At 59.3% G+C, this 52,500-nt stretch overlaps 2 protein-coding genes across 2 annotated transcripts; one reads left to right on the top strand and one right to left on the bottom strand.

The window, feature by feature from the left end:
* Positions 1-4,703: 4,703 nt before the first annotated feature.
* On the top strand, positions 4,704-16,469 carry YBX2 (Y-box binding protein 2). Its single transcript, XM_074941093.1, has 10 exons — positions 4,704-4,839; positions 6,248-6,311; positions 8,574-8,607; positions 9,272-9,361; positions 9,472-9,768; positions 9,979-10,091; positions 12,624-12,798; positions 14,909-15,088; positions 15,765-15,857; positions 16,178-16,469. The coding sequence occupies exons 1-9, from the start codon at positions 4,704-4,706 to the stop codon at positions 15,813-15,815; spliced, it is 1,140 nt and encodes a 379-aa protein (XP_074797194.1). The 3' UTR covers positions 15,816-15,857; positions 16,178-16,469.
* A 5,767-nt stretch (positions 16,470-22,236) lies between these two features.
* Positions 22,237-41,235, bottom strand: SLC2A4 (solute carrier family 2 member 4). The gene is made up of 11 exons (XM_074941175.1): positions 41,155-41,235; positions 33,407-33,532; positions 31,705-31,865; positions 30,596-30,720; positions 29,523-29,638; positions 29,275-29,437; positions 26,000-26,187; positions 25,363-25,467; positions 25,149-25,250; positions 24,801-25,004; positions 22,237-24,457 (listed from the first exon to the last, which is right to left on the bottom strand). The coding sequence occupies exons 1-11, from the start codon at positions 41,188-41,190 to the stop codon at positions 24,254-24,256; spliced, it is 1,530 nt and encodes a 509-aa protein (XP_074797276.1). The 5' UTR covers positions 41,191-41,235; the 3' UTR covers positions 22,237-24,253.
* Positions 41,236-52,500: the final 11,265 nt, after the last annotated feature.

Here is a 52,500-nt window from a genome sequence, read left to right as displayed (position 1 = left end):
GAGGGGCAGCCAGCTCTGGGGGGAGACAGCTATTGATACGGGATCTATGGCCCAACGCTGAGGGGCAGCCAGCTCTGGGGGGAGACAGCTATTGATACGGGGTCTATGGCCCAACGCTGAGGGGCAGCCAGCTCTGGGGCGCAGACAGCTATTGATACGGGATCTATCGCCCAACGCTGAGGGGCAGCCAGCTCTGGGGGCAGACAGCTATTGATACGGGATCTATGGCCCAGTGCTGAGGGGCAGCCAGCTCTGGGGGCAGACAGCTATTGATACGGGATCTATGGCCCAGTGCTGAGGGGCAGCCAGCTCTGGGGGCAGACAGCTATTGATACGGGATCTATGGCCCAACGCTGAGGGGCAGCCAGCTCTGGGGGGAGACAGCTATTGATACGGGATCTATGGCCCAACGATGAGGGGCAGCCAGCTCTGGGGGGCAGACAGCTATTGATACGGGATCTATGGCCCAACGATGAGGGGCAGCCAGCTCTGGGGGCAGACAGCTATTGATACGGGATCTATGGCCCAACGCTGAGGGGCAGCCAGCTCTGGGGGCTGACAGCTATTGATACGGGATCTATGGCCCAACGCTGAGGGTAGCCAGCTCTGGGGGGCAGACAGCTATTGATACGGGGTCTATGGCCCAACGCTGAGGGGCAGCCAGCTCTGGGGGCAGACAGCTATTGATACGGGATCTATCGCCCAACGCTGAGGGGCAGCCAGCTCTGGGGGCAGACAGCTATTGATACGGGATCTATGGCCCAACGCTGGGGGGCAGCCAGCTCTGGGGGCAGACAGCTATTGATACGGGATCTATGACCCGATGCTGAGGGGCAGCCAGCTCTGGGGGGCAGACAGCTATTGATACGGGATCTATGGCCCAACGCTGAGGGGCAGCCAGCTCTGGGGGCAGACAGCTATTGATACGGGATCTATGGTCCAACGCTGAGGGTAGCCAGCTCTGGGGGGCAGACAGCTATTGATACGGGGTCTATGGCCCAACGCTGAGGGGCAGCCAGCTCTGGGGGCAGACAGCTATTGATACGGGATCTATGGCCCAACGCTGAGGGGCAGCCAGCTCTGGGGGCAGACAGCTATTGATACGGGATCTATGGCCCGACGCTGGGGGGCAGCCAGCTCTGGGGGGCAGACAGCTATTGATACGGGATCTATGACCCGATGCTGAGGGGCAGCCAGCTCTGGGGGGCAGACAGCTATTGATACGGGATCTATGGCCCAACGCTGAGGGGCAGCCAGCTCTGGGGCGCAGACAGCTATTGATACGGGGTCTATGGCCCAACGCTGAGGGGCAGCCAGCTCTGGGGGCAGACAGCTATTGATACGGGATCTATGGCCCAACGCTGAGGGGCAGCCAGCTCTGGGGGCAGACAGCTATTGATACGGGATCTATGGCCCAACGCTGAGGGGCAGCCAGCTCTGGGGGGAGACAGCTATTGATACGGGATCTATGGCCCAGTGCTGAGGGGCAGCCAGCTCTGGGGGGCAGACAGCTATTGATACGGGGTCTATGGCCCAACGCTGAGGGGCAGCCAGCTCTGGGGGCAGACAGCTATTGATACGGGATCTATGGCCCAACGCTGAGGGGCAGCCAGCTCTGGGGGCAGACAGCTATTGATACGGGATCTATGACCCGACGCTGAGGGGCAGCCAGCTCTGGGGGCAGACAGCTATTGATACGGGATCTATGGCCCAACGCTGAGGGGCAGCCAGCTCTGGGGGGCAGACAGCTATTGATACGGGATCTATGACCCAACGCTGAGGGGCAGCCAGCTCTGGGGGCAGACAGCTATTGATAGGGGATCTATGGCCCAACGCTGAGGGGCAGCCAGCTCTGGGGCGCAGCCAGCTATTGATACGGGATCTATCGCCCAACGCTGAGGGGCAGCCAGCTCTGGGGGGCAGACAGCTATTGATACGGGGTCTATGGCCCAACGAAGAGGGGCAGCCAGCTATTGATACGGGATCTATTGCCCAACGCTGAGGGGCAGCCAGCTCTGGGGGGCAGACAGCTATTGATACGGGGTCTATGGCCCAACGCTGAGGGGCAGCCAGCTCTGGGGGGCAGACAGCTATTGATACGGGATCTATGGCCCAACGCTGAGGGGCAGCCAGCTCTGGGGGCAGACAGCTATTGATACGGGGTCTATGGCCCAAAGCTGAGGGGCAGCCAGCTCTGGGGGGCAGACAGCTATAGATACGGGATCTATGGCCCAACGCTGACGGGCAGCCAGCTCTGGGGGGCAGACAGCTATTGATACGGGATCTATGGCCCAACGCTGAGGGGCAGCCAGCTCTGGGGGGAGACAGCTATTGATACGGGATCTAACACCCAACGCTGAGGGGCAGCCAGCTCTGCGGGGAGACAGCTATTGATACGGGATCTATGGCCCAACGCTGAGGGGCAGCCAGCTCTGGGGGCAGACAGCTATTGATTCGGGATCTATGGCCCAACACTGAGGGGCAGCCAGCTCTGGGGGGAGACAGCTATTGATACGGGATCTATGGCCCAACGCTGAGGGGCAGCCAGCTCTGGGGGCAGACAGCTATTGATTCGGGATCTATGGCCCAACGCTGAGGGGCAGCCAGCTCTGGGGGCAGACAGCTATTGATTCGGGATCTATGGCCCAACACTGAGGGGCAGCCAGCTCTGGGGGGGAGACAGCTATTGATACGGGATCTATGGCCCAACGCTGAGGGGCAGCCAGCTCTGGGGGCAGACAGCTATTGATTCGGGATCTATGGCCCAACACTGAGGGGCAGCCAGCTCTGGGGGGAGACAGCTATTGATACGGGATCTATGGCCCAACACTGAGGTGCAGCCAGCTCTGGGGTGGGCTGGCTGTTTATACAGGGATACCTTGCCCGGCGCTGAGATGCAGCCAGCTCTGGAATGGCACCGCTGTTTATTTAGGCATCACTCACCCGCTGCTGAGATGTCCCCACCTCTAGGGTGGCACAGATATTTATTCAGGGATCCCTCACCCACTGCTGAGATGCAGCCACCTCTGGGGTGGGGAGCAGCCGCTGTTAACACCTGCCAACACATAAACACACACTTAATTTGAAGCACACAAATAATACCACTGACACACGTGCCCAAAGTGACGCTACGCCGAGCCTCGCATTTGCAAATATCGGCACACTGTGGCCAGCCTCGAGTATCGTTACGTGCCATTGCCATAGAAATGCTGACAACTAAACCCAATTACAATGAATCCTCGAATATGCACATCAGTAGCGCTGATGAAGGGTCCACCGTGAGCCAGTGACTGGAAGTTGAAGCTAGACCAACTCAGTTTGGAAATAAGATGCGATTTTTTAATTAAAGCCTTTGCCAAGATCCGTGATGAAGTTTCTGGCCCGGGCAGTTTGCAAATCAGGCTTGTCGTCTTGAGAGGTCAAACCAGATGACCATCACTCATAGCAGAACAATACATAGGATAATACATGCAAATAAATGTAGGAACTCACCGGGATAAAGCCGGCAATTACATTATATGCAAATGTAATGGACCATACAAAAATAGATGCAAAGTCTGCAAATGTATGTTTGTAGAGGGATAACACCACTGATGAAAATATATGCAAATATATGCTATCTATGCTAATATATGGATGGGGAAGGGCAAGGCAGAAATGGAACGGTATGCAATGATTTGTAAACAGTTCCAGGGATATGCTAATACGTGCCCATGGAGGAATGTGACCCAACAATGAAAGGATTTGCAAATCAATGCGCACAGGGGATTAAGCCAATGGGGACTTAGATGGAAATAAATGCAAATACACGCACATGGACCTAGAGCAAGCAGAAGCATGCGACTAGCCCTAATAAAGGAGTGGCACCAAACGTATGCAAATACATGCAAATTTATGCAAAATAGGCAACGTTATGGGAATAGAGGTGAATAGAACGAGCCATGCAAATAGAGAAATAAGGAATCAGGGCAAAAATATACAACTAGAGGTACAGAGCTCGCAATGCAAATATATGCAAACACAGGCACATAGAGGACCAGATCCCACAGCAAAAATATATGCAAATAATGACCACCCCCCAGGAGGAATGGTGTGCACGATGCAAATATATGCAAACATATGCAAATATATGTGAAATGTGCACCTAGATTATGAAAATATATGTAAGATATGCAAATAGACTATGCAAACACCTGTAAATATATGCAAATAGACTATGCAAATAGATGTAAAATATGTAAATATCCGCACGCGGCAACTGCATGCAAATATACGCACCTGTAGGAACAGGACCTCGACGCAACCAGATGCAAAACACCCAACCAGAGGGCTCGCGACCCCGTTATATGCAAATACCCTCATCAGTATGCAAATATATGCCGGCCCGAGTCGCGGGGCGCCCGCCCTCGGGCCAGCGTCGCACCTCCTGGCCCCACGTGGGCCGGCAGGCGGCGTGCGGCGGCGCGGCCCGCCGCACAACGGCCGGCGACGAACCCCGCGGGCCAATGGGAGCGCGGGGGTGGGCGAGGCCCAATCCGGGCCGGGCGCGAGGGCGCGGCGCGCGGGCGGGGATAAAAGCCGGGCCGCCGATTGGGCGGCGCGCGCGCGCGGGGCGGTTGCCGATTGGGCGGCGCGAGGCAGGCGGCAGGGCGGGGCCGGCGGCGCGAGGCGGCGGCGGCTGAGGAGCGGCGGCGGAGGCGGGGATGCTGAGCGAGGCGGAGAGCGGGGCCGGCGCCGGGGAGAGCCCCGCGGGGGAGCCGGCCAAGCCCGGCCCGGGCGGGGCCGCCCCGGGCCCCGCGCCCGCCCCGGCCCGCGGCCAGGCGGCCAAGCGCGTCCTGGGTGAGACGGAGGGGCGGGGCGGCTGTTGAGGGGGGCGGGGCCTCGAGGCGGGGGCGGGGCCGGGCGCCTGCGGGAGGTGAGGAGAAGGGGCGGGGCCTTGGGCCGGGCGCGTGCCGAGCCAGGGGCGGGGCCAAGCGTGTCCTTAGGGGCGGGGCTTGGGAGGGGAGGGGCTAATTGTGGCCTTAGGGAGAAGTGGGGGCTGCTGGGGTAGTGGGCGGGGCCAAGTGTGTTCTAGGGGCGGGGCGTGGGGTGGGGCCAAGTGTGTCCTCAGGGAGAGGAGGGGGCTGGGGTAGTGGGCAGGGCCAAGTGTGTTCTGCAGTGGGGTTTGGGGGCAGGTTTGGGGCCAGGTGCTGTCCAGGGGTGGGGTAATGGGTGGTGTCCTTGAGGTGGGGTTTGGGTGGGGCCAATTGCTGCCCAAGGGAGGGGAAAGGATGAGGGGGTGTAATGGGGAGGTCAAGTGTGTCCTGGGGGAGGTGGAGCCAAGTGCATCTAAGGGGAGAGTGGGGTCAAGCATGTCCTAGGCGGAGTAGGTGGTGTGCATCATTGGCTCTTAAGGGAGGGGTTAAACCAAGCTGGACAGCAGGGGGTGGTGTGGAGCCAACTACATTGGGGGCGGGTCAAAGGGACTCCAAATCAGGCAGGGGTGGGGCTAAGCAGTTCTTCAGGTGAGTAGAGAGGGCGGGGGTTGTGACGAAACCCATCCTGGGCATGAGGTGGAGGTGGCCTGGCTGAGAGCTGAGGGGAATCTGAAGAGTGGGCTGGAACCCACGTAGTGGGTGGGACCAAGTGGTGGGTGGCAGGGGGGAGAGGCCAAAGTTGGGAAAAGAGGCACCTGGGGGGTTAAGTAAAGGCAAGCTGGGACCTGAAGGTGTTGGAGACAGGTGTCTGAGGAGGGAGGGAATTCTAGGGGACTGGGTGAAAATGGAGGGAGCCTGCAGGGCGGGATGGGTGGGTGTGTGAGGGTGTGGCTGCGAGAGGGATGGGGGGGCACATTGTTTCCCCTCCATACAGATTATCTTTGAGGGGAGCTGGAAGGGGGATGGTTTGTGGGAGGAAGCTTCTAGCATTAGGGAAGGGGTGGTGGGATCGGGGGGATGGGTTGTGTGGGTGAAGAGGGGAAAGATCGTGGGCTGATCACTGGTACTGCCTGGCCTCGTAATCGGAGCCTATGAACTTGGCAGGCCATGGGGCAGGAAGAGATGTGAAGGGGAGGAGGGCGTGGGGTGTGTATTGGGAAGGCTGGCCCTGTTCTGGGGGGAGTAGTGTGGGGCCTCTGCCTTGGGGCTGGAGTGCCCCAGATTTTTAGGGCTTATACAGAGGTGCTTCCCTGCCTGCCCAGTCGGAGGGGCTGCCTGCTGGTGACTGATCTGTAACCTCTCAACTTTCTTCCCTGGGAAACCACCTGCAGCAACCCAGGTGCTGGGCACAGTTAAGTGGTTCAATGTTCGCAACGGCTATGGATTTATTAACAGGTGAGCTCTCCACCCCCTGCTTAGACTGTTGGGACTCGTCGGGGCTGAGGCTGGGGGCCTCACATGCTGGAAGCTGGCAGGGAGAAGACTCGGTGGGTTGGGGATCAGACTTTCTCAAGCAGAGCTGAGACCGTGATAAGGCTCTCTTAATGAGCAACCCACAGAGCTTAGACACCTCGGGAGGTGCTTAGAGGTAAAAATCTCTCACTGTAAGTCCTACTTTGGTGGTCGTCTGACATGCTCCAGAGACACATCCCTCTGCCCTGCCCTGCAAGTTGTGCCTGGAAGCTGGGCAGAAGCGGTGCCCAGTAAGCACCGCTTCCCACCACAGTAAATACCACCTGTCCCCTCTGATGTGTGAACCAATTTCCTGAGGAACAATACTTAATTCGAACTGGGGGTCAGCTGTTTTAAGTTAACCTGTGTGTACTGAATAATTAAACTAAAACTGAAATAGACCCAGTTTCAACCAACCAGTGGCCAGACAGCCTCTTATGCGGGGGGGGGGGGGGAAACTAGCCCCTTACATTAACCAGGTGTGTCCCATAGTCTGGACCTTAGAGGCAGGCTGGAGAGTGATTAACTCACTATGCTTTGATTGGTTTCAGAGTAGCAGCTGTGTTAGTCTGTATCTGCAAAAAGAAAAGGAGTACTAGTGGCACCTTAGACTAACCAATTTATTTGAGCATAAGCTTTCGTGAGCTACAGCTCACTTTCACCCCTTTGAAAATCCTGTTTGACCAGGGGGAGTTCTTTTCACAGGCAAGTAAAATGCAGTTGTCCTAGAGGGTGGATAAGAAGTAACTGCTGGGTTAATACATTTTAATGTCTAGCGCTGCCTTTTAAAATGGTCAGCACTTTGACTTGATTTGAAAGGAATTTGTGTTAAGACCCAAAAGGCTTTTAAAAGCATCTTTCACTAGGAATCCAGGCTTTTCATTGTGTTTTTTCCTAAGTGACTAAAGAATTAATCAAACTGAAGTCACTTCCTTGGTGTCGATGAAAACTTAAGCAATAGGATTAGCACTCAATGCTTAAACAAGTTATCTTGGGAGGGGAAACTCCATGGCTAAAGGCGATGGGCTCTCTGACAGTGCTGAGATCCTAATGCGGTCCTCCACAGAGGCATCCAGCGAAGATGAGCCTTGGTAGCCCCAATGGTATTTCTTCCTTTGCTGGCTGTCAGAGGTTCCAAAAAGATGCTGGCAAATAACTTGGGAGCTGTGTGTCTTGCACCGAATAGGGCTGTGGAGCCAGAATGGGGTGCAGGGCATGGTTCTTTAACAAAAAATCCCAAATAGCAAGTTTGTTTAAAAATCAGCAGTGCAATAGTTCTCTCCGAAGCTGAATGACAACCAGTGTTAGCACCTCATGGAAATACTGGGGGCGGGGCAGTTTCACCTCATGGCTAATATTCTGCTGCTTGAAGAATGGGTTTTCTTTAATTGCTTAAAAGGTCTTGATTTGATCCCTGACCTAAAAAGATTCTGTGTTAACATGTCACAAGTTGCAGTATCACAACTGGGCTAGACCCCTCTCTGACCGTGGCAAATTGCCTTTGTAGACAGATCCTGACTGGCATGAGTATGACCACCCCCCACACCCACTGATCTGAGGATTTCGGCCTCAGTTTCTGCTGGGGTGTATAATAAGTGGGGTGTGAGGTTTAAGCACTCAGCCAAGTTGTAATTGAGTACTTCTGTCTCTCGTCGCTGTCGTTGCCTGAGACGCAATGCCCTCTGCTGGAGGTTTGGGCCCTCTGAACTCCTGCTGCTGCCAAGATCTGCCGCCCTCAGCCTGGGCAGTTGCCTCAAACTTGCAGGAGCTGTGCCACCCCGTGGCATGACATTTTTCGCAGCCCTGAGCTGGATTGACCTACATTTTAGGTGTAAACCAGACCTAAGAGATTGAGACCTTTTAAGGATCCATTGTGGTGCTGTCTCAGCCTTACTGCTAAAGACCCAAGGCTGCACCTGGGAAGGCTGGAGGCTTTGACAGATGCTGTCTAGTACTGTAAATTCACACCCAATCTGTTCCCTGCTCTAAAGTGCTGAAGCAAGGCACTGGGAGAGTATGGGGATAGGAAGAGGAGGGCAGAGCTGGGGAAGCCTGGCAGCTGAAATCTTAAAGCACAGGGATGGTGGGCACTAAACGAGGGAGAGGCAGGATTATGCAGGGCCTTGTCTGGTGATTTGTGTATGGGCCACGTCGCCATGCCAGGCATGGAGCCGTGATCCCTCAGAACTCTCTCCATCCCTGCAGGAATGACACCAAGGAGGATGTGTTTGTGCACCAGGTAAGACCTTGGTCAGTTTCAGTAAGTGGTTCTCGTCAGTTTCAGGAATTGTTTGGCATCTGGCATGCCAGACATCTACCAGGCCTTCCCCATGCCCTCGGCTGAGCACAGCTGTCTCCCAGGCTCTCATTCTGTTCCTGGGCATGCTCTTTGAGAAGCAGCATTTGCCAGTAGCACATGGGGATAATGGGGCTCCACCTCTCCGATCAGAGGTGAGGAGTGAATTATAACCCCTGAGCGGCTTGTGAGCCTGTAGGTCTCTGAGGTAGCTGGTGCCCAGCAGCTGCAATTCTGCCCTGCCAGGGTTGAGGGAGTTCAGGGCGAGGGGGCGGAACTGGGGTAGGGCCCTTGGTTTCCAGGTAGGCGGTGACCCTTTTGGCCACTCAGTTTTGGCAGGACTTGATCCAGTTTCTAGCACCATGGGGCAAGCAACAGCTTGGCCCTGACTGTGAGCGTGGAGAGGCCCAGCACGCAGGTGGCCCCCTTGTTCCTGGATTGGGTTGCCCTCCACATGAAGAGCTGAGGCGGGAGGAGCAGTTGCTTCTCATCTGTCTCAGGGACCATGGGATGTAGCTTCAAATTCAAAATCTCCTGGGGCAAGCTGACACCTCCCCTCCCCCCGCACACACACCTAGCCCCATCTCGTCTCTCCTGCTGCCCCCAGACAGCCATCAAGAGGAACAACCCTCGGAAGTTCCTGCGCAGCGTTGGCGACGGGGAGACGGTGGAGTTCGATGTTGTGGAAGGAGAGAAGGTGAGGCGGAGCATGAGGAGGCCAGGCCGATGCCAGCTCCCCTGCATGCAAGGATTGGGGCAGGGGTCTGTTACGCCTGCTCAGGGCTTGTCTCCTCACATCTGCTGCAGGGCGCCGAGGCGGCCAACGTCACCGGCCCAGGTGGCGTGCCGGTGAAAGGCAGCCGCTATGCCCCCAACCGCCGGCGCTTCCGCAGATTCATCCCCAGGCCCCGGCAGGCCCAGCTGCCACCGCAGGATGCCACCAGAGTGGAAGGGGCCGCTGAGCCGGTCAGCGAGGGGGAGAGAGCTGATGACACCATGCAGCAGCAGCAGCCCCGCAGGAGGCGTCCTCCGCCGTTCTTCTTCCGCCGGAGATTCGTGCGTGGGCCCCGGCCTCCGATCCAGCAGCAAGCCCAGCCGGCACAGGTGAGGCCTGGGCATGGTAAGGGGGAAGTGGCCTGGTCTCTGCTAGCTGATCCCAGGCTCTGTGGGATAGTATTTGGGCCTGTAAGACGGCAGAGTTCATGCTGGGTTTCCTGGACACCAGCACAGTTCATCTACCTTCTTAGAGGCTGACCTAGTGTAGAGGAGAGCTAGTGTCACAAGATCATGTGATCAGAGTTGTGTTTGCCATAGGGCACGGAAGGCGCAGAACCTAAAGATGCCACCCAGCCAGAGGGAGACCAGCAACCGCCAGTCCAGGCTGGGGAGAGAGCACCAGCCCCTCGCTTCCGGCCCAGATACCGCAGGTAAGTGTGCAGAGGCCAGCTTCTTCTGGCTAGCGGGATGTCCCCCGCAGAGCAGGAGTGTGGATGGGAGAGATTGCCTTGGTGCTGAATGCATGGAGGGGTCCCTCACTGGCTTGCTGTGCAGTTGGTCCCTTCCCCACTGTGGTGGCACTGGAAGCTGCCTGTGACCTGATTTTGTTTTGAGGTCTCAACTGGGCCTGTCTCCCATCTGGCTCTAAAACAGGCCTGTGCAATCCGTCTGCCTCCTAAATTAAGAGGTGGGGGTTGTCAAAGGTGGGACTTGAACACCCCGTTTCCACTGGGAGTTAAGGATCAAAATCTCACCCTGAATCTCTGCCCCAGTGGGGAAACTGAAGCCTTCCTTTGTGGGGCCACCGTAAACACAGGAGTAGCATTATTGCTGGCCTGAGGTACGGGAGCGGAAAAGCCTGGCTTAAGTGTGTGTGTTCGGGTCAGAAATTGTGTATACCTCGAAGGGAGCCATTCTGTGCTGCCTCCCAGTGTTCCCTTCAAACTCCAGCAAACCGCGCTTCCACCCAGTTACTGTCCACTTCCATGCTCTCCTAGCAGGTGATCCTCCTAGAAGAGTTCATCAAAGCTTGATTCCTGCCTTCGTGCAGCTGAAAGCAGCGAGGCCTGCCCTGAGGCTGGCTCAGGAGAAAAGTGGCTTAGAATATCAATGGATGGGGTGGAAAATGGTAACAGGAAATTGTCTAGCCTGCCAGGGCTAGAGTGGGATTAGCAGATGAGTATCTGCAAGCTTTCCAAGCAGTGATCTGGGACCAGCTATCTGAAAGCTGGATCTCCCATTGTGCGTGTAGCTGCTGTTTGAACACTGGGAACTGAGGTTTGCCCTGATGCATCAAAACAACTGTCTCTTGGAAGCTGTGGGTTAAATTTGGCTCTTCATAATGGAAGGTGGGCCAGATATCTCCCCCTTTTCAGGGAGTAATAGCCAAAGCTGTGCTGGAAAAGAAAGAGACCTCTAATCTGTTGGAAGTAATTCCCGTGAGTGCCCTCCCCCACTAATCGCAAGACCAGTCATTGGCCTAGCCATGGAGGCATCAATACCAGTGTAACTGGTGTGGGATCTTAATGCCAGAGCAGAATGTACCCTACTGGTTGTATCTGGGTGCCTTCTAGGGAATAGGGGTTTCCCAACAGCGCTAGGCCTTTGTCTTCACTGCGGACAAGATCCTAGCACTGGCAGTCTTCACATTGATGTAGCTTTTGGGGAGTTGCCTTGTTTAGCACCACACCCTACCTGTGTAGGGCTTCTACTAGGGTATAACTTTTGATTGGGGTGTGACTTTGCTCTAAAGGTGCCTAGACTTGTATAGCTATTCCCAGAGGGAAGTACCTTTATACCAATATAACTGCATCCAGACTAGGAGGGTTGTACTACTTTGTTATAGTTAGTGGCACAACTTGTGTCAACAAGGCCTGAGGCTAGGCAACCTGCTAGTTAACCCCCCTAGATAGTGTGGGTGGCTGAAACCTTAGGTCCGGATGAGCAGTGTGTGAACTGAATGAATTCCAGGTGGCTGAGACTTGCTTGAATCAGGATAAGAACTGGTCAGAAAATGACTCCACTGAACATTTGGTATCTTCAGTGAGGGAAAACCAAAATGTTTCAATTCTGAAATGCTGCCATGGTGCATCATGGGAACTGTAGTTTTGGTGCCTCATGCACCATTCTCGTGGTCAGACTAAAACTCCTATGATGCACCCTGGTCATGTCTGTGAGGCAAGGCAATGCATCATGGGAGATGGACTTCAGCCAGGGAGCCCAGACCATAGGGAATTGGGAGCACGAGGCACCCAAACAACTCCCATGATGCAACATGGTCTTGCTTCTTGCTGAGGCAAGACAATGCAGTATGGAAGATGGAGTTCAAGAGGCCTGGACTGTCTCTTCTCCCATGATGCATTGCCTCACCAAGAAGCGAGACCATGGCACATCATGGGAGTTGTAGTCTGAACAGGAGCATGAGGCTCCCAAACTACAATACCCATGATGCACCATGGTCTTGCCATTTGATAAGGCAGCACATTATGGGAGATGTAGTTCAGCCAAGGAGTCAGACCGTAGAGGGGAATGGACACATGAGGCAGCCAAACTACAATTCCCACGAGGCACAGCAGTGACATTTCAGAATTGAAATATTGTGGAACTGGAAACTCTTTGGCTTCTGAGCGGTCATTTTCCAGGGAAACTTATCCCTTTTTTTGTCATACCTTCATTTAATCAAAACCCCATTTTCCATCAGCAGTTTCAATGAGAAATTTTCAGCCAGGACACCTGGGTTCTGTTCCCAGCTCCGGGCAAGCTGCTGCTCCATGGAGACAATGGAAGTCTGGCTAATTCAGAAGGTTTAGGCTGCCCATCACACTTTCACATTCCCGGCACGGAGTAGTGGTGTTAGTAAAAGGTTCTCTGGGAGCCTGGCCAAACTAGGTTAGTCTTCCTGGCCCTACAGAGGCCTGCTTGTAACCTTCTTCCGTCCCCTGTCTCCCCCACACCCGATCCAGACCCTTCCGCCCCCGCCCACCACAACAACCCACCACTGAAGGAGGCGACGGTGAGACCAAAGTGGTGCCAGCCCCAGCAGACGGCATCCGTCCCGAACCCCAGCGCCAGCGTAACCGGCCCTACTTCCAGCGCAGACGGCAGCAAACTGCTGGCACCCGGCCGGCAGCGGCAGAGGTGAGAGCTGGGGTGGGCAATTCCCTGGTGGCTGGTGCTCCGTTCCTAAAGCCATGGCCACTCGACTCCTTTCTCAGACAGGCTCAGGGCAACTGATGGGTGGGGGTGTGTGCCATATGGGGGAGTAGTGGGTTGAGTGGCCCTGCAGTGCATTTTGGGACTGCCATTAGAGGAGGCAGTAAACCAGGGGGGCCCAGAATCTATCCCACAGATTTTAGTTGCTCAGTGGTTCTCTCAACTGCTGTAAGCTGTAATGGAAGTTCTCCATGTATCCAGGGTAGGGGGCCTATAACCCTAAGCTTAATGGGAATGAGCTGTTTGGGAGTTTTTCTGAGAGGGATGATTTCCCAATGGTTAGGACACCATCCTGAGACTTGGAAGACCTAAGTTCAAGTCCTACTGTGCTCAACTTTGTGTGACCTTGAGCATGTTGCTTAGCTTCTCTGTCAGTTTCCCTAATGGAGATTGTAGCACTGGCCTGACCTCATGGGGTGGCGTTTCCTCTCACCTTTAAAATAGTGAAGCACTTAAATGCCCCCCCCATATCCGTAGCCAGAGAAGTATGAGATAGATGAAGGACCTAGTGACGTTTGAACCCCCAGTGTTAAAATGCAAAGGCTTAGATCCCTGCTCTTTGCGCTAACGGCAGTCTTAAACGTGGGTATTTTAGCATAGCCAGTAAGACTGGCACTAAACCAGCCCCTCCCATGTGAGTCAGACGTGGCTCAGGGTTTCTGGCTGTCCAGGGCACTCGGGACTCTGGTTTGGGGAGGGATGGGGGGTGGAAAGGGGAAAACGCTGACCTCCTGCAGCCGCAGAATGCTGCCCAGCAACTTCTGCGTCAAGCCCAATAACTTCAGCTTGAGCTAGAGCAGATCTGAGGTCCGTGACTGAAAGACTTCAGTGATGGAGAATTGTCCACGCCCTTCTCCTGCACTAAGCCGCAATGGCTTTACAGCCCTGGCAGGACAATGCTGCAATGCAAATGAAGGGAACAGGCCACCAGAGACTTTCCAGTAGTCTGCAGCCCCCACCGGCTGTTGGGCTGTGACCTTATCAGATCAAGGAAGTGAACACAAGGTTGGGCCTGTGCTCCTGCATTGGCCCTGTGTTTCAGGGCGCAGCATGGGTGACTCGGTAGGTGGGGCTCTCCCCTGAGTCAGCGCTGACAACGCCCTAGCTCAGGGTGCTCTGAAGCGCCTGCTCTCACCTGACTTAGATTTTTAAGGCCGGAAGGGATCATCTTTCTGACTTGGTATATTGATCACAAGTCATTAAATTTCAACCTGTACTGAGCCTAGTAACTTGGGCTGGACTACAGCGTCTCCCAGAAAGGCCAGCAGGTCAGGATCTGAAGCTGCTGAGAGACAGAGAACGCTGCACTTCCCTCTGGGGGTTGGATTCAATACCTACTTCCCCACACTGGGTACTTTATTTTCCATAGCAATTTCGTCTGGCTTTAATGTCCAGCCCCTTAGTACCTGGCACTTTCTCCCCACGCAAGTAGCACGTCCCTAATCAAGTCATCTCTTGATAGCTCTGCGACAATTAAAGTCGACCTAACTTACATCCTCATAAAGCCTCTGCAGTAATTACATTGCTCGTGCGGGTCTAAGCTTTGCTCCTCGTGTTGGGGCTTGTCCTCCGCAGGGGAGCTTGTATCCATTTCTCCTGGCAATGTGTTCCACATCCACTTGACTTAAGTCGGCCTTAACTAGACACCGCTCATGGAGGTGGAGTTATGTTGGTGGGAGAAATATTAGAGGTTTCAGAGTAGCAGCCGTGTTAGTCTGTATTCGCAAAACGAAAAGGAGGACTTGTGGCACCTTCGAGACTAACAAATTTATTTGAGCATGAGCTTTCGTGACGTGAGCTGCCTTGTGTTGATCTAACTCTGTAGCTGATGATTACACCCCACAGAACAGCAGGGGGCGCTAGCCCCATGTTCCAACCAGAGCAGTTACATTCCACCTCCCTGAACTCCCAGGTCAGTTTCACATGGCCCAACAGCAGCTGGTCTTGGCTGGGTCAGGGAGGCCTAGGGGCAGCAAGGTGCTGTCCAGACGAGAAGCACTCGTGAATGAAATGCCGTATGATCTCTCCACCCTAGCCGACAGTTACCGCCTCCAAAGACCAGCCTGCTCTGAGCTCTGCTGCTGGTGGGGACACCCCTGCTGCCAGCACCCCAGCCACCACTCAGGAACCAGCAGTGGAAGCCAGCAAACCTGCTGCCCCTGCTCCGGAGGGTCCCTCCCAGCCACTGCCTGAGATCCAGCAGCAGCTTGTGGATGTAAGCGCCCGGGACTGGGGACTATAACCTGGTGCCACAGTGTGGCAAAATCTAGTGCTGCCATGCGGCAGCTCTACAGAAACAAGTTCATTCTTGTGGGGCATTCTGATGGCTCCCCTCTCTCTCTGGGAGCACCTCCTGGAAGTTGGCACTTCCTGGATCCACCTGATGTGTGTGTACAGCAGGCGTGGTGCCCCCTGGCTGTAGGGTGTGGTTGGAGGTAGAAGAATGAGAGGAGAGCGCTAGTCAGGACTTGCAAATCAGGTTTCACCTAGTGCCAGCCATCCTGGCACAGTGCCCCTAGGGAATGGCAAGCCCCATGAGTAATTAGCCAGAGTCTGCAATGTTAAGACAGGAGATCATGGCTGGGTGGTGGCACCCCTCCTGCTGGCCCACAGCCCCTCTAAAGTACCCTAGGCAGCCACCAGCAGATGGCAGCTTATCCTTGAGCCTCCTGCAGTAGGCTCACATTGCCATGAGTGGGCTCTGGACCATCAAGCGTGGCACCATGGTGGGCAATCCGGCCTCCTGTGTGCCCCGAAATCAGCCCCTTGCCCACAGTGCTGGAGCTTTTTCTCCCTGTCCCCACCCCAGTGCCAGCGGCCGCTCATTGGCCACCCCCCGGAAGCAGGAAGGCCTGGCGGGGTAGTCACTAACCTGGGGTCTCTCTCTCCAGACTTCGACGCCCGAGCCCAGGGGGGACCCTGCTCCAGCCCTGCTGGTGTAATGACCCTGCACACAGTGAGGGGATGCAGAGATCTGCCAGCTGGTAAGGACTTGGCGAGGTAGGGGATGGTGTTGTGTGCCAATGGCTTGATCCGGGAAGACTGGCATGACAGGGTGAGCAGATCTCTTCTGCTAGCTAATGATCCAGCTGGCCACCAAGTGACAAGGGCTGGTAGCTCAGCCAACCTGTAGATCTGATCAGATACAGATTTGGGTTGACCACTAGTGTATCCAATCTGGCCTCGCCCCATCACACAGTGAAACATACCTTAAGTTTGGCTCATTCTCCAGCTGAGTGTTGGGGTCTTGTCCCCCATAGGGGCTTTGGTTTCAGAGTCTGACCACCTTTCCTCTCTCCTGTAGGTGTCCATCTTGCCCGTATCCCCAAGTTACCTCATACTGCACAGAGACCCCAAACTCCACCCGGTCCCCCCTCTCTTCGCTGCTGATCGAAGCCAAGAATGTGAACCCCGAGGGGGGACAGAACACACAATCTTTAAGTTTAAAAAAAGAAGACTTTTTGAGGGGCTAGTCTCCCCCCTCCCACAGCTTCCTCAGTTCAAAGGGAAACTGGCTGTTGAAACTTGAGTTAATTCCCTCCCTTCCCCCCTGATTTTTTTGAAGAGCACTTTTTGTGAACGTTGTGTGCAGTTTGGGTGTCAGTAAAGGAATTTGCACGGACTCCTGGTGTTGCCGGGTCTTTCCTGCCCTGCTAAGGGGGCGAATGAGCTGCGTTTGTCAAAGCCGCGGGTCCACCTCTTGCTTCCCCGGTCTGTGGATTGAGGTGGGACTCCTGGGTTCATCCCTGGCTCTGGGAGGAGTCTCTCTAGGCTGAAGATCGGGGCCTAGGGGGTTAGAGCAGGTGGCCTGGCTGTCTTACTAGCTGATCTTTTGCAAGTTCCAGGTGGCCATAACATTCCTCTGCAATTGGAAGTGCTGTGAGCCTTACACACACTCACACCCAAGTGCTGAGCACCCAGAATGTCTGACCAGTTGCAGGTGCTCATCATCTTTCACATGTCTTCAGTTTGGCCTGTGATTATGGATGCCTTTCTCCAAATATTGGCCTCCATGTCTCTGTGCCTCAGTTTCCCCACCTGTGTCAAGCTAACTCTCCCTCTCAAGGTGCTCTGATACCCCCTACAAACCAGTGGAGAGCAGCATGTGTTTGAGCATCCAAAGGAACCCTGTATTCTCCTTCTCTGGATGGTAAGAGGTCCCCCACTGTCTGGCCAGCATGCTGTGTACCCCTAATGTGGGGAGGGGGTACCACTTTTCCCTGAGCTCTCAGGGGTCTAACTTAATCTTAACCACAGTAGACAGTCCTGATACAAGCTGTCTTCTCACAGGGGTCACCAGGACTCCTAATAGCTCCCAGGCCAGGCTGGGTTTGAACTGGCAACCTAAACAGGAGGTGGTCTCAGACTTATGACCCCCCACTTGACCCATTTAAACAAGCTGATCTCTGGTGATGCAGGGCGGTCGCAGACAGCATGGTTTTTAATAGCACAGAGCAATTTTCATGACAAAAGTCTTGCTTGAAAAGACAGCTCAGTCCTTGTTTGGGTGAGCGAGATTCAGCAAGAGACACCCCTTGGGCAGGCGTCCAGGCAGGCATCTGCCAATGTGATACACCAGCCAAGAGAAATTCTCCTGCTCCGACACAGGGCCTAGAGTTGAATCTAATGCTTGTGCAGCCCAGTGCCTGTTCAAGTTGATTTCTCACTGAAATACAGATGAGACTTAATTAAAGCTGATGAGAAAGTTTTCCTATCCCTCTAAGTTCAGAAACTTTTATCACCCTAAATCAGATTGTTCCCCCCATCTCAAATTCAGTCTTAGCTCAATAAACCTTTTCTACTTTTTCCTCCCCATGTGATGAGCTTCAACTTCAAAATACTGTAGATTCCCCAATTTTACAAACTAACGGGTGATTGTGGCCTTGAGCAACGTTAATAAAATTGAATATCTCAAATGCCAGTGTCTGTACAATACATAAATTGCAATACCAGGCCATGCGTTGCTTTCTGGTCCCTCAAATCACTGGAGAGCAGTTTCCAAGCCATCCAATTCCAGTGGCGAGATCTACTTGAATTAGTGACTGTTTCTGGTGGGCGAAAGGCCTGGGGTAACTGCTTGTCCATAACAATGGTGTTGAAAAGATGCTGGTTTCAAGGGACTTAGAGCCTTGATTTGATCATTTCAGAAACATCTCTACCAAGCAGTTTGACAAGGGCTGGCCTTGTCTTTTTATTTTCAAAGTGAGTCAATTTTGCCAAACCCAGCCCTGGTTCATGAACAGTCTTGTCAAATATTTGGTACGATTCCTACCCTGCTTTGTCTTAATACATGTAGGCAGCAGACACAATGAGCAGTGTGCAAATTTCAGCCACCATGCAGTTCTGATCCTATTGCCCACAAGTTTTACCGGCCACGCTAAACAGGTCTTGTTAGGCCAGTGCAAACCCCCTACAGTGGATGCATTCCTTCTGAGACGGGTGGGAGGAGTCAGTGCCCCCATAATAAAAATTAAAGCCAGGACAGATTTGCAGCCTGATCTAAACTAAGTTTTACAAGTAAAACTGACTCTTTTAGCCCATCTTTGTGCATATCCACCCTCTGTTGTCCTGGTGCTAGTTGACAACCACCTCCCCACAGTGACGCAGGTCCTATTACTGGTGGAAAAATGCCAAAGTGCATGTGGGTATACTGTGTTAGCTGGAATGCTAAAAATAGGCATTCAGGCATGGTCCTTCAATGTCTCAGTCCGCCTGACTTCAACACTTCTGCCCAGAGGTCACACTGACTGGAAACCCAGCCTTGGTTAAAATCATCTGTGGGTGTTTAACGAGTTTTAATTAAGCTGGTAGTGTGCCACCGTAAATGAAAGGTGGTGAGCAAGTGTTCTCCCTGGCCGCTGAGGGTAGGACAAGGAGAAAGAGGCGTAGTTAGCAAGTGAAAAACTTTCTAACTCCAAGCACAGCTGAGGTGTGGAGCAGGGTACCCCAAGAGGAGATTGGGGTTGGGACAGCCGGATAATATCCCGGATGAACTAAGTTAAACCTTTTTGAATTAGGGTTAATACCTCTGGGTCACATTGTGGTAGAAACGCTACTGTTTCTGTGCTAGGGTGAGATTGCGTAGATCCGCTTTAGCAGGAAAAGCAGATCTGTCTCAAGTGAATTTCTTAGGAAGTACATGCAAATTCTTCCCACCACACCCGACCTTTCAAAGCTATGTCCTGGGGAGGAACACCTAAGAGTCGAGTCTGCTAACTACCTGCTGTGGGAAACTCTGGCTCAAAGACCCCCGATCAGTGTAAAAAGGTGGATTAAACAAGGAATGAGGGTGCTTTTTCTGAGCTGAAGCTAGGATGAAGTTGTAATCCTGAGGCCGTGGTCGGGGCGGGGCTGAGAGACTGTTCTTATTCAGAGCCCCCGTTTGAGTTGGTGTTAATACATTTTTCTCAGCGTTACTTAAGAATGAAGTGAGCGTGTTTAGAAAGCGCAGGGTGGCATCACTGTAGCCATCATTCTGTTCGCAGTCTCTGAAGAGAAAGCAAAGGCATCTCTTACGGAAGAGTGTCTTTCCTGCGACATACGCCGTGAAGGGAGAAAATTATCCAGCCTGGAGCTACCCTGCTCGGAAGGGAGCGAGATGCAAATCTCTGGCCAAGAAGCGGCAGCGGTTACATTCGACTTTCTCCAGTGGTGTAACGTGCTCAACTTTAAGTCAAGTTCGGGATTGTTTCTACAGAACAGCCTAACACCACCACTGTCGTATAAATGCAGTTTTGCCACTATAAATGTACTGCAATGGGTATTGTTTTGTCTGATCAAGCAAGCAAAGCCATTCCTCTGAAAATCACACGTGCCTTATAATTGCATCCACCCTAGGACTTTTACTGCTATATGTCCTTACCACTCATCGTGGTGTGACTTTTTTCCTTTGTAGACTGCTTAATAACCTGCCCTGCCTTGTATTTAACAATGGGGCTCTGGTTACCTTCCTCAGTCTAGTTTGAATGCTCCTTTCTTCCAACAGTTGGTGTTGATCCAATAAATGATATCACCCATTGTGGCTCTCAAGCATAGGCTAGGCCTTAGTGAAGTTTGCTGGGTTTCCTTTTATGATTGCCTAGGTATTGGATGCTGTCTATTACAGGTAGCGCAGGGTTGTTATTGTGACGAAGTGGGAATATTCTTCGTGTTCTCTCTGAATACTGGGTGGGTGCCTCAGTTTCCCCTATGCAGTTCTTACGTATCTAGGTGGCGGGACAGGGGTGTGTGATTGTTGCAGAGCCCTGGGGGGAGGGGTGACGCACTCTGCACAGAGAATGGCTGACCTGGCAACTGGTGGCCTGGGCCCCTCCCCAGCAAAGTGCCAACTGAAAGTGTTGGAGAACAAAGAGATCAGGGGAAAGAGACAAAGGCCAGAGGAGGGGCTGGAGGGAGTTTCAGTTTGGAACTGGCTGGGAAAATGGAGGGAGGTCTGGGCTCCCTACTCCCCCAAGATGGACCTGACTGACGGGTCCTCGCTGAGGGGTCCTACAAGCTCTGTTTTGGCCTGTGTTCCTGTCATCTAATAAACCTTCTGGTTTACTGGCTGGCTGAGAGTCACGGTGAATTGCAGGAAGTGAGGGGTACAGGGCCCTGACTGCCCCACACTCTGTGACAGTTGTATGTGCCTAATTTTAAAATATCTTCACTTTCAGGGCGGGCCGATGGGGTTGGAAACACTTACGCACAGGGCCCTACCAAATTCTTGATGCATTTCATGGTCCTAGGATTTTAAAAATCTGAAATGTCATGGTATCATGAAATTTCAGATGGAGGTATTGTAACAATGGGGGTCCTGACCCAAAAAAGGGGCTGTGGGCGGGTGGCAAGGCCCTTGGAGGGGGGTCGTGGTATTGCCACCCTTACTTCTGCGCTGCCAGCGGAGGTGGGTCTGACCCAGCCCCAGGAGTGGCCCATGCAGGGAAAGAGGAAGTCCCATCCCTCTGCAGCCCAGCCGGGACTAGCAGCTGGAGCCTGGTCCGCAGTAGGGGCCCCCAGCTGTATTTCTCCCCAGCGCTCAGAGCTTAAAGGGGCCTAGGACTGGCTCTGGGTGGGGGACACCACAGTACCTCCCTCTCCCCCCCACCATACCACCCTCACTTCTGCACTGCTGATGGTGGCGTTGCCTTCAGAGCTGGGTGTCTGGCCAGCATCCACTGCTCTCTGGCCACCCAGCTCTGAGGGCAGCGCAGAAGTAAGGGTGGCAATACTACGACCCCCTTACAATAGCCAGCTTTCACAGGTGAGACCAGCTTTCACAGTCCATGCCGCGTTTTTCACGGCCACGAATTTGGTAGGGCCCTACTTAGGCACTAACCCACCATTGATCTAATTTTTAACGGGGGGAGGGTTAGTTACTGGAACTAACTCCTGAGGGAAGTGGTGAATTCTCCATTGCTTGATGTCTTCCCGGCCAACACTGGATGCCGTCCTGGAAGATGCATTAGTCCAACACTGTTACTAGGGGGGAAATGTGAAATTTAATGGCCTTGTAGATCGAGACAGTCTACTGGTCCCTTCTGGCCTCTATGAATTGCAATGTGTTTGTTGCAGCAGAATATTAAAATTAAGGGGACTCTCAAAATCCACCTAACCTCCCCCCTCCCCAACCAACAACACATTTAACTACTAAAATTAGCATCATCCAAAATGGGGAAGCAATATTTCCAGCCATGGTCAGAGACCACTTCTGCCTGTCCCAGTGTTTTGAAATTCTGAGAATTTGCAGACTCCAGAGGGAACTTATTTCAGACTAGAGATAAGGCTTAAATTTTTGTCAGTGCGGGCTATTCACCATCGGAACAATTTACTCAGGGGTGGTGGTGGAGTCTCCATCACTAACAATTTATAATTCACAAGGGGAGTTTTTCTAAAAGATCTAGGAATTGGTCTGTATCCAAGGGCTATCAAACTAGGGCACCCCAAAAATCTGGACTTGAGTATAAATTATCATTCCCTTGTCAATATGAAACGATCTACCCACGGTGCTGTCAAATGCCGAGTGTAATTCACCCAGAAACCTGGGAATGAATTTCAGAATGGCACCTTTGCTTTGCCACAATGAATCTGCCTGTTCGTAGCCTTGTTAAAAAACCCTTAGATCTATTCTTCCCTTAAATCCTTTTCTCTTTCATAACATCCACCTCTGCCATAGGAGCAGTTAGATTCACGAGTGTCTACAATGAAGCAAACACAACCACACTGGCCTCTGTTTGACTCTGTCCTTTATATACAAAGAATTACTTACATTCTTCTCGCTTCAGAGTAACAGCCGTGTTAGTCTGTATTCGCAAAAAGAAAAGGAGGACTTGTGGCACCTTAGAGACTAACCAATTTATTTGAGCATGAGCTTTCGTGAGCTACAGCTCACTTCCGATGAAGTGAGCTGTAGCTCACGAAAGCTCATGCTCAAATAAATTGGTTAGTCTCTAAGGTGCCACAAGTACTCCTATTCTTCTCGCTGAAATACAAAAGGTCACATAATGCGCTAATGCCCCTCCATGTGTCCCTGACATGAAGACAAGCGCCTCCGTTAATTACAAAACAGAAACTCTCTCAGATCCTACTAACCGTTCAGAAGCTTCCTGGCTTCGTCCATAAACTCTCTTCAAGCACAGCTATTCGTCTCTTGTGCCTGTGATCTGCTTAAACGGGTTCTTCTTTTGTCCCACCCACAACAGCTGGCATGATGGAGTGTCGGGTCTAATCGCTAAAATTTTAGCAAGGTTGGTCTTTGTAGGTCAACTCAGCTGGCTGTCTTCAGACTTCCATTGGTCACCCAGCAGCCAAAATGGAGAGCAGTAATTATAACAGCTCTGTTCTGGCTGCTTCTGTATTTACATCCTTCTTTAAAAAAACAAACCAACCAATGATCCCACCGTCTTTAACTAGCAAATTGTCCTGGACTGCTGAGCACAGTCTTCATAGCATCTTGTCTTCTGCTGGCCACCAACACATATCCAATGGGCTTTAGGGGCCTTTTGCCAGTTGCAGCGAGGAGGTTGTAAGTGTGCAAGGCTGAGGACACCATCATGTTAAAACACAATAGCAAGCTAGGTGGACCGTGGGTCTGATCCAATCTGGCCATTCCTTGTCTCTGTAGACATGAGCTGTGGAGCGGATGTCCCACGTTCTGTGTTGACTTGCAACTGGTGCGGACTGCAATTCGCAAAACCCAACGCACCCTTTCTCAAAAGCTTCCCCGCGTTGGGTGATAGCTTTTCCCCCCTCCCTTGTCTGCCCCTCGCAACCAGTTCTCCAAAGATGAGCTGACCATCTTCTCTTGACAATCGCTTTGTCTTGACAATCACAAAGAGTGGTGAGGTCCCCTCAGACCACCTACAAACCTCAGAAGATGGATGGGAAGGGATGTCCCAGGTCAGAGCATCCAGAAAATCCCGCTCATCAACTTAACGAACAATATGCCTGTGAGCTGATTGGCTTTAGGCTAAAAACTGGCACGATGCCCCAAACTGGTGGGGACCATAGGAGATCCCATCTCCAGACCTCAGTTCTGCTGGCTTGGATGGAAAAGGATGGAAGTTCTTGCCACTAGGAGTCAATCGCCAGCCATGGGGAGTTAAGAGGTGACTCCACTGTATCGCTGAAAGGTTTCCTCCAAGGGATCAAGTGCTGGCCACTCTCGGACACGGGCCACTGTACTACATGGACCATGCATAGGGCAGAGAGCCACAGCTCCTGTCCGTAGGAGCCTTGCCGTTCAGCGACGGAGGCAGGGCATTTGACGGCGTCCATGACGCATGGCCTTCTTGCTCCAACCTTCCGCGCTCTAACGCCGAGAGCTAGAGAGGAGATCTCGCTCATTCTGGCCCTTTGGCTCAACGTTCGGTAGGACCAAAAGAACTCCACCAGAGTTTTGCATCTTCCTCCTACCTTCTCATCGATAGAAAAGTCTCCTGTCTCTGAATCGACGCAGAATCCCATTGGAGTCAACGGTTTTGGAGCCTACTACTGTCATATGCTGCTCGGGAATGCCTGAACATCTGTTCCAGCTGCTGGATATGGTCTCAGGGCGGTCTTTCCCTGCCTCCAATTCCAAGAGCAGGCAAGCAGCTGAGCTGGATTCTCCTCCAGGTTCCCCTTCCTTTGTCACTTAACCGAGCTCCTTCTGCAGCTCCCAACACAACTTTATCTCCATGCCCCTGATAAACACACACACACACACACATACAACACAATCACTCTCTTGCTGTATATATATATATATGTATAATCTTAAAAATAAAACCCACAAATCTAAAAACAAAACAACTATTCTAAAAATCTCTAAACCTTGCTGTGTCGTTAAAGTGCTCGGTTACGGTTACATTCCTCTTGTGTCTCTGTCTCTCTCTCTCTGGCCGATCGCTCCCGCCCTGGGTCAGGCATTGTCGTCTGGCCCCAGACAGTCCAGCTCGGTGGAGGGTTTGACTTCATGGTCTAGCAGAGACGGGGTGCGTCGGAAGGCGGCAGCAATCTGATCGAAGGTCCGGCCCCGCGTCTCAGGGACTTTGAAGTAGGTGAAGAGGAAGAAACCCAGGAGGAGGGCCGCGAAGATGAGGAAGACGTAAGGCCCGCAGACGTCCTATGGGAGAGGAGAGGAGGGGTGAGTGCTGGATGCAAAGGGAGGTGCGGGCTGGTTTTGCCAGCGAGCGCGTGTGAGCACCATTTGTCCACCCGTGGCTGCAGTCACGCTTATGCCGGCTTGTTCCCACTCCCAGCCCTGCTCCCGCCTAGGAGCCAGTCTTGGACCCAGCCCTGCTGTGGGTCCCTGCCCCCCCTGCCCGTGGGCATATTCCCAGTTGTAAGAGCCGGCATTCACTATTCTGGTGCCTGCGTGCTCATGCATGTCTACACACAGTTGTGTGGCATTGCGGGTGTGTCCGAGGATCGCTTTGCACGCACCCCACCTGTGGGGGTGCACTCACCGCCATGGACTGGAAGGCCATGCCAATGATGAAGTTGCAGGTCCAGTTGCAGCACCCGGCCACCGCTATGGCCGCCGGGCGGGGCCCCTGGCTGAAGAGCTCGGCCACGATGAACCACGGGATGGGCCCCGGCCCAATCTCGAAGAAAGCCACGAAGCCGAAGATGGCCACCATGCTGATGTAGCTCATGGCCGGCACTCGCTCCTGGCGGGGGAGAGAGACGAGGCTGAGAACCTGCATTGCGGTGCCACCAGGGGCGGGGTGGCCGTCAGTGCCGCTGCCCCAGCGCAGCCCTGGGGGGGCCGTGCTCACCCCTAGGCTCCCAGTCCCCACTTCCCGGCTGCTCACCAGATACACCAACGCCACCGTCATCACCACGGCACACACCATCATGCCCGCCAGCCCCACCAGGTGCAACGTCCGGCGGCCTGCCCGCTCCACCAGGAACAGCTTGTGGGGAGGGAGAGACAAGGGGGACCGATATAAGATTTGGGAGGGGTGGGGTGTGGATGCCCCCACCCCCCAAGGGGCAGCTGGCTGGGGTGGGGGGGGAATCTCTTACCGAAACAACGGTGAAGGCGGCGTTGATGGCCCCAGCGCCGATTGTGGCAAACACCGGCTGCTCCAGCCCGGCCGACTCAAAGATACTGGTGGAATAATAGAATATCTGGGGGGGCAGAGAAGGGGGGGTCAGAGCCGGCTCTAGTCGGACTCTCCCCCCCCCCACCCGATCCCATGGGGTCTCGCTTTGATCCCTCTTCTTCAGGCTCCACCCCATCCCCCAGACTCCAGCCCCATCCCCCCAGCACCATTCACCCCCATCCAGACTCTGCCCCAAATCCCCCAGGCCCCATCACCGGCAAGTCCCACCCTCTCTCTCCCATCATTGCTCCACCCCAATTGCCCCCCCAGCAAGCTCCACCCCCATCTCTTCCAACCATGCTCTGCCCCAATTCTCCCAGGTCCCACCCCCAGCAAGGTCCGTCCCCACCTCTCCCAGGCTCTGCCCCAGTTCCCCCCATGCTCCGTCCCCAGCCAGCCTCCACCCCAGAGCTCTCAGGTCCCAGCCAAGCTCCACCTCCATTTCCTCAGGTTCCTTCCACCATCTCCCCAAAGCTCCACCCCCCAACCAAGCTCCACGCCTGACCCCATCTTCCCCCAGCTCCTCCGTGAACCAAGCCCCGACCCCCACCTCTCACCGCGTTGATGCCGGAGAGCTGCTGGGAGAGCTGGAGCACCACGGCGATCAGCAGCGGCTGGCGATAGATCCGGCAGCGGAAGAGCTGGGCGATGGAGACCTTGCGCTCCATGTCCATGCGCCGCTTCTCCTCCTTCATCTCTGACAGCGCCTCGCTCACGTCTCCGCACCCCGTCAGCCGCTTCAAACCTGCCGGCGCGGGGAGAGCAAGGGATGTGGCGGTGACGGACAGAGGGATGGGGCATGGATAGATGGGTGGGACGACTCAGGGGGAGGGAGGGATTGGATTAATAGTGGGATGGGTGGGGGGTCGACACATGGCGAGGTAGATAGATGGGGATGGATGGATGGGTTGGGGGTGGACAGATGGATGGGTAGATAGATGGGGATGGATGAATGGGTTGGGGGTGGACAGATGGATGGGTAGATAGATGGGGATGGATGGATAGGTTGGGGAATGGATGGATAGGTTGGGGGGTAAACAGATGGGTAGGTAGGTAGATGGGGATGGAGGAATGGGCTGGGGGTGGACAGACAGGTAGGTAGGTAGATGGGGATGGATGGATGGGTTGGGAGGGTAGAAGGATGGGTAGGTAGGTAGATGGGGATGGATGGATGGGTTGGGAGATGGATAGATGGATGGGTGGATGGATGGATGGATAGGTTGGGGAATGGATGGATGGGTTGGGGATGGAGGGTAGACAGATGGGTAGGTAGGTAGATTGGGATGGAGGGGTGGGTTGGGGGTGGACAGATGGGTAGGTAGGTAGATGGGGATGGAGGGGTGGGTTGGGGGATGGACAGATGGGCAGGTAGACAGATGGGGACGGAGGGAGGGACAGATGGGTTGGGGGAGGAATGGATGACGCATGGATTGGGGAGACGGAGGGATGGGTCACTAGATGGGGATGGACGGATGGGTTGGGGGTGGACGGATGGGTTAGGGGAGGAATGGATGACGCATGGGTTGGGGAGACGGAGGGCCGGATCGCGAAGGGGGTGGACGGAGGGCTGGGTCACTAGATGGGGATGGACGGATGGGTTGGGGGTGGACGGATGGGTTGGGGGAGGAATGGATGACGCTTGGGTTGGGGAGACGGAGGGCTGGATTGCGAAGGGGATGGACGGAGGGCTGGGTCACTAGATGGGGATGGACGGATGGGTTGGGGGTGGATGGATGGGTTGGGGGAGGAATGGATGACGCATGGGTTGGGGAGATGGAGGGCTGGATCGCAAAGGGGGTGGACGGAGGGCTGGGTCACTAGATGGGGATGGACGGATGGCTTGGGGGTGGACACATGGGTTGGGGAGACGGAGGGCTGGATTGCGAAGGGGGTGGATGGAGGGCTGGGTCACTAGATGGGGATGGACGGATGGGTTGGGGGTGGATGGATGGGTTAGGGGAGGAATGGATGACGCATGGGTTGGGGAGACGGAGGGCCGGATCGCGAAGGGGGTGGACGGAGGGCTGGGTCACTAGATGGGGATGGACGGATGGGTTGGGGGTGGACGGATGGGTTGGGGGAGGAATGGATGACGCATGGGTTGGGGAGACGGAGGGCTGGATCGCAAAGGGGGTGGAGGGAGGGCTGGGTCACGAAGGGGGTGGGCGATCGATGGGGATGGATCCATGAGTCATGGGTGGGCAGGGGCCGTACGGAGGGCCGAAGAGGAGAGGGGGTGGCTGGTGGAGGGGCGGGTGGCCAGGTCAGTAGGAGTTGGAAGGGAGAGAGCAGTTAGAGCCGTGGCTCTCAAACGGAGGCCGCAGGCCACTTGCCACCCAATCGGCACAGAGCTGCAGCCCACGTGACGTTCTCAGGGCCATCGACATAGTATTGGCTTGGCCCAGAACGGTAAATAGGTTGAGAGCCACAGAGTTGGGTGGGTGGGAGGTGGATAGATAAAGGGATGGGGAGATGGATGGACAGACGGACGGGCAGGTGGAAGACAGGAGGGATGGACAGACGGAAGGGTGGGCGGAAGAGGGGAGGGACACGCGGGCGGGTGGAAGAAGGGAGGGATGGAGAGACGGACGGATGAGGGGGTGGGCGGAAGAGGGGAGGGACAGGGGGGTGGGTGGAAGAAGGGAGGGAGGGATGGACAGACGGACGGATGGAGGGCGGGCGAGGGGAGGGACGGACAGACGGGCGGGCGGAAGAGGGGATGGATGGACAGACGGGTGGGCGGAAGAGGAGAGGGACAGGTGGGTGGGTGGAAGAAGGGAGGGATGGACAGATGGACGGTTGGGGGGGCGGGCGAGGGGAAGGACGGACAGACGGGCGGGCGGAAGAGGAGAGGGACAGGTGGGTGGGTGGAAGAAGGGAGGGAGGGATGGACAGACGGACGGTTGGGGGGGCGGGCGAGGGGAAGGATGGACAGACGGGCAGGCGGAAGAGGGGAGGGACGCACGGGCGGGTGGAAGAGGGGAAGGACGGACAGAAGGGCGGGCGGAAGAGGGAAGGGACGGACAGACGGGTGGGTGGAAGAGGGGAGGGGCAGGCGGGTGGGTGGAAGAAGGGAGGGAGGGAGGGATGGACAGACGGATGGTTGGGGGGGCGGGCGAGGGGAAGGATGGACAGACGGGCGGGTGGAAGAGGGGAGGGATGCACGGGCGGGTGGAAGAGGGGAAGGACGGACAGAAGGGCGGGCGGAAGAGGGGAGGGACGGACAGACGGGCGGGCGGAAGAGGGGAAGGACGGACAGACGGGCGGGCGGAAGAGGGGAGGGGCAGGCGGGTGGGTGGAAGAAGGGAGGGAGGGAGGGATGGACAGACGGACGGTTGGGGGGGCGGGCGAGGGGAAGGATGGACAGACGGGCGGGCGGAAGAGGGGAGGGACGCATGGGCGGGTGGAAGAGGGGATGGATGGACAGACAGGCGGGCGGAAGAGGGGATGGACGGACAGACGGGCGGGCGGAAGAGGGGAAGGACGGACAGACGGGCGGGCGGAAGAGGGGAGGGGCAGGCGGGTGGGTGGAAGAAGGGAGGGAGGGAGGGATGGACAGACGGACGGGCGGGCGGGCGGAAGGAGGGAGGGACGGACAGACGGGCGGGCGGAAGAGGGGAGGGACGCATGGGCGGGTGGAAGAGGGGATGGATGGACAGACAGGCGGGCGGAAGAGGGGATGGACGGACAGACGGGCGGGCGGAAGAGGGGAGGGACGCACGGGCGGGCGGAAGAGGGGATGGATGGACAGACGGGCGGGCGGGCGGAAGGAGGGAGGGACGGACAGACGGGCGGCTGGGGGGGCGGGCGAGGGGCCCGCGGGGGGACTCACTCTCTTTGGCCTTGGACTCCTTGTTGCGGACGATGTGGAGGTACCGGGGGCTCTCGGGGCAGAAGGGGAAAAGCACCAGCTGCAGGGCCGACGGGGCCACGGTCAGACCCAGGAGCAGGGGCCAGAGCTCGGGGGTGCCGAGGAGGGAGTCCAGCCCGAACACCTGCCGGGGGGGGGAGAGAGATGGCATCACGGCGCCCCCTGCCGGCCCCCCGCCCGCTGCCGAGCCCCCCGCAAGTGCCTGTTACCTGGGCAATGAGTATCCCGATGACGAGGGCCAGCTGGTGCAGGGTCCCCAGCGCCCCCCGCAGGTGGGTGGGGGAGATTTCACCCACGTACATGGGGACCAAGCCAGAAACCAGCCCTGGGGGAGACGGGAGGGGAAGGGAACAGCAGATTAGTAGGATGTTGGGGGGGGGGGGCTGTACTTCCTAGGTCTGTGGGGGGGAGTTGAGGCAGAGGGTTTTGGTCCCCCCCGTCCCCTACAAAGCGCCCCCTTTAAGAGGTGGGGCTTGTATGCTAATGACTGAGCCATGGCAAGAAGTGGGGGGGTGGTACCTGTGACATGCAGAACTCAATGACGGCCCCCACCCAGGTCCCGGGGCACCCAGCCAACCGCACCCCGCAGCACCCACTGCTCATCCGCCCAGATCCCAGCTTACCCACCCCCCCACCTGACATCCCCCGGCATCCACCACCCCACCCATCCACCCACCCATGGAACCCCCGTCCCCCATGGCACCCCCCCCTACATCCCCAGCATCCACCAGCCCCCCCATCCACCCAGGCTCCCCCCCACCCATGGCAGCCCCATCCCCTATGGCACCCACACCCCCACCCTACATCCCCCCGCATCCACAACCACACCCATGCACCCAGGCTTCCCCCCATCCATGGCACCCCCCCATCATACATCCCCTGGCATCCACGACCCCACCCACCCATGGCACCTCCACCCCCCATGGCACCCACACCCCCACCCTACATCCCCCAGCATCCACCACCCCACCCACCCATGGCACCCCCACCCTACATCCCCCAGCATCCACCACCCCACCCACCCATGGCACCCCCACCCTACATCCCCCAGCATCCACAACCACACCCATGCACCCAGGCTTCCCCCCATCCATGGCACCCCCCATCCCCTATGGCACCCCCCCATCTTACATCCCCTGGTATCCACCACCCCACCCATCCACCCACCCATGGAACCCCCGTCCCCCATGGCACCCCCAGCCTACATCCCCCGGCATCCACCCCCCCACCCATCCGCCCAGGGGCCCCACCCTCCGATTGGCCGGCGGGCGCTGTCCGTTACCTGAGTAGGCCCCAATCAGGAACCGCCCGAGGATCATCATCTCATAGGAGCAGCCCAGCTTGGCCAGGCCCATGAGGGCCCCGCCCAGGAAGGCCAGGGCGTTATTGATGATCATGGCCCGCTTCCTGGGGACGGGGGAGGGGAGAGAGGGTGAGACACGCGGGGCCCCCAGCCCCATGTGCCCTGCGCCCCGCCCAAGCAGACTGATGACGGGGGAGGCCCCAGGGGTCTCTGGGGCGGAGAGCACCCCGTACTGGCCACCACACCCCACAGCACAGCGCCCCCTGCTGAGCCCCTCGGCTCCCTGCCCCACCACGCCCCCTAGTGCCGCCCTGGGGCCAGCCCTGCCTGCCGGGGGAGAGCACCCCCTGCCAAGCCCCCCGCCCTGCTCCCTGCCCCACCGCGCCCCCTAGCGCCACCCTGGGGCCAGCCCTGCCTGCTAGGGTAGAGCGCCCCCTTCCGAGCCCCCTGCCCCACTCCCTGCCCCCTAGCGCCGCCCTGGAGCCAGCCCTGCCTGCCCAGGGAGAGTGTCCCCTGGCGAGTCCCCCACCCCACTCCCTGCCCCCCAGCGCCGCCCTGGGGCCAGCCCCGCCTGCCGGGGGAGAGCGCCCCCTGCCGAGCCCCTCACCCGACTCCCTGCCCCCCTGTGCCGCCCTGGGGCCAGCCCCGCCTGCCGGGGGAGAGCGCCCCCTGCTGAGCCCCCCGCCCCGCCCCCTGCCCCCCAGCGCCGCCCTGGGGCCAGCCCTGCCTGCCAGGGGAGAGCGCCCCCTGCCAAGCCCCCCGCCCTGCTCCCTGCCCCCCAGCGCCGCCCTGGGGCCAGCCCCGCCTGCCGGGGGAGAGCGCCCCCTGCCGAGCCCCTCACCCGACTCCCTGCCCCCCTGTGCCGCCCTGGGGCCAGCCCCGCCTGCCGGGGGAGAGCGCCCCCTGCTGAGCCCCCCGCCCCCGCTCCCTGCCCCCCAGCGCCGCCCTGGGGCCAGCCCTGCCTGCCAGGGGAGAGCGCCCCCTGCCGAGCCCCCCGCCCTGCTCCCTGCCCCCCAGCGCCGCCCTGGGGCCAGCCCCGCCTGCCGGGGGAGAGCGCCCCCCGGCAGCGGGCGGCAGAGAGGCGTTACCTGCCCAGCCACTCGGAGACGACCCCCACCAGGAAGGAGGAGATCATGCCCCCGATGGAGAAGATGGCGACCGACAGGGACCAGAGGGTGGTGAGCGTGGCCGGGTCGATGGGCGAGCTGTGCCGCGCCAGCCAGGTGGCATTGTAGTTCTCCTCGATGATCTGGGCGGGGGCGGGGTGGGGGGGCAGAGAAAAGGGGTCGGTCCCCGATGCCCCTCACTGGGCCCCCCCCTCCCCTCTGCACTGATCCGAAACAGGGCTCAGCTTCCCTGACCCGGGGCCGGAGGGGAGCCGGCGCCCCCTAGAGGGGACAGGCCCCTGCCCCGTTCCCCGCCCCCCTGAGTCAGCCAGGCCCCGCCCTGGGGCCGGGTGGGAGCCGGCGCCCCCTAGAGGGGACAGGCCCCTGCCCCGTTCCCCGCCCCCCTGAGCCAGCCAGGCCCCGCCCTGGGGCCGGGTGGGAGCCAGCGCCCCCTAGAGGGGACAGGCCCCGTGCCCCGTTCCCCGCCCCCCTGAGCCAGCCAGTCCCCGGCCTGGGCCTGGAGGGGAGCCGGCGCCCCCTAGAGGGGACAGGCCCCTGCCCCATTCCCCGCCCCCCTGAGCCAGCCAGTCCCCGCCCTGGGGCCGGGTGAGAGCCGGTGCCCCCTAGAGGGGTCAGGCCCCGTGCCCCATTCCCCGCCCCCCTGAGCCAGCCAGGCCCCGCCCTGGGGCCGGGTGGGAGCCGGCGCCCCCTAGAGGGAACAGGCCCCTGCCCCATTCCCCGCCCCCCTGAGCCAGCCAGGCCCCGCCCTGGGGCTGGATGGGAGCCAGCGCCCCCTAGAGGGGACAGGCCCCTGCCCCGTTCCCCGCCCCCCTGAGTCAGCCAGGCCCCGCCCTGGGGCCGGGTGGGAGCCGGCGCCCCCTAGAGGGGACAGGCCCCTGCCCCGTTCCCCGCCCCCCTGAGCCAGCCAGGCCCCGCCCTGGGGCCGGGTGGGAGCCAGCGCCCCCTAGAGGGGACAGGCCCCGTGCCCCGTTCCCCGCCCCCCTGAGCCAGCCAGTCCCCGGCCTGGGCCTGGAGGGGAGCCGGCGCCCCCTAGAGGGGACAGGCCCCTGCCCCGTTCCCCGCCCCCCTGAGCCAGCCAGGCCCCGCCCTGGGGCCGGGTGGGAGCCAGCGCCCCCTAGAGGGGACAGGCCCCTGCCCCATTCCCCGCCCCCCTGAGCCAGCCAGTCCCCGCCCTGGGGCCGGGTGAGAGCCGGTGCCCCCTAGAGGGGTCAGGCCCCGTGCCCCATTCCCCGCCCCCCTGAGCCAGCCAGGCCCCGCCCTGGGGCCGGGTGGGAGCCGGCGCCCCCTAGAGGGGACAGGCCCCTGCCCCATTCCCCGCCCCCCTGAGCCAGCCAGTCCCCGCCCTGGGGCCGGGTGAGAGCCGGTGCCCCCTAGAGGGGTCAGGCCCCGTGCCCCATTCCCCACCCCCCTGAGCCAGCCAGTCCCCGCCCTGGGGCCGGGTGAGAGCCGGCGCCCCCTAGAGGGGACAGGCCCCTGCCCCGTTCCCCGCCCCCCTGAGCCAGCCAGTCCCCGCCCTGGGGCTGGATGGGAGCTGGCGCCCCCTAGAGGGGACAGGCCCCTGCCCCGTTCCCCGCCCCCCTGAGCCAGCCAGTCCCCGCCCTGGGGCTGGAGGGGAGCTGGCGCCCCCTAGTGGGGAAAGTGCCGTTGAGGGGGAATCTCTTACCTTTTGGGGGGCATTTATGACACCGATGTTGTAGCCGCACTGCAGGGACCCCAGCACGGCCGTGAAGACCGACAGCACCAGGGTCGAGGTTACCCTCGGCCTGGCTTCCCGCGGGACTTCGTCCCCCTGCGGAGACACAAGCGGCGCCCCCTGCAGGTGAGCTGACCCGCGCCCCCGGGGAGCCGTGGAGGCGGGGGAGGGGGGGACCCCATCTCTCCCTGCGCACCCGGCACTGCGGCAGGGCAGTTCGCAGCACCGGGAGTGCAAACGCCGAAAGTTGCCCGGCCCCGTGCAAAGGAGCCCAGGTTTACCCGGCCTCTGCGTGACGACGGAGAGGAGGCATAACCTCGTGCAAACCCACAGGGGCTTGCACCGCCTCGCACGACGGAAGAGGGGTAGTGTCCCCCCCCCGCCCGCCGTGCAAATACCGAAGGATTTCGCAGCGTGCGTCCCCCTGTCCTCTGACTAAGCCTGACCTGTTCTCTTCCCCTGCCACCATCTGCTTCCAGGTCTGCTTTCCACATGACCCCCCCCGGACCGAGACGGGGCCCCGTCGTGCCAGGCGCTGCCCACACCCCCCCGGACCGAGATGGGGCCCTGTCGCGCCGGGCGCTGCCCCCAGACCCCCCCAGACCGAAACTGGGGCCCCGTCGTGCCGGGCGCTGCCCACACCCCCCTGGAATGAGATTGGGGCCCCGTTGCTGCCCACACCCCCCCGGACTGAGATGGGGCCCCGTCGCGCCGGGCGCTGCCCCCACACCCCCCCAGACCGAAACTGGGGCCCCGTCGTGCCGGGCGCTGCCCACACCCCCCCGGAATGAGATTGGGGCCCCGTTGCTGCCCACACCCCCCCGGACCGAGATGGGGCCCCGTCGCGCCGGGCGCTGCCCCCAGACCCCCCCAGACCGAAACTGGGGCTCCGTCGTGCCGGGCGCTGCCCACACCCCCCCGGACCGAGATGGGGCCCCGTCGCGCCGGGCGCTGCCCCCAGACCCCCCAGACCGAAACTGGGGCCCCGTCGTGCCGGGCGCTGCCCACACCCCCCCAGACCGAGATGGGGCCCCGTCGCGCCGGGCGCTGCCCCCAGACCCCCCAGACCGAAACTGGGGCCCCGTCGTGCCGGGCGCTGCCCACACCCCCCCGGAATAAGATTGGGGCCCCGTCGCTGCCCACACCCCCCCGGACTGAGATTGGGGCCCCGTCGCGCCGGGCGCTGCACAGATAGAGTGAGAAACAATTGCAAATCCACGTACCCCACCCCCACCCCAGGGCCCGACTTATAGGGCAGGGCATATCTGCAGCTGGCAGACAAGGGGTTGGGCAGTTGGCATTGAATCAGGCACGGCTGCACTTCCGAGTGGGGGAGGGAGAGAGACAGGGTGATCTACTGGTTAGAGTGGGGGGGGGGCTGGGAGCCAGGACTCCTGGGTTCTCTCCCTGGCTCTGGGAGGGGAGTGGGGGCTGGTGGGTTAGAGCAGGGGGGCTGGGAGGCAGGACGCCTGGGTTCTCTCCCCAGCTCTGGGAGGGGAGTGGGGGCTGGTGGGTTAGAGCAGGCGGGGCTGGGAGCCAGGACTCCTGGGTTCTTGTCTGCGTGTCTGAGACCCTTCCCCTTTAAATGCCTCAGTTTCCCCCCTCTGTAAAATGGGGGGGGAGTGGGCACTGAAGTTTCATTCACTCACACTCTCTGCTCCAATGCTGCGTCCCCCCCCCCCGCAAAAAACCCCACCTCTGATTTCATCAGCTGCTCCCTCTGCATGGGCAGACCCCGAAAAGGCCATATTCCCCAATGGGGGGTGGGGGAGCATGGATTTGGGGTGCCCTCTGCACACACACCCGCCTGTCTACCCCTCCCTCCCAGCCCCAGTGCTGACCCCCTGGACACTGGTGACAGAGGTAGGTCAGTGGCGGGCTCCCCTGAAATATCGGGGATCAGCACCCCCCTATCAGTGTGTCTGTGTGGGGGGTGATTATAAAACAGGGGGGCCTGATCCCTTCCCATCCCCCCCCACCCCACGTTCTCACGCTGATGGCCATGAAGGGCCTGGGCCCTGCCCCAGAGAAGCCTCAGCTGAAAAAAAGCCCTTATTAGGAAAAGCCCCAGAGCTGGGAAACCCAGGAAATGTAAACAGTGCCCCCCCCACACCTCCCCCTAAGCCCCAGGGCGGGGCCTGGCTGGCTCAGGGGGGCGGGCAATGGGGCAGGGGCCTGTCCCCTCTGGGGGGCACCGGCTCCCGGTGGGTGGCTGGCTGGCTGGGGTCTGGTGGGAGACCCTTGGGCTGAGCCTGGGGGCCGGGCTGCAGGTATCAACCCCCCGCACCTGGGGCACGGCCGGGGGCCCAGAGCGCCCCCCCCATACACCCCCCCCCCGTTCCTCCGTGCAAACACACAGAGCATCCTGCACACGCACACCTGTGCACCGGCGAGTCACACGCGCACACCCCGGCCGGTAGGCAAATCCTGCCTTATCCAAACAGACCGGAGCCAAACCCTTCCGGCCGCGCCCCCACCCGCGACTGAGTGCAGGGCCCCGCTCCCGGTGTCACCCCCCCCGATTCTCTCCAGCAGGGGGCAGCGCTGCACGGCCTCCCCCGCAGCCCCACGGCTAACACACCTGCCCCTGGCCCCACCTCTCTGCCAGCTTGGTACAGAGAATGGGGCTACGCCCCAGCCAGAGCCATGTTTCCATCACCAGCCCCCCCACCCCGCTGTACGAACCCCCCCAAACCCCACAGGGCCCCCCCCCATGAAAAGTCCCCTCTGGCTACTGCCTCAGTGTCGCTGATGGGGGTCAGGGAAAAATGTGTGGGGCACAATCACCCCGACTGAGGTGAACCCCCCCCCAAGCTTTTCCAGAACAGAGACGTTTTATCGCCCGCCCGCGCCAACCAACCCAGGACTGAGGCCCCACCTCCCCGCCCGCGCCAACCAACCCAGGACTGAGGCCCCACCTCCCCGCCCGCGCCGCCCAACCCAGGCCTGACGCCCCACCCCCGCCCGCGCCGCCCAACCCAGGCCTGACGCCCCACCCCCCGCCATGCCGCCCAACCCAGGTCTGACGCCCCACCCCCCCGCCCGCGCCAACCAACCCAGGCCTGAGGCCCCACCTCCCCGCCCGCGCCAACCAACCCAGGCCTGACGCCCCACCCCCGCCCGCGCCGCCCAACCCAGGCCTGACGCCCCACCCCCCGCCATGCCGCCCAACCCAGGCCTGAGGCCCCACCCCCGCCCGCGCCGCCCAACCCAGCCCTGACGCCCCACCTCCCCGCCCGGGCCGCCCAACCCAGGCCTGACGCCCCACCTCCCCGCCCGGGCCGCCCAACCCAGCCCTGACGCCCCACCCCCGCCTGCGCCGCCCAACCCAGGCCTGACGCCCCACCCCCGCCCGCGCCGCCCAACCCAGGCCTGACGCCCCACCCCCACCTGCGCCGCCCAACCCAGGCCTGATGCCCCACCCCCGCCCGCACCGCCCGACCCAGGCCTGATGCCCCACCCCCGCCCGCACCGCCCGACCCAGGCCTGATGCCCCACCTCCCCGCCCGCACCGCCGTCAGACCCAGGAAGGTGGAAGCTGTGTGAGCTGTGCCTTGGAGCCTCCAGCCTCCTCTGCCCCTCCATGCGCTTCCCACAGCCAGTCCACCCAGGCGGGGTCCTGGGGGGGGCCAGAGGGTCCTGCCCCCCCACTCCGCAGTCAGGCAGGACTCTCAGCCAGCCAGTAACACAGAAGGTTTATTAGACGACAGGAACATGGTCTAACACAGAGCTTGTAGGTGCAGAGAACAGGACCCCTCAGCCGGGTCCATTTTGGGGGCCGTGAGCCAGACGACCCCGTCTGCCCTTCACTCCATGTCCCAGCCAGCCCCAAACTGAAACTCCCTCCAGCCCCTCCTCCTCTGGGCTTTGTCCCTTTCCCGGGCCAGGAGGGCACCGGACCCCTTTGTTCTCCAACCCTTTAGCTCTCACCTTGCAGGGGGGAAGGGCCAGGCCACCAGTGGCCAGGAAACAGGGTGTCGGCCATTCTCTGTGTCCAGCCCCCTGCACACCCCTGCCCTCTAGGGCTCTGCAACGATCATACACCCTTACCCCACCCCCTAGATATGTAAGAACTGCCTAGGGGAAACTGAGGCACCCCCACACCGGGGACTGTGACAGCTACATAACACAGACCTGCCGCGACACCACACGCATGCGATCGGTCACGCAGACCTGACACCACCCCACATGCGTGCGCTACATAACACAGACCTGCCACGACCCCACACGCGTGTGCGACCTAACACAGACCTGACCCCACGCCCAGGTATGTGTTCTAATAGGTACGCTACCCTCACATGTGCTATATAACACAGGCCCGACATCACACCGCATGTGTGAGCGTCAATAGGCCCACGACCCTCACGGGTGCTGGAGAACATAGATCTGACACGATCCCACACATACGTGGTAAAAGAGCCACGTGTGTGTTCAGTATACCAGGCACTTTCCCCGTGTCCAGTATAACAGTGTCACGTATATGGTCCGTATGGCATGGGACATTTCAACCCTCGCACGTGTGGAGTATAACAGCCACACGGTGCCCCCAGAAGCATGGCATAACATAGACAAGACACACGGTGCCCCACACATGTTCAGAAGAACAGACACATGCCCCCCATGGTGCAGCGTTACAGAAACACTGGGACATGTATGTGTCTTATAAACACACTACCCACATGCTACAAAACATATATCAGATGACCACACGCGTGTTTTATATAACATAGGCCCACTATCCCTCTCATGCGTGCTCTATAAGACGGACCAGCTACACAGCCGAGCCGAGACACGGCGTCACACGTGTGTTCTAGGTAACAGACAGACTCCTCACGTGGGCTGGAAACGGGGCCCTACCAAATCCATGGCCATGAAAAATGCGTTGCAGACTGTGAAATCTGGTCTTCCCCACCCCCGTGAAATCCGGTCTCCTCCCCCGTGAAATCTGGTCTCCCTGCTGTGAAATCCGGTCTCCTCCCCCGTGAAATCTGGTCTCCCTGCTGTGAAATCCGGTCTCCTCCCCCGTGAAATCTGGTCTCCTCCCCCGTGAAATCCGGTCTCCTACCTGTGAAATCCGTTCTCCTCCCCCGTGAAATCTGGTCTCCTCCCCTGTGAAATCTGGTCTCCTCCCCCGTGAAATCTGGTCTCCTCCCCCGTGAAATCCAGTCTCCTCCCCCGTGAAATCTGGTCTCCCTGCTGTGAAATCTGGTCTCCTGCCCCGTAAAATCTGGTCTCATCCCCCGTGAAATCTGGTCTTCCCCACCCCCGTGAAATCCGGTCTCCTCCCCCGTGAAATCCAGTTTCCTCCCCCGTGAAATCCGGTCTCCTACCTGTGAAATCTGGTCTCCTCCCCTGTGAAATCTGGTCTCCTCCCCCGTGAAATCTGGTCTCCCACCGTGAAATCTGGTCTCCTACCTGTGAAATCCGGTCTCCTCCCCCGTGAAATCTGGTCTCCTACCAGTGAAATCCGGTCTCCTCCCCCGTGAAATCCGGTCTCCTCCCCCGTGAAATCTGGTCTCCTCCCCCATGAAATCTGGTCTCCTCCTTGTGAAATCCGTTCTACTACCTGTGAAATCCGGTCTCCTCCCCCGTGAAATCCGGTCTCCTACCTGTGAAATCTGGTCTCCCCCCCGTGAAATCTGGTCTCCCTCCCCATGAAATCTGGTCTCCTCCCTGTGAAATCCGGTCTCCTCCCCCGTGAAATCTGGTCTCCCTGCTGTGAAATCCGGTCTCCTCCCCCGTGAAATCTGGTCTCCCCCCCCCCCGTGAAATCTGGTCTCCCTCCCCATGAAATCTGGTCTCCTCCCCCAGGAAATCTGGTCTCCTCCCCCATGAAATCTGGTCTCCCTGCTGTGAAATCTGGTCTCCCACCGTGAAATCCGGTCTCCTCCCCCATGAAATCTGGTCTCCCACCGTGAAATCCAGACTCCCCCCAGTGAAATCTGGTGCCCCCCCACCCGAGAAATCTGATGTTTCGTGTGCTTTTACTCTATACTACACAGATTTCACGGGGGAGACCAGCGTTTCCCAAATTGGGGGTCCTGACCCAAAAGGGAGTTGGGGGGAGGGCGGGTCACAAGGTTATTTTAGGGGGGGTCGTGGTATCGCCACCTTTACTTCTGCGCTGCCTTCAGAGCGGGGCTGAAATCATGAAACGGAGATTTTTTGGATCGGGAAATTGACCATAACGGCTGGTGCCCTCGGTGGGGCCCGAGCGATATGACAGCCCACCCGGGAGCCGTGGGCCCCGGTCCAGCCCCACGGCGTCACACCCGTGTGCTAGACACCATGCAGATATGCCCCACCTGGGCTGTATGACTAACACCCGCCCGCCGTGTAACCTAGATCAGGCATCCCACGTGTGTCCTATGCACCCTACAGACTGCTCCCCCCCCCGCAAATCCGGGCAGCAGAACGGACATGCATGCCCCATATCCCACAGACCCCCCGCGTGTCCCGGATACCAAGCCAGAGGCCCCCGTGCCCCCCCCCACATGTATGACAAATAACCCAGGGCAGCCCAGACACGTGAGGTGGGTCACGCACCCCCACCCCCACCCGCCCTTACACAATGGGTGGAGTATAAATAGCCCCACGTTTTCCTCGTTAATGCCATGGCCAGGGGGCAGGATTTTATTGCCAGGGAGGAGGGGAGCTGGGGGGGGGGGGATGGGACGGGACGTTAAATGTGGGGAACAGATGGCCTCCAAAACTCAATAAGCTCAAGGAGAATCAGGGCGGATGCAACCCCCTGCAAGGCACCCCCAGTTTCGCTCACAGTCCCCCCCTTCCCCTTGGCCTATACTGCCCCCCACTTGGCACCCCTGCACTGTCCCAGCTGCACTCCTCACACGGCCCCCCAGCCCCATGCTGCCTCCCATGGCCCCACACTGACCCCCCAGCGCCATCACTCCCCAACTGCCCCTCATGGCCCCATGGCCCCCATCACCCTCCATGCCCCCCCAGCCCCATGCTGCCCCCCATGGCCCCACGCTACCCCCCACAGTCCCCATCGCTCCCCACAGCCCCCCATGGCCCCACACTGACCCCCATGGTCCACATTGTTCCTCACAGCCCCCCATGGCCCCACACTGTCCCTAATGGCCTCCATCACCCCCCACTGCCCCTTACAGCCCCATGCTGCCCCCCACAGTCCCCATCACTCCCCACAGCCCCCTATGGCCCCACACTGACCCCCCATGGTCCCCATTGTTCCCTACAGCCCCCCATGGCCTCACGCTGTCCCTTATGACCTCCATAACCCCCCACTGCCCCTCACAGCCCCATGCTGCCCCCCATGGCCCCACACTGACCTCCCAGCCCCATCACTCCCCACTGCCCCCCATGGCCCCACACTGCCCCCCACGGCCTCTATTGTCCCCATGGCCCCACGCTGCCCCCCACAGTCCCCATTGCTCCCCACTGCCCCACATAGCCCCACGCTGCCCCCCATGGCCCCCACACTGACCCCCCAGGTCCATCACTCCCCACTGCCCCTTATGGCCCCATGATGGCCCCCAAGGTCCCCATCACTCCCTACAGCCCCATGCTGCCCCCCATAGCCCCATGCTGACCCCCCACAGCCCCCATCACTCCCCACTGCCCCTCATGGCCCCACACTGCCCCCCCAGCCCCATCACCCCCCACAGCCCCCCCAAGGCCCCATATTCTTGCTCTGCCTCAAACCCCCCCCCCAGCTCCAATCCGGCCGGTTTTACCTCCCCTCTGCTGATCTGCTGAAATCCCGTCGGCATCTCGGCGGCTCGGAGCCCCGGGAGGGACAGAGACCCCCGGGTGGGGCGGTGCCGGGGGGGGGGGGCGCGCCTTGGGTCTTGTGCGAAGAAATGGAAAGGTCAAGCCCCCAGGACGGTCTGTTAGACCTGACCCGAGATCCTGGAGCGGGGCGGGGGGGGACAGAAAGAAAGAAAGAAAGAAAGAAAGAAAGAAAGAAAGAAAGAAAGAAATGGATTAAATGAGAAAGAAAGAAAGAAAGAAAGAAAGAAAGAAAGAAAGAAAGAAAGAAAGAAAGAAAGAAAGAGAACTAGAGGAGACCCGAAGGGAGAGGAAAAGCCAGAGGGGGACGGGGAAGGGCGAGCAGCGGGGAAAGAGGGAATGAAAAAGGAAAGACGGACCGGCCCGGGGGGGAGAAGCGGGAGAATGGGGAAAAGGAGGAGTGAAGGCAGGAGGGCCTGGGGAATCACCAGGGGGCAGGGGAGGGAGGGAAAGGGGAAATGAAAGGCGGAGAAGGGAAGAGCGCGTGGGAAAGAGGAAGGGGACCGACCGGACGGGCCGGGGACCGACCGGAGAGACAGAGCCCCCCGGGAGGGGGGGAGGGAGAGAGGGAGCCGCCGGCGGAGGGGAGCTGAGGAAGGCGGAGGCTGGCAGGGCGGCTGCAGGCACCGGGACCGAGACGCGTGTGCCAGGGGCCGGGACAGGGAGTCCTTCAGCGGCTGCGGATGGCCGGGGCCTCCCGCCCCACGGCGCGGATTGGCTCCAGCCCCTAGTGATTTCCCCACCAGCCAGAACGCTGGCGGGAGGGGTCGGCTGGGAGCCAGGACTCCTGGGTTCTCTCCCCTGCTCTGGGAGGGGAGTGGAGGCTGGTGGTTAGAGCAGGCGGGGCTGGGAGCCAGGACTCCTGGGTTCTCTCCCCTGCTCTGGGAGGGGAGAGGAGGCTGGTGGATAGAGCAGGCGGGGCTGGGAGCCAGGACTCCTGGGTTCTCTCCCCTGCTCTGGGAGGGGAGTGGAGGCTGGTGGTTAGAGCAGGCGGGGCTGGGAGCCAGGACTCCTCGGTTCTCTCCCCTGCTCTGGGAGGGGAGTGGGGGCTGGTGGTTAGAGCAGAGGGGGGTGGGAGCCAGGACTCCTGGGTTCTCTCTCTGGCTCTGGGAGGGGAGTGGGAGGCTGGGAGCCAGGACTCCTGGGTTCTCTCCCCTGCTCTAGGAGGGGAGTGGGTCCTGGTGGTTAGAGCAGGGGGGGCTGGGAGCCAGGACGCCTGGGTTCTCTCTCTGGCTCTGAGAGAGGAGTGGGAGGCTGGGAGCCAGGACTCCTGGGTTCTCTCCCTTGCTCTGGGAGGGGAGTGGGGACTGGTGGGTTAGAGCAGACGGGGCTGGGAGCCAGGACTCCTGGGTTCTCTCCCTGGCTCTGGGAGGGGAGTGGGAGGCTGGGAGCCAGGACTCCTGGGTTCTCTCCCCTGCTCTGGGAGGGGAGCAGGGGCTGGTGGTTAGAGCAAGGGGGGCTGGGAGCCAGGACTCCTGGGTTCTCTCCCTGGCTCTGGGAGGGGTTAAATCCCACCCAACGAGGGTAGATCCGTCCCCATCATCGTATCCACTCGTTATACTCCACGGCTGAACAGAGTCATGGACGACATACCCCCCCCATATTGCAATGGCCGTACTTTGCCCGGTTAAACGTTCACCCCCCAATCGGGGAGATCGCAGATGATGCATCCCTTACGCCACCCGCTCCTAAACCGAATTTCGCACCCCTTGATACTTTGTACTTTATTCCCGGACCACCAGAAACTCCTATGCTTAAACTCCGGGCCGTCTTCTTCTTACTCCAACAGTATCTTAACAAGATCATTAATTGGAGCATGCCGGTCCCGTTTCGGCAAACCTGCCTTGCCAGCTTGGCTGGAGTAGGCCGAAAAGACGGTGGGTTACCATCTTTATTAGGCAGCATGCGAGTAGAAATCTAAGGACCAGGTGGGGGAATTCAGTGGGGGGACGGTGCCCCCTGCTGGGGTGGCCGGTTTTGTTGTGTTTGGTGGGAGGGCGGGTGTCAGGAAAGATTTTGGGGGGGCGGGCGGCTGGGTGGTTATTTAGCAGGGGGCGCTCTGTGGGAGAACATGTGCGGGGGAGATTCTAGGGGGGGCACAGGTGGGGGGAGGGGGAAGCTGGGGGGGGTCAGTTAAGGTGACCTCTGGGCTAATTTTAGCAACACGGAAGGAATCACGACTTTCACTTAGAATTGGGGGGTGGAAGGGGGAACCTACCGGTGTGGGGGGAGGGGCGAGGACTGGCTGGGGGGGAGCCCCAGTATTTCCCTCCCCCCACGCTCAGACTCCCTCAACCTCCTGAGCCCCTCACAGCCCCCCTTTGCTCCCCTAGTGCAGGATTTGTCCCCCCCAACTATCTGAGCTTCCCCCCCGCCCCGGCTTGGGGAGAGGGGCCAGAGACAGGGAGGCGGCAGAGGGGTGGACACAGGGCGGGGAGAGGTGAAGGGGGGGAGGCAGGGGAGGGGAGAGGGGGCAATGGTGGGGGAAGGGGGAGGGGAGGGGCAGGGACGAGGGGGAGGGGCAAGAGGGGATGGGGGAGGGGGCAGGAGGCCCTGCGAGGCCCCTGTCCTCCGTTCACCCCAAGGGCATTTTAGGCTGGGCATTTGCCCTGGCGCCTGGCAGCCCCCACCCCGGCCCTGCCCCCTCCCGTGACAGCTGCCCCCACGCCCCGCCTGCTACTTCACGAGGCCCCTTGTGTTGCCCCCTAAAATTAAACAGAGACATCATCACCCCGGCACGCTGGGACAGGGAACCACTGGGGTGGCAGGGCGCCAGGACTCCTGGGTTCTCTCCCCGACTCCGGGAGGGGAGTGGGGGCCGGTGGGTTGGAGCAGGGGGCGCTGGGAGCCAGGACTCCTGGGTTCTCTCCCCGGCTCCGGGAGGGGAGTGGGGGCTGGTGGGTCAGAGCGGGGGGGCTGGGAGCCAGGACTCCTGGGTTCTCTCCCCGGCTCCGGGAGGGGAGTGGGGGCTGGTGGGTCAGAGCGGGGGGGCTAGGAGCCAGGACTCCTGGGTTCTCTCCCCGGCGCTGGGAGGGGAGGAGCTGCTGAGCAGAGAAAGGTCGGGCAGCGGGGGGGAGGGGGGGGAAGCTGCGGGGGGGGGAAGCGGAGGGCGGGGGGGCTGATGTGCTGTCTCCTATTTTAGCCCATTCCCAGCTGTCCGGTGTCAGCGTCTGTCGCTGTGAGACACTTGTGGCATGGGCGGGGGGCGGCGGGGGGGGCATTCAAAGGCCAGGGCGACTTTTGCCCTCTGAGTCACTGACTTGTCACCACCCCCCCAGCCCTGCCCCACGCTGAGAACAGTCTCATCTGGGGTCAGGGGGCCCAGATCCACAGCCTGGGACTCCTGGGTTCTCTCCGGGCTCGGGGAGGGGAGTGGGGGCTGGTGGGTCAGAGCAGGGGGTGCTGGGAGCCAGGACTCCTGGGTTCTCTCCCCAGCTCTGGGAGGGGAGTCGGGGCTGGTGGGTTAGAGCGGGTGGGGCTGGGAGCCAGGACTCCTGGGTTCTCTCCCCAGCTCTGGGAGGGGAGTCGGGGCTGGTGGGTTAGAGCAGGGGGGGCTGGGAGCCAGGACTCCTGGGTTCTCTCCCCAGCTCTGGGAGGGGAATGGGGGCTGGTGGTTAGAGCAGGGCGGGGCTGGGAGCCAGGACTCCTGGGTTCTCTCCCTGGCTCTGGGAGGGGAGTGGGGGCTGGTGGGTCAGAGCAGGGGGGACTGGGAGCCAGGACTCCTGGGTTCTCTCCCTGGCTCTGGGAGGGGAGTGGGGGCTGGTGGGTCAGAGCAGGGGGGGGCTGGGGGCCAGGACTCCTGGGTTCTCTCCCATCTTGGCAGGGCCCTGGGCTGGGCTGTGTGGCTCAGCGGGGGAGAGGCAGGGGGTGAGCGTGTGTGTGCCTGAGGCACGTGTGTGTTGTGGTGTCCGGTTCCCTTTGCGACAGTGACGTAGGTGGGGGCGGCGGGGGGGCTGGATGCAGCTGTCCCGGGTCCTTCAGGCCCCAGCCATGGGACTTGCCAGGCTAGAGCCTGCGGGGGGAGAGAGAGGGACTGGGGACATGGACACACAACACACAACACACACAGCGTACGCAACCTCGGCCACGCAAGAAACTCACAGAGCTGGGAGACACACACAACCGCCACCATCCGCACAACGCACACACAACCCCCACTGTCCACACACACACAACCCCCAGCATATACACAGCCCACACAACACAACACACACACACACACAACTCTCACCATATACACAGCACACACAGAATCCCCACCATCTGGACACACTACCACCCGCATATACACAGCACACACAACACAACACACACACAACCCCCACCCTTCACACACACAGCCCCCAGCATATACACAGCCCACACAACACAACACACACACACACACAACTCTCACCATATACACAGCACACACAGAATCCCCACCATCTGGACACACTACCAACCGCATATACACAGCACACACAACACAACACACACACAACCCCCACCCTTCACACACACAGCCCCCAGCATATACACAGCCCACACAACACAACACACACACACACACAACTCTCACCATATACACAGCACACACAGAATCCCCACCATCTGGACACACTACCAACCGCATATACACAGCACACACAACACAACACACACACAACCCCCACCCTTCACACACACAACCCCCAGCATATACACAGCCCACACAACACAACACACACACATGACCCCACCCTTCACACGCACAACCCCCACCATATACACAGCCCACACAACACAACACACACACACGACCCCCACCCTTCACACACACAACCCCCACCATATACACAGCCCACACAACACAACACACACACACGACCCCCACCCTTCACACACACAACCCCCACCATATACTCAGCCCACACAACACAACACACACACACAACCCCCACCCTTCACACACACAACCCCCACCATATACACAGCCCACACAACACAACACACACACACGACCCCCACCCTTCACACGCACAACCCCCACCATATACACAGCCCACACAACACAACACACACACACGACCCCCACCCTTCACACACACAACCCCCACCATATACACAGCCCACACAACACAACACACACACACGACCCCCACCCTTCACACACACAACCCCCACCATATACACAGCCCACACAACACAACACACACACACGACCCCCACCCTTCACACGCACAACCCCCACCATATACACAGCCCACACAACACAACACACACACACGACCCCCACCCTTCACACACACAACCCCCACCATATACACAGCCCACACAACACAACACACACACACGACCCCCACCCTTCACACACACAACCACCACCATATACTCAGCCCACACAACACAACACACACACACAACCCCCACCCTTCACACACACAACCCCCACCATATACACAGCCCACACAACACAACACACACACAACCCCCACCCTTCACACACACAACCCCCACCATATACACAGCCCACACAACACAACACACACATACGACCCCCACCCTTCACACACACAACCCCCACCATATACACAGCCCACACAACACAACACACACACACGACCCCCACCCTTCACACACAAAACCCCCACCATATACACAGCCCACACAACACAACACACACACAACCCCCACCCTTCACACACACAACCCCCACCATATACACAGCCCACACAACACAACACACACACAACCCCCACCCTTCACACACACAACCCTCACCATATACACAGCCCACACAACACAACACACACATACGACCCCCACCCTTCACACACAGCCCCCACCATATACACAGCCCGCACAACACAACACACACACACACACAACTCTCACCATATACACAGCACACACAGAATCCCCACCATCTGGACACACTACCACCTGCATATACACAGCACACACAACACAACACACACACAACCCCCACCCTTCACACACACAGCCCCCAGCATATACACAGCCCACACAACACCACACACACACACACACAACTCTCACCATATACACAGCACACACAGAACCCCCACCATCTGGACACACTACCACCCGCATATACACAGCACACACAGCACAACACACACACAACCCCCACCCTTCACACACACAACCCCCACCATTTACACAGCCCACACAACACAACACACACACACGACCCCCACCCTTCACACACACAACCCCCACCATATACACAGCCCACACAACACAACACACACACACAACCCCCACCCTTCACACACACAACCCCCACCATATACACAGCCCACACAACACAACACACACACAACCCCCACCCTTCACACACACAACCCCCACCATATACACATCCCACACAACACAACACACACACAACCCCCACCCTTCACACACACAACCCCCACCATATACACAGCCCACACAACACAACACACCTGTCCCATGCCCACAGTGCATCTGGCATAAAGGCACACGTCTCCCTCACATAGCCACACAACACACAAACACACACACCTCCTAAGTACACACAATTCCTACACATGGGGAATTCAACTATATATATACACACACGCACACAACTCCACTCTTACCCACCCATGGAGCGCACACAAGAGAGAATATATAGCGGGATTTTGGAGAGGGGGAGGGGTGGATGGGGATAGATAGATAGATAGATAGATGTGTGGATGGGGAGAGAGAGAGAGAGGGGTGGATGGGGAGATGGACAGACAGAGGGGTGGATGGGGAGATGGATAGGCAGAGGGCTGGATGGGGAGATGGACAGACAGAGGGGTGGATGGGGAGATGGATAGGCAGAGGGCTGGATGGGGAGACGGACAGACAGAGGGCTGGATGGGGAGATGGATAGGCAGAGAGCTGGATGGGGAGACGGACAGACAGAGGGGTGGATGGGGAGATGGGTAGGCAGAGGGGTGGATGGGGATGGATAGACAGAGGGGTGAATGGGGAGATGGATAGGCAGAGGGCTGGATGGGGATGGATAGGCAGAGGGCTGGATGGGGAGACGGACGGACAGAGGGGTGGATGGGGAGATGGATAGGCAGAGGGCTGGATGGGGAGATGGACAGACAGAGGGCTGGATGGGGAGATGGATGGAGAGAGGGCTGGATGGGGAGACGGACAGACAGAGGGCTGGATGGGGAGATGGATAGGCAGAGAGCTGGATGGGGAGATGGACAGACAGAGGGGTGGATGGGGAGATGGATAGGCAGAGGGCTGGATGGGGAGACGGACAGACAGAGGGGTGGATGGGGAGATGGATAGGCAGAGGGCTGGATGGGGAGATGGACAGACAGAGGGGTGGATGGGGAGATGGATGGAGAGAGGGCTGGATGGGGAGATGGATAGGCAGAGGGCTGGATGGGTAGACGGACGGACAGAGGGCTGGATGGGGAGATGGATAGGCAGAGGGCTGGATGGGGAGACGGATAGACAGAGGGGTGGATGGGGAGATGGATAGGCAGAGGGCTGGATGGGGAGATGGACAGACAGAGGGGTGGATGGGGAGATGGATAGGCAGAGGGCTGGATGGGGAGACGGACGGACAGAGGGCTGGATGGGAGATGGATAGGCAGAGGGCTGGATGGGGAGATGGACAGACAGAGGGGTGGATGGGGAGATGGATAGGCAGAGGGCTGGATGGGGAGACGGACAGGCAGAGGGCTGGATGGGAGATGGATAGGCAGAGAGCTGGATGGGGAGACGGACAGACAGAGGGCTGGATGGGGAGATGGATAGGCAGAGGGCTGGATGGGGAGACGGACAGACAGAGGGGTGGATGGGGAGATGGATAGGCAGAGGGCTGGATGGGGAGATGGACAGACAGAGGGGTGGATGGGGAGATGGATGGAGAGAGGGCTGGATGGGGAGATGGATAGGCAGAGGGCTGGATGGGTAGACGGACGGACAGAGGGCTGGATGGGGAGATGGATAGGCAGAGGGCTGGATGGGGAGATGGACAGACAGAGGGGTGGATGGGGATGGATAGGCAGAGGGCTGGATGGGGAGACGGACAGACAGAGGGGTGGATGGGGAGATGGATAGGCAGAGGGCTGGATGGGGAGACGGACAGACAGAGGGGTGGATGGGGAGATGGATAGGCAGAGGGCTGGATGGGGAGACGGACAGACAGAGGGCTGGATGGGGAGATGGATAGGCAGAGGGCTGGATGGGGAGACGGACAGACAGAGGGGTGGATGGGGAGATGGATAGGCAGAGAGCTGGATGGGGAGATGGACAGACAGAGGGCTGGATGGGGAGATGGATGGAGAGAGGGCTGGATGGGGAGATGGATAGGCAGAGGGCTGGATGGGGAGATGGACAGACAGAGGGCTGGATGGGGAGATGGATAGAGAGAGGGCTGGATGGGGAGATGGACAGACAGAGGGGTGGATGGGGATGGATAGACAGAGGGGTGAATGGGGAGATGGATAGGCAGAGGGCTGGATGGGGATGGATAGGCAGAGGGCTGGATGGGGAGACGGACAGACAGAGGGGTGGATGGGGAGATGGATAGGCAGAGGGCTGGATGGGGAGATGGACAGACAGAGGGGTGGATGGGGAGATGGATAGGCAGAGGGCTGGATGGGGAGACGGACAGGCAGAGGGCTGGATGGGGAGATGGATAGGCAGAGAGCTGGATGGGGAGATGGACAGACAGAGGGGTGGATGGGGAGATGGATAGGCAGAGGGCTGGATGGGGATGGATAGGCAGAGGGCTGGATGGGGAGACGGACAGACAGAGGGGTGGATGGGGAGATGGATAGGCAGAGGGCTGGATGGGGAGATGGACAGACAGAGGGGTGGATGGGGAGATGTATAGGCAGAGGGCTGGATGGGGAGACGGACAGGCAGAGGGCTGGATGGGGAGATGGATAGGCAGAGAGCTGGATGGGGAGATGGACAGACAGAGGGCTGGATGGGGAGATGGATAGGCAGAGGGCTGGATGGGGAGATGGACAGACAGAGGAGTGGATGGGGAGATGGGTAGGCAGAGGGCTGGATGGGAGATGGACAGACAGAGGGGTGGATGGGGAGACGGACAGAGAGAGGGGTGGATGGGGAGATGGATAGGCAGAGGGCTGGATGGGGAGATGGATAGGCAGAGGGCTGGATGGGGAGACGGACAGACAGAGGGGTGGATGGGGAGACGGACAGACAGAGGGGTGGATGGGGAGATGGATAGGCAGAGGGCTGGATGGGGAGATGGATAGAGAGAGGGCTGGATGGGGAGATGGACAGACAGAGGGGTGGATGGGGATGGATAGACAGAGGGGTGAATGGGGAGATGGATAGGCAGAGGGCTGGATGGGGATGGATAGGCAGAGGGCTGGATGGGGAGACGGACAGACAGAGGGGTGGATGGGGAGATGGATAGGCAGAGGGCTGGATGGGGATGGATAGGCAGAGGGCTGGATGGGGAGACGGACAGACAGAGGGGTGGATGGGGAGATGGATAGGCAGAGGGCTGGATGGGGAGATGGACAGACAGAGGGGTGGATGGGGAGATGGATAGGCAGAGGGCTGGATGGGGAGACGGACAGGCAGAGGGCTGGATGGGGAGATGGATAGGCAGAGAGCTGGATGGGGAGATGGACAGACAGAGGGGTGGATGGGGAGATGGATAGGCAGAGGGCTGGATGGGGAGACGGACAGACAGAGGGGTGGATGGGGAGATGGATAGGCAGAGGGCTGGATGGGGAGATGGACAGACAGAGGGCTGGATGGGGAGATGGATAGGCAGAGGGCTGGATGGGTAGACGGACAGACAGAGGGCTGGATGGGGAGATGGATAGGCAGAGGGCTGGATGGGGAGACGGACAGACAGAGGGGTGGATGGGGAGATGGATAGGCAGAGGGCTGGATGGGGAGATGGACAGACAGAGGGCTGGATGGGGAGATGGATAGAGAGAGGGCTGGATGGGGAGATGGACAGACAGAGGGGTGGATGGGGATGGATAGACAGAGGGGTGAATGGGGAGATGGATAGGCAGAGGGCTGGATGGGGATGGATAGGCAGAGGGCTGGATGGGGAGACGGACAGACAGAGGGGTGGATGGGAGATGGATAGGCAGAGGGCTGGATGGGGAGATGGACAGACAGAGGGGTGGATGGGGAGATGGATAGGCAGAGGGCTGGATGGGGAGACGGACAGGCAGAGGGCTGGATGGGGAGATGGATAGGCAGAGAGCTGGATGGGGAGATGGACAGACAGAGGGGTGGATGGGGAGATGGATAGGCAGAGGGCTGGATGGGGATGGATAGGCAGAGGGCTGGATGGGGAGACGGACAGACAGAGGGGTGGATGGGGAGATGGATAGGCAGAGGGCTGGATGGGGAGATGGACAGACAGAGGGCTGGATGGGGAGATGGATAGGCAGAGGGCTGGATGGGGAGATGGACAGACAGAGGGGTGGATGGGGAGATGGATAGGCAGAGGGCTGGATGGGGAGACGGACAGGCAGAGGGCTGGATGGGGAGATGGATAGGCAGAGAGCTGGATGGGGAGATGGACAGACAGAGGGCTGGATGGGGAGATGGATAGACAGAGGGCTGGATGGGTAGACGGACAGACAGAGGGCTGGATGGGGAGATGGATAGGCAGAGGGCTGGATGGGGAGACGGACAGACAGAGGGGTGAATGGGGAGATGGATAGGCAGAGGGCTGGATGGGGAGACGGACAGACAGAGGGCTGGATGGGGAGATGGATAGGCAGAGGGCTGGATGGGGAGATGGACAGACAGAGGGCTGGATGGGGAGATGGATAGGCAGAGGGCTGGATGGGGAGATGGACAGACAGAGGAGTGGATGGGGAGATGGGTAGGCAGAGGGCTGGATGGGGAGATGGACAGACAGAGGGGTGGATGGGGGAGACGGACAGACAGAGGGGTGGATGGGGAGATGGATAGGCAGAGGGCTGGATGGGGAGATGGATAGGCAGAGGGCTGGATGGGGAGACGGACAGACAGAGGGGTGGATGGGGAGACGGACAGACAGAGGGGTGGATGGGGAGATGGATAGGCAGAGGGCTGGATGGGGAGATGGATAGGCAGAGGGCTGGATGGGGAGATGGACAGACAGAGGGCTGGATGGGGAGATGGATAGGCAGAGGGCTGGATGGGGAGATGGACAGACAGAGGAGTGGATGGGGAGATGGGTAGGCAGAGGGCTGGATGGGGAGATGGACAGACAGAGGGGTGGATGGGGAGATGGATAGGCAGAGGGCTGGATGGGGAGATGGACAGACAGAGGGCTGGATGGGGAGATGGACAGA

The sequence above is a fragment of the Natator depressus genome, chromosome 28 (genome assembly GCF_965152275.1).
Source record: "Natator depressus isolate rNatDep1 chromosome 28, rNatDep2.hap1, whole genome shotgun sequence".
Classification (NCBI taxonomy): Eukaryota; Metazoa; Chordata; order Testudines; family Cheloniidae; genus Natator; species Natator depressus.
This window is presented reverse-complemented; position numbering and strand designations above follow the sequence as displayed.

Coding starts and splice junctions, on each gene's coding strand:
- YBX2 (XM_074941093.1), top strand. CDS start 4,704: ATGCTGAGCGAGGCGGAGAGCGGGGCCGGCGCCGGGGAGAGCCCCGCG. Junction 6,312..8,573: donor GGCTATGGATTTATTAACAG/GTGAGCTCTCCA, acceptor CCATCCCTGCAG/GAATGACACCAAGGAGGATG. Junction 15,089..15,764: donor TCCAGCAGCAGCTTGTGGAT/GTAAGCGCCCGG, acceptor CTCTCTCTCCAG/ACTTCGACGCCCGAGCCCAG.
- SLC2A4 (XM_074941175.1), bottom strand. CDS start 41,190: ATGCCGACGGGATTTCAGCAGATCAGCAGAGGGGAG. Junction 29,639..30,595: donor CCTGATTGGGGCCTACTCAG/GTAACGGACAGC, acceptor CGTCTCCCCCAG/GGCTGGTTTCTGGCTTGGTC. Junction 25,251..25,362: donor CCGCCTTCACCGTTGTTTCG/GTAAGAGATTCC, acceptor CCTCCCCACAAG/CTGTTCCTGGTGGAGCGGGC.